At 34.4% G+C, this 72,089-nt stretch overlaps 3 protein-coding genes and 1 long non-coding RNA gene across 9 annotated transcripts in view; 1 reads left to right on the top strand and 3 right to left on the bottom strand.

The window, feature by feature from the left end:
- The window catches only part of LOC128986396 (uncharacterized), an 8,901-nt gene extending 6,005 nt beyond the window's left edge, over nt 1-2,896 (bottom strand). Inside the window, exons 1-2 of the long non-coding RNA XR_008490121.1 lie at nt 2,743-2,896; nt 121-198 (exon numbers count right to left, since the gene is read on the bottom strand). This is a non-coding gene — a long non-coding RNA (uncharacterized LOC128986396). The remainder of the gene's footprint in view (nt 1-120; nt 199-2,742) is intronic.
- An 11,514-nt stretch (nt 2,897-14,410) lies between these two features.
- Nucleotides 14,411-25,553, top strand: LOC128986803 (DNA repair protein complementing XP-C cells homolog). Of its 2 annotated transcripts, none has more exons than XM_054407328.1 (7): nt 14,411-14,528; nt 17,213-19,221; nt 19,525-19,766; nt 21,895-22,120; nt 24,187-24,355; nt 24,747-24,901; nt 25,194-25,553. In XM_054407328.1, the coding sequence occupies exons 2-7, from the start codon at nt 17,218-17,220 to the stop codon at nt 25,386-25,388; spliced, it is 2,991 nt and encodes a 996-aa protein (XP_054263303.1). In that variant the 5' UTR covers nt 14,411-14,528; nt 17,213-17,217; the 3' UTR covers nt 25,389-25,553. The 2 variants fall into 2 exon arrangements, with proteins under 2 accessions (XP_054263303.1, XP_054263305.1); XM_054407330.1 differs by having other exon boundaries at nt 25,210-25,411.
- Nucleotides 25,554-29,977: 4,424 nt separating this feature from the next.
- LOC128987343 (uncharacterized) lies at nt 29,978-33,040 on the bottom strand. The gene is made up of 2 exons (XM_054408141.1): nt 32,898-33,040; nt 29,978-31,231 (listed from the first exon to the last, which is right to left on the bottom strand). The coding sequence occupies exons 1-2, from the start codon at nt 32,992-32,994 to the stop codon at nt 30,039-30,041; spliced, it is 1,290 nt and encodes a 429-aa protein (XP_054264116.1). The 5' UTR covers nt 32,995-33,040; the 3' UTR covers nt 29,978-30,038.
- A 2,235-nt stretch (nt 33,041-35,275) lies between these two features.
- On the bottom strand, nt 35,276-67,894 carry LOC128985648 (muscle LIM protein 1). 5 transcript variants are annotated; one of them, XM_054405391.1, is made up of 12 exons: nt 67,743-67,894; nt 57,845-57,987; nt 54,341-54,503; nt 48,865-48,985; nt 47,427-47,523; nt 43,027-43,111; nt 41,549-41,672; nt 40,165-40,340; nt 38,730-38,862; nt 37,987-38,171; nt 36,707-36,809; nt 35,276-36,488 (listed from the first exon to the last, which is right to left on the bottom strand). In XM_054405391.1, exons 2-12 carry the CDS (start codon nt 57,957-57,959, stop codon nt 36,318-36,320), a joined length of 1,473 nt encoding a protein of 490 aa, XP_054261366.1. In that variant the 5' UTR covers nt 57,960-57,987; nt 67,743-67,894; the 3' UTR covers nt 35,276-36,317. The 5 variants fall into 5 exon arrangements, with proteins under 5 accessions (XP_054261366.1, XP_054261363.1, XP_054261365.1 ...); XM_054405388.1 differs by lacking the exons at nt 43,027-43,111; nt 47,427-47,523 and adding exons at nt 43,760-43,850; nt 44,738-44,834; XM_054405390.1 differs by lacking the exons at nt 43,027-43,111; nt 47,427-47,523 and adding exons at nt 43,760-43,850; nt 44,738-44,834 and having other exon boundaries at nt 67,659-67,806.
- Between the last annotated feature and the right edge of the window lie 4,195 nt (nt 67,895-72,089).

Genomic DNA, 72,089 nt, shown 5'->3' with positions numbered 1-72,089 from the left:
TCCCAGATGTAACCTTTTAATCTCAATAAAAAGTTTGGCTCTAACATTTTTGGTTGTCTTTTAATTTACCTTTAAAATTAGGGATACTTCCCTGCCCCACCCTGTAGATGGACAATTTACCTTTCTTGCAGCACTGACAGTCGCTGGAGCACTTGCAGTTATCTCCACAAGTACACTTTCCTCCAGCTCCACAAGTGTCTACAACAGAACATTTGTTTTGTATATAGGCTGGTACCACCACCACATATTACAGGGTGTTTTTGTTTGAATTTCCCCACTTTGAGCTTTTTTTGAGATTCAAACATTATTATTAGCCTTAGTATATTTCACTACTAGTTCCAAAAGTGAGTTTGAGGGTAGGACAGTGGTGTATGAGCTAGGCAAAGCCGCAGAATGCTCTAGTTGAATATTTTCCAGGGTGTGATTTTAGCGGCAAAATATGGTTCGTCACCAATACATAGATTCTTTAAAAAGAGCAGAGTGGGAATGCCGATCCTGCTCCACTACACTACTGCAAAGCGGAGAACTATCATAAACCCTGAAATGAGACTTTCATGGTGGAAGATTGGAAAGATACTTTTCATCCTGATGCAACTAATCACAAAATCTTTTGGTTTTAAAATATCAAACACTATTTCATAGTGTATAAATTGTAATAGTATAACTTAGGATCTATTTGTAATTCAGCTGTGCATGAACATCTTAAACATTTGTTTGGAACTGTCAAAATCATATGTTTTGACAATTGAAAATATAAAAATGTGTAAAGCTCAGCTGTTAGAGGATACTGAGTGATAAAAAAAGAGTTATTTTTAAAAAAAATTGATGTCAGTAGCTTAAGTAAATAACAATCTGAAAGTTTAATTTTTTGCATCTTTCTCCCACAGTGGCAGCAGGTAGGCCTAATTAACTAAAACAAAACAAATATTTATTCCCATGTCTGTAGAGTGTATTAGGGTTGACAAAGTGAAGTGATTAGTGATGTTAATAAACAATTCTAAAGATGCCCTAATGAGCGCATCAGAGACTACTTCAACAACATCAATAACTAGAAGGCAACTACCAAACATAAATAAATGGTATCAGCATTCTGACACATACTTTCTCCCATAAGTTTGTCAACAACTTTCATCACGTGTAAGCGGTGAGAGTAAATATACGGAAATGGGATTTGAAAAATTTTGTTCAGAATTTAAAGGACTAACATACTAAATTTTTATCAAAATTGTGCGAGCTAATTTTGGGAAAATCCGATTTTTCCGTTATTTTATGGGGTTTTTATGGGAAAATAACATAATTTACAATAACTTTTGAACCGTAATTTTTACAGAAATGGGATTGGTACCATTTTGTTCAGAATATAAAGGACTATAAATAACATACTAAATTTTTATCAAAATCGTTCAGGCCATTTTTGGAAAAATCCTGTTTTTCCATTATTTTATGGGGTTTTATGGGCAAATCCCCATTAAAAATAAAAATTTCTAAAAAATGAAAAAAAACTTTCAAAATTGTAAGGACCATAACATACTATGTTAAATAAAAACCGGATTTTTGTCCAAAACCCTATTTTTTGTTATTTTATGGGGGTTTTATGGAAAAATAACATAACTTAACATAACTTTTGAACCGTAATTTTTACAGAAATGGGGTTTGTACCATTTTGTTCAGAATTTAAAGGGCTACAACATACTAAATTTTTATCAAAATCGTTCAGGCCATTTTTGAGAAAATCCGATTTTTCCGGTTTTTTATGAGTTTTTATGGGAAAATCCCCATTAAAAATCAAAATTTCAAAAAAATGAAAAAAACGCCTCGAGATACCATGGATTAGAACCTTCATACCAAATTTCATCGAAATCGGACCACAGGTGTAGTCTCTAGCTCTGTACACATCCAGACACACAGACACACACACACACACACACACGCACACACACACACACACACACACACACACACACACAGACATCACTTCGAAAACCACTTTTTTGGGTCCAGGGGGACCCAAAACGAATATATCCACTCAAAACTCAAACTCGAAAATTTTGACGAAAACAATACTTTCTCCATATACTATGGTATAGGGGGAGAAAGTAAAAGTAATGTTAGGTTTATTCCCTATTTAAATTTGTAAAAAACAGGTATGCTACTTAGGTTTTCTACTACAGGGTATAGGTGATTGCTAGCTAGAATCTGTTGATAGAAACAACATTTAATAACTGAGTAAAAAGATTTGGTACACTATAGGAATTACCACAAAAAAAAAGGAAAATATAACCATTTTTAAACTGTTGTAGGTAGTTAGTTTATTGATATATTTTAATGAAATTTGTCAAATTTCTTTATTTCATAGTAAATAGATTCACATAATATATTCATTTAAGTGCGTGTTTTAGTTAAATGTTAAAAGTTAGTATACTATATTTATATACTATTTAATAGTATATTAATGGTATATGAAATACACTACCAATTTATTAGGTACCGGTATCTAAGTTGTTCAAAAAAATCAATGATAAATTACCCAGTTAATAAAATATTAAAATGTATTGTTGATTATTAAAACCTCCAACTTGATTTCGTAAATGTTTACTTAAAACTTAAATTTGATCAATATAATAAAGCAGGATTTGATCTAATTAAATCATTAATAAACTTTTAATCTGGCAAGACCAGTACCTTGTACTTGTTTTACTTATTTGGATTTCTCTAAACTAAAGTACAGTAATGCAAATTTACCTTTGCAAGAGTCACAGCACGGTCCTGGCATTTTCTTGTAGTTTTACTCTCACTATCACTGGACAACAAAGAATGATGGTTTTACTTTGACAGGATTTAGCTACAACAAGAGGTTATATAGCGATAGTGACGGGCGCACAGGCTCGCCGTGACGACACAGTATTCGACCAATGAGAGAACCGCGTGGAGTTTCGCCGCTACGCCAGCTGATTCATCGATTGTCTCCCTGCAGCTGAGTGCACTTTGCACACGGCCCTATGCGTCATTGATCTTGCATTTCCTACTTCCAGAGAAACTCATGTTTACCTCTGAAGTTCTAGTACATGTTTCATATTGTAATTGTTGTATCATAAACGGACTAACCGTTTCTTCTAACACGATTTGCGAATGAAATAATTGGATTCAATTTGTATCATAGAAACAATTCAAGTTAAGAATTTTAACTTGTTAGTTTACTAATTAACAACATGAAAATGTATACACACTTGATATTTTGGTCCTAATAATGTAGGGAAACTTATACTATTGGTTTGCATTATTAATTAAATGTCATCATTACTATTTTACAAGTTTTCATCATACTGTCTGGAACGCAGCCGTTTTAAAGTTCCCTAAATCGTCCACAAATTCGTCGTTTTCGGGTAATCTTCGATAAATTATTTCCAGTTATATCACTGAGTTATCTTTATATTAGCATCTAAACGCGTATAAAACGTCAGGTCAGGGTGTATGCCTACCGTTCTCATTTCGTTTTACTTTTCAGTAAATCTATCTTTTTACTATGATTTTTTTATTAAAAACCATTTGATGACATTACATTCTACAACACAATTTACTGCTGTCGGCCAGTAAATTTTATAGCCATATAGTTCTAGTAAAAATAACTTCGATCTCCATTGGATAATAAAACATCTTCAGGAAAAATCCACTTAGATTTGACAACCTCACTATTGTCATTGACTACGTTTCTGACTAGTGTCGATGTCTTGTGTTTACCAACAGTATAGGATAGTTACATTTATAGATTGGAAACAGAAGATGTAAAACGTTCCCAGAAAGTTTCCGAAGTGGAATTTTCTAGAGTGGCGACGAAGGTCATTATCCACAAACACTATGATTGGTTGTTATGTCGGAATGCGTTATGCTCCGTATCCTGGCCGTCTTGGCGAGTGTTTGGACCGTTCCTCGCGGCTTTCTAATCCTCAATTTCTATCTAACATTCGTCACATACTAGTTCTCACAGTCCAATACCCATCTAGATACATTTTCATTCTTGTTTTATTAGCACAGCCCAAAATACCTTGTAAGCAGAAGCCATGTTTTGTTAAAAAACGACGAGTTACCTTTTTCAAATTAATTGATCGTTGGTTGGGGGTTCAGCATCAATAATGTATTGAGCAATTAGTTGTTGCAGTTGATAAAACAAGATATTTGTTTCACGAAATAAGGTTTTTTGGGTGATCATAAAAAAAATTTATAATAATATTTGCTAGTACAAAGTTAAAATTAGTTAGGAATATGTAATAATTAATTCGAAGAAATATTTAGAGACAATGACAAGGTTTAGGCGTCGCTTAATTAATGTAGTGTAAAAACACAATTTTAAAAAAATGTTTCATTTTATTTTTATTTTTTTCATAGGGTCTAGACATTTTACCATCTATATGTTTAATTTTAATATCGTTTCAGACCGATGATGCACATTTTTACTTATTTTGAAATGAAGCCAATCATGATCTTTACCATTTGACATCAACCGTTTGTTAAAAGCATACGCAGGTAATTAATCAAAATTTGATTACGGTAACTGGGTTTGGATCTATATTTTAATCAATTTTAATACCTATTTTAATCGAACATGAGAAATTTTCCTATCTGAAAGTGAGCTAAGCCTCTATCCACTCACTATATAAGATGTTCAAATACTCCAAACCCTTATTGTTGACTATGTTATCTATTATTGACATTGTTATCATATGCAAACGGTTTAAATATTTCAGTCGACAATCGTAGTTTGTTTACGCAGTGTTACGGCGTATTAACTTAGAGTTCCAGTTAGTGATAATGCCCAGCTTTGAGCATATTGTTAGTTTCCATGGCTCAGAGTCAAAAACGATAAATATATGTGGTTAAGTAAAGTAAATTTGAAAATAGACGTAGGCTAATCACTAACCAGTCAATTGTCCATAGCGATGCAAATTCAATCAATAACATATCAGTGTAGGCCTAATTGAAAATATTATTTTCAATTGGATTATACAGTCAATGGTACAATCTACTTTTGATGAGGGTGATAAAAAAGAATACCTAGGAATATCTATGTTTGTGTAAAGTACTTGATCACCACTATTTATAATAAATACCCACGCTGCAGCAAACCTGCAGACCAAGTGGATATCCATTTCCCTTATTGGATTTTCACTAAATATCTCCTTAAATGTCATATTTATTGCCTATTTAAATACCTTTGGATTCACTAGTATACTAGTACAGTAGTGGTCACTTGCTTAGTTTGCTGATACAATAAAAGTAATATTTTTTAAAATGAAATATTAATAGTAAGTTATAGACTGAATGAATTTTCCAAATTTTATCAAAATATGTTCACAAACCAGCATACTGCAATAGTTTACTTAATCTCCACAAGGATATCATGGGAATTTAAATATTCAGATTTTTTTATTTTCCCCTTACCGGTACCTATTCAGCGTTTCAACATACTAAATTATTTTTAAGGTCTTCAGAATTAGAAATAAATTGCAAAACCTAATTTTTCTAGGGTCAAAAAGTGTGACCCCCGAAAATCCCCCGTTCCCATAGCTCATACTCGTTCGAATAAATGTAGGTTTCCGTGCTTATACCAAATTTCATAAAAATCAGAAGGTTTTCTTTAGATTTATTGTGATAATAAACACACATAAAAAAAATATATACAATCTATCTTTCTAATATATAAAATTCTCGTGTCACAGTGTTTGTCTGCAAACTACTCCGGAACGACTTCACCGATCGTTATGAAATTTGGTGTGTAAATTCTGTAGGTATGCGAATCGGACGTAAACTATTTCCCGTTTCGAAATTCTTAAAAGGGCTCCGCCCCAGTGGCTCTGGAGTTTCCTATGTTAACCTTATGAGAAATGGAATTAATGAATCTTAACAGCTGTTTCAATTAAACAAGTTGGTTCTGTTCTATGATGTTCAATAGCATTAAAGTTACAAGGATTACCAACAGGGTGCAGCACTATTATTTCTTTTACATTTATGACAACAGCTAATTTGCAACCAAAAGGTGAGTGAGCGTAGCGAACGAGCTCTAACCCAAAGGTGAGTGAGCGTAGCGAACGAACTTCAACCTGGAGGCGAGTTAGCGTAACGAACGAGCTAACCTGAAGGCAAGTGAGCGCAGCGAACGAGCTCCAACCTAAAGGTGAGTGAGCGTAGCGAACGAGCTCCAACCCAAAGGTGAGTGAGCGTAGCGAACGAACTTCAACCAGGACGTGATTGAGCGATGCGAACGAGATCATCTTGAAAATTAAACGTAACGGTACTTTCTTTCCATCGGTCTGTCTTAGGGGAAACCTATAACTTAGGCGATACGAAGTTCGCCGGGTCAGCTAGTATATTTGTAAAAGAGGAAGTTTGTAAATATAATATATTTATATATTTGAACGTTATAGATTTCGAAACCGCCGGACAGATTGTAATGAAAATTCCAGGCATTATTAAGCATTATTCAAGGATGGTTTGTGTGAAGTTTGGTGCAGATCCGTCAAAAGAGCTCCGCCCCCGTAGCTCTGGAGTTTCCCATGTTAACCTCATGAGTACTCATATTTAAGTGGAATTAAACATTCTTAACAGCTGTACCAACTAAAAAATTTGATCCTGTGATGATCAATAGCATTAAAAGGTTACAAAATGTGCCAACAGGGTGCAGCACTATTGTCTAAATCTATCTATATCTATCTATCTATATATTAATAGGCAAGCATGTTTCTTTAAAACCTTTTTTCTCAGCTCGTGTGCATCGTAGGGAAAATCTACGCATACCGTTAGAAAGCTATTTTCCTGTAGGTGTGCAGAATCCCTTTATAAATTTAAATAGGCTCAAAGATAAGCACAAAAAATGAGTTTAAAGATTTGAAAAAATTAACATGGATCTTATGCGTTGCCATGCTGGTGACAAAATAACAACGAAATATAAACAGGAAATCAAAACAAATGGAAGAAACTCCAATCACATGTTTTATTTACAGTGTGGGGTGAAAATAGAGAAGTGAGTACATTACATATTTTTGGTCGAGTTTCGACCACTGGACGACCTCTCGTCTATATAATAATAGGCAAGCATGTTTCTTTAAAACCTTTTTTCTCAGCTCGTGTGCATCGTAGGGGAAATCTACGCATACCGTTAGAAAGCTATTTTCCTGTAGGAGTGCAGAATCCCTTTATAAATTTAAATAGGCTCAAAGATAAGCGCAAAAAATGAGTTTAAAAATTTGAAAAAAATTACATGGATCTTATATGCGTTGCCATGCTGGTGACGAAATAACAACGAAATATAAACAGAAAATCAAAACAAATGGAAGAAACTCCAATCACATGTTTTATTTACAGTGTGGGGTGAAACATTAACATAAGTGAGTACATTACATATTTTTGGTCGAGTTTCGACCACTGGACATTACTCGTACTTATTTATTACGCAAGCAGGTTTTTTGTGACAATTACTCCTCCAAAACTACTGAACCGATTGACATGTTTTTGGTGTAATTGAAAAGAGCGTAACGTGAAGTTGTGCAGGAACCTTTCTTTTTAGGGAAATAATTAGAGAGTGAGGCCCTGGGGCCCTTTAAAGTTTTGTATTCCTCCATAAGATTAACATGGGAAACAAACATTGTTATGAAACTCCAGCTGTTGTCAGAAATTAAAAGTAAGAAGAACATATGTCAATTGTAAAATTATGATAGAGAGGTTATGCAGAAAATCAGGTAGTTTATGGTTATTTGGTGCTATTAAAATAAAGACTGAAACTTGCAAACCTACTGGTGACAATGAGTGATACCATGCAGACTACATTATCATTGACAAAGACCAACATGGACAACCTAAGGCGGGTAGGCCCCTATAAGTGGGAAACATTTCTACAATACACTAAAAGCCAGATCAGCTTTTGGAAATGATAAAATATTTACAAGAAATGTTGATTATATTGAACTGTTAAGTATGTTGTGAGTATTATCATTGGTTACGTAATCTTTGAGTTGACTCTTTTAAACTCATCGGAATTTATGACTTATATTTGTTCTTAAATAAGTTATTTGTTTTTAAATAACTTATTTGCAATTGCTCGATTTCGAGCAACATGTACACTAGCCTAAATAACTACATATAACTAATATGTAAATAACTGAGTTGTTTATATAGTTTATTTCAACCAAGCAGTTGTGAAACATAATTAGAACCGTCAAAGTAGGATTGTTTACAGTTATGTTTATGCTTTTAATTGAATAAATAATTTTTGATAGTTTGTGAATTAGGAGTTTTATTTTTTAAGTGCATAATTCATTAACTTATTGACTTTCTTTTTTCCAAAATGTTTATAAAAACTTATTGAATTTGTATGGTTTTTCCCATACAAAATAATGTCTGGGAAACGAAAGTAGCCAGTTAATATTTTTAGTTAATACTTTTAGGGAATTACTAAAAGTTTATCTACATAGGCTACATCAGATCTATGGAATAATAATTTTTCTCTTAAGCGTTCTCTTCCCGTTGCGAAGCACGGGTATGGTGGCTATATAGTTAAATATATAAATATAAGCGGAGGTTAGAGAATTGTAATTTGTAAGAGAACCTATTAAGTTATTCGTAACTCTATATACTGTATTGCATACATAATTTCAACCAAAATAGTTGCATTGTGTGTGATGTTCATACGCATTCAAATTAGTGTGTAATACACAGCCGATAACAGTGTGTAATACACGCACAGACGATATAGTAACAATTTAGTAGCGGTGTCCACTTCATTGTCTGTGGTAAAGGCTAAAAGGCTATGGTAAAAATATAAAAAAATCTGTAAATGTGTTTTTACAGCACATGTGCTGTTCGAGACCTATATAAAATGGGCGCGTATAACTGATTCGATAAAGACAGCTACTATGAGTATGATGAGACAATTGCCTGATTGGTCTACTTGTTCTGGCAGTGACTGTTTCTGTGAGCGTCAGTGCCGTGTGCACACACCTGATAGATCCACTTTTTCCGGTAGGGACTGCCCCTGAGAGCGTTGGGTTAGTGTCGTGTGAAGAACTCTTTCGCACTCACGTTTTACTGTATCAATAATAACGCGTGTACGCAGTACAAATTATTGATACAGTAAAACAAAGTATCGTATCGACTTTGACCTTCGATATCGATATAAGCGTATGTATTGAAGTTATTGTTTACTACAGCTGTTGTTTGCTTTATTTTATTGCAACAAGTATTTTGGAGCTCTGAATATTAGTGCAGGAAAATAGTGTGGGATTCCAGAATTTTAATTTATCAGGCTGAAAATTGGTGGAAATGTTGTACGTACAGCTGGGATCTTCATACTAAAATTCCCAAAAAATCCCACATGGGCAACATGCCGCCATCTTGGAAAATGGCCGCCATAATGGATTTCCCCCCTTGTGTCACATATTCAAGCATAAAACAACTCCTAATTGTGATAAAAAAGGGCAGTTTCTTCAAAATTATTTGTCGGGATGTAATTAAAATATTTAGTGCCATTATATATAGTTTTGAATGGAAATTGCTAATTTTTATCCTAAGAATTAAACAAAAATAATTGGAGGGAAATACTGGTCTTGCATTCAAAATTAATTTAAGACCTCTTTAACTCATCGGGGATAGAACTTCTCTGATTAAATCTTATAGAACAAGTCAAGGCACACAAGAATATGCCATTATATTTGTTTTTGGTCTATGAGTATGCCGTCATATTGACGCTGGACATGTGATTGCAGCCTACGTTTTAGACAGCATCATGGTAGTGACTGTAATAAAATTATGTAAATGGAATTAAATTACTTATAGTAAATAAACAGTTGTATTAGTATTACTTTTATAACTTACTTTTATTTGATACCTAATATTTTTCTTTTTCATATAAACTCCAAAAAAGCTGAATATATTCTGTTTGACAATTAATAAGTTTGTGAGTTATAAAAACGATTTCTTCGATGTGACTTTTTCCTCTTGCTGCAAAGTGGAATGGAATCATTTGCATGTCGGTTTTGTTGACTTCCCGGTCAGAACGGAACTGGGTTGGTAAATCAGGTACATTAATGTCCCCTTCTTCATTAATTTAGTACTGATGTGGCATTGATCCCGTGACCACAACCGTTGGTGCAGTAGATACACAATCGTGAACAAGATAACCCATTTTCAGACACCCACAATACCTGTTACATCCAGTCTTACATGCACATCTTATCAAGTTGAGTAGGTTGTCAGGTAAAGGGGCATTGAAGTAGGAATTGGAGTAAATGTACCTATTTCGTTCTTTTTCCATCCCCACTCTGTAGATGAAAGAGAAACCCCTAGCCATTCTTGACCCTGGTGGTACACTCTAAGGTTGTGCTCTCTAGCAGCTTCAGAAGTTGGTACAAGTGTTGAAAGGTCAAATTAAAAGTCAAGACGTTTTGATATTACTTTCAGGTACTGTTTGTATCGAGTTCTTTTGAGTCCCTGACCGCTTTTTGCTCGATATATAGGGCTTTAAGAAATTCCTATCCAGCTTTTTACGATTTCCATCTGTGTGGATTCCGCCCGATTTAACACATACACTGGTTGGCAAAGAATTGGTGATTTCTCCAGAACATTGAATGCTTGTATCTTCCCTTTCCTGTAGGTTGCTGACGTGGTATCACAACCGGACATAGAATGCAGGAAAACAAGATGCATTTTCCATACTATTTTGCAGTGCTGTGGATTAAAATATCTTTTGCTAATGAGCTTTTGAAAGTGAAATGAGCATTAAGATATTTTTGTCAAGGTCAGTAAGGGTCAATAACAGGTCGAATGCCTCAGTGTTCTGTTGGACATTGCAGAGTTTTTTCTTCATTGGCTAGTAGGATGGTTGTTTGGACAATTAGACAGTCTGCATGAGCTTTCGCATGGACCGCTTGTATTCAGTTTCTGTTTGGATGACTTACTAATTGATCAATGAGCCTTGTTTTGTTGGTTGCGCTGGCTAAGAATGGATGCTGCTGGGATACCACTTGCACATCAGAACCAACAAGAACTTCGGCAGATGTCGCTTTAAACGTTCGCCTAACGTGTTCTACATCCTTCATCGTACTTTCCTGGAATCAGTCGAAAACAACAATGACTTGATTTCCGTAATGTTTTACAATGCATGTCTGGTACGCCTTACAAAAATGTCAGAGAAAATAGCCGGGTTTTGCCAGACTACCATGTGAAGAAGATGCCCACCATCTATCACAAGGTTTGGAGCTAGTGGAAGACAATCCGTAGGAGGACACAATTTTCTCCCTCATGGTCCTTAACGCAGCCTTGTTGGGTTTTCTATTGGTCCCATCGTTGAATAATACTGTTGGTAATGGTGCCAACTCGTATTCAAAACATGTCTACAACTGTTAATCATTACGGACAAGACACATAATTTGATAGATTAGCTAATTTTGGCTAATAGGAATAGTTTCACCTCGCACAACGACCACATTTCCCATGGCTAAATGCGACTGTATCTTGTCTGATCTCCTAAAGGGTTTTAATGTGGAAACATATCCCCTCACTTCAGCATGCTGCATTCGAACTCGTTTCATTTACAGCATAATATTACAGTCTCCACAAGACACGGTCTAAAACTTAGGCTGCAATCGCACGTTCAACGTCAATATGACGACATACTTATAGACCAAAAACTAATATTATTACATTTTCTTGTGCATATTGACCTGTTCGAAAAAATTTATGCTGGTAAGTTTTTCTCCCGATGAGTAAAAGAGGTCTTAAATCAATTTTGAATCCAAGACTAGTATTACTTAAAAAGAAAATGTTGGTTATTTTTTGCATAAAAATGTTAAATTACTATATACAATTATTTACATTGGCTCTAAGTATTCTAATAACATCCCGACAAATAATTGTGAAGAAACTGCACGTTTTTATCACAATTAGGAGTGGTTTTATGCTTGAATATGTGACACAAGGGGGGAAATCCATTATGGCGGCCATTTTCCAAGATGGCGGCATGTTGCCCAAGTGGGATTTTTTGGGAATTTTAGTATGATGTTCCCAGCTGTATGTACAACATCTCCACCAATTTTCAGCCTGATAAATTAAAATTCCACTATTAGACTAAATTTTACACTTTTTTCCTGCACTATATGTATTTACAACAGAAAATGTTCCGTTTATTGTAAAAACAATCGCTCTGCTTTGTAAATATAACTACACATAAAGTTAGTTATACCACAGTCTGTAGAGTGAACCATTACATATTCTATTGTATGTGGTTATACGTCATGTTTTATAGTAAAAAAATGAGAAACCAAAATTTTTATCCTATAACCCCCCCCCCCTCCTTATGGTGGTCCACACTGTTCACAGGAAACGGATTAATTTTAAATTCATATTCATTTTAAAGGTTTAAACATAGAACAGTTTTATTAACATAGGAATGAAAGAAAAGTTGTGCCATTTACAAAATAAAATACCCTATTTATTAAGTTTTGAAAATTGCATCACTAAAACTGATGCTATTGAAACAGACACACATTTTCTGTTCCTTGCTTAAAAATTTCCTCTTTGTTCAAGTAACTATTCATTGATTAGTTAAATTCAATTTGGCTTCTGATTGTAGCTTTTAATTCTTCGTGAGTACTTACGTGATTTTTCTTTGCAAACATGTGTCTTCACATTCATAGTTATTTGTCCTATGGTACCTTACTGTGGGCCAACAGTTCTTATGCTAACAGGTTGCTTTTTACTTTACAAAAGAAGGCGGTGAGGTTAATTTGTAGTGTGAATAGAAGAACACATTGTAAGCCCCTTTTCGTGGGTCTTAACATTCTCACATTTCCATCCTTGTATGTTTTGGCAAGTTTGTTGTTTGTAAAAGAAAACATTTCTCACTTTGAAAAGATATCTGATGTTCACAACTATTGTACTAGATCTAAAGACAATCTGTCTAAACTAAGGCATAAGTATACAGCCACTCAAAATAGTTTTGAGTACCAAGGTGTTAAAATGTACAATTTTTTGCCTGCATCCATCAAAAACCTGTGTGTTTTAAAATTCAAACATGTTTTAAAAACTACTCTAACCCAGGCTTGCCTGTATAAACATGAAGAGTATTTTGGTTTACAGTTTTAGATATTTTAGTTGCCAGAGCCATCTTGATTGTTTTCTTTTTCTTTTGACGATTGTCATGAACTTTGTACATAGTTTTAACGACAATAAATCATTTCATTTCATTTCAGATACTTCACAGGGAAATGTCACTCATTGACAAGTCCGGTGAACGTGGTGGCAACAAAACATCACCAAACCATGGTCATATGTCTTGGAAATAAAACTCAAACTGCTGCCATAGAGAGGCATTGGCCATGTAAGCAGCAGGGGCATTGGCCCCTTGTTGAAACCATGTTCTTTTTGTCGATTTTCTACCCTTGAAGTTCTGGAATGAAAACGTCTTTTATCATGTTCATCGTGCAGAATAATTAACAGATGTGTTTTCTTCAAAGAAAGATGGCCCATAAATCCCACATTTTCCTACAGCACACTTAACTGTGTTCCAGGGGTTTTTCGGTTTTTGTTTTCATAACTGATCCTGTAGTTCAAAATAAGAGCCAGAGGCGTCCCATAACATCCCGTCGGACAGGTGACACCAGTTCAATTATTCGCATATTATTTATTTAAATTGAAATGTATTAAAATACATTTATTAAAATATTGAAAATAAACAAATATAATTGGAAACCAAAACAATATGAATTGAAAATCTACATTTTGTACATTTATTTAATGTGGACTGTGGAGTCAATATTTTCATTAGCCCAGCAAACAAGCTTTCGTATTCTACAAAAAAATACCATTAGCTGCGCTGCATCGAAACAAACCAGCTGTAAAAAAAAACTACTTGTGACAGCTGTAAAAAAACTACTTGTGACATTCCACTTCAATGGCTGTAGCCTGGAGTTAAAGGCTGGCCCGTGTCTGGGGTCCTTGGCCATTTATTACGTCATGTTGATTATTGTTCCCATTGCAGCATAAAAAGTAATACATTCTTCAGGACAACTTCAAGTACAAAACATTTTACCCAACTCAATACTTAAGGAATTGCTTTTTGTGTGACGTGGATCTCGTGCATTCTTACGTTACATTTTTTCTGATACAATTAATTTTAAAAACTAAATCTTATATTAAAACATTTTTCATGTAATTACGTACAGCACAAGAAAGATTAAAATTTAAAATAGACGCTACACAATAATTTTGATAACCGTTTATGTAGGAGTACAACAATAATATAAATAACATACTCTATGTCAGGATAAAAGAGTTTTTCCCGGGTTCCCGGGAGATAAGACTGTAAGCCTGCTTTGGCGTTTGGCCGCTTTCGTTTCGTTTCGTTCGAGGTTCGAGTCGTTCCTTTCATGAATGTTATTGTTTTCGATTGGTTGGTTGCATAACCTCAATCTCACGTTTTGTTGTCTTGTTAGTGATTGATTTAGCGACCACCACTTTTTAGTGTCTAGGCCTAATTTATTAAGGTAAGTTACTTTTACATCCTTCAATTTTAATTGTAGTAAAAATATGATAAATATGTTATTGATCACTAACCCTGCAATCATTAGGTTACCTTTTTACGGGTAGGTTTTTCTTTGTCACATAGGCCTATCTAATTTGAATTTTGTTGTTCTCAAATCCTAAGGATAGAGGTAACATAGATCGTAATATTTTTTTTGTTTTAATAATGATATGGCAAAACTGATATTCGTCTACATTGTATTATGGATTCTTAACTTAGGTTTAAGTTAGGGTTTGGTTATCGATAATTACTGTTCAATAATGCGATGGAGTCAGGCATCAAAGTTTTGCCAATAATTCAACGGACTCAGTATATTTACATGCATTTTGCTGATTTCTCTGCAACAGTTTTTGTTGACTAAAGGTTGATTCCCACACATCAGTTACGTCATGTGATAAACCAGTCACTTCAGGCGTTGCAGTTAACAAAAACATTCTTCAATGGATTTTCTATTGCCCTATCTACACTCAACCATTACAAAACAGTGCCGTCAGTCACTGCCGGCGTCTGTCAGTCGATTATAGATTTCTTTTCACCGATATTTTTGGATTGTTCGGAAGCCTGACGGGTGTGTTTGAGGTTAGAAAATAGTACTTTTTTATTTAAATGATGGAGTTTATATTTTAAGGAATGTTTGTAAAAATATACAAGACGGACGATGAAAATTTGATAGAATATCGTGCTTTAATTAAACATTTTTGATTGTAACAACACTGTAAATAAAGTGGCGGAAGAGTAACTGAAACCAAATGACTGACAGGTTGTCTGGGAAATTGCGGATGCAACTGAGAGTGAACCGTAACAGAAATTATTAACTAACTAAATTATTTTGACTACTGTCTTGCAAGTGTGTAACATATCAGATGATAATATGTCTACACACGGCCGCGAGGGATGATCATAATTTTCCACGATCGCAGAACACGATGATGATATCTACAGAGCCGCGAGATATGATCAGAATATTGCCACTATCACGGAATACGACAATAATGTCCACACGACCGCAGGAAACAGCAAGAATTTTGCCGCGATTGCGGAAGATGAAGACAATCTCTACGCAACTGCGGGACATGATCAAAATTTTGCCGCAATCGCGGGAGTCGATTACCATGTATTCATGACCGCGGGAGACGATTTTGATGTCTATATAGGACTGTGGGAGATACAATAATGATTTCTACACGAAAGCAAGTGATGATCACAATTATGCCGCGATCGCTCAAGACGATGTTAATGCCCACATGACTGCAGGAAAAGATCAGAATTTTGCCTAATTCGCGGAAGACGATTATCTCCATATGTCCGCGGGAGATGATTACAATTTTGCCGCTATTGCGGGAGGCAATTACTATGCCTAAACTACAGCGGGGGACAATATAATGATGTCTTCACGGCCGCGAGGGGTGATCAGAATTTTTATCACGATAGCACAAGACGATCATAATGGCCACACAATCGCGGGACAAGGTTAGAATTATGCCTCATTCGCGGTAGACGATAATAATCTCCTCACGACCGCGGGATATGTTCATATAAATATTTAAATACAAAAAAGTTTAAAAATTGTCTGAAACAGTATTTGTTTAAAATTGCCCCTTATTCCCTTGAAGAGTTTTGGGAGAAACAAATAAAATAAATATTCTGTCTTATTATTAGTTCTTAAATGTAAAACATTTTATTTTGTAAGATCTGACTCTATTCCTGTACAATGTACTTAAATGAATAAAGGATATTTTGATTTGATGATTTGATTTGATTTGATGGCCTTGATCGTGGAAGGTGATAATTATGTCTTTTTTTAAACCGTGGAAAAAAGTAGTAAGAATCTTGTCACAAACGCGGGAGACGATTACGATGTCTACATGGCCGCGAAGGATTATCGGAATTATTTTTTATTTTCCAAATTTTTGGTGCCCCCCAAAAAAGCCAATTTACCGTTCCTATTTGGTAAATCGGCCCTGCCACCAGCCAGTCTGGCAGTCCCTGTTTTAGTGCATTTCCTCTCATAGTCACTGCCTTAGCTGCTTGCAGTCCATTTCATCCCTTTTCACCACACGGATCCTGATGAAAGCTTCTTTTTTAAGTTGTTTAAATTATTTGTCTAAGAGAGATCAGCATCAATAGTAATACCCAGGAGTTAAATTTTGTTTTTACTAAAATATCAGGGGTTTCAGGTATGTAAGTTACTCCATTCTTCTATTAAAATTAATCTGTACCGTCTTAGAAGGGTTTATAACCAAGTCATTTTTTAGGCAATATCGTTGGGCTTTGTCTGTTGATAATAGAATATCTGAATGTAGTTCTTGTGCAGTGTCATTTCTTAAAAGTACTTTTGTGTCATCTGTGTACATAATGGTTTTAATGTTGTTGTCATTTATAAAACCAGGAAAGTAATTAGTAAAAAGGATACAAAGAAAAGGGCCCAGGACAGCAGTAAATAGCTAGCCACCCATTCTTTTGCCATGCCATCATACTTGTTGTTGTGCGTTATCTAAGAGTCCAGTGAAAAATTAGGCTTGCCCTGCTGGATTACTTCTAGTTAATGTCACTCCAACTACTCTCCCCTAAAACATAACCCTTACTTTTTTTAAATTCCAAGGTTTGGTGTTTCTTAGGTGTTAAAAACCTTCATTTTATTTGCAGAAAAAATGGTGAAAACAAGAAAGGGCGTCAAACGCTTTTCACCAAAATCATCCAAAGACGAACCTCCTGACGGTGAAAAGAAAAAACCAAAACTTGAATTAAGTAAAAAAAGCAAGTATTTCAATACAGAAAATGATAGTGGTTCTGAGTTAAACCCCACTTTTGATATGAATGAAAATAAAAGACCTGAAAACAGTAACAGTCAAGATTCATCTTTTGAAAATAAATCAATAAACACCATGAAAGAAGAGGAATCTGATAGTGATGGAAGTAGTTCTGATGAATTCATGAAAGCTCCCATATCTTTAGACGATTTAGGAAGTTTTGAAACTCTTAAAAAGAGCAATAAACCGTCTATTAGTGAAAATAAACCTAGTTTTACAAACTCAGCAGTCTCTACATTGAGTGACGATTCAGATGTTGAAAAGAAGACAGGAGATCAAGAATTTTATGACTTTTCTCAAATAATAAAGTCTCAAGAACTCATTAAGAGTACGAAAAGGGAACTAGAAGATGGAGAACGCAAAAATGAAGGCAAATCTGTTTCACCTTTAGGAAAAAAGAAATTAAATCGTAAAACATCCAAAACAAATAAAAAACCAATTATAGGTAATAAGCCTGATTTAAAATCAATTGGAGAAGAACTTGGAATATCTGATCTTCTGGCAATTGCAGAAGGTCAGGGTGCGGTTGCACAAGATGATTCAGATGATTCAGAGAGTGGTGTAGGCAATGAAGAAATAAAAATTGAAGAAAACTATTCTGTGCCAAAAGACGGTGTACAAGTAACAATTGAACTTCCAAACATGAATCAAATAAGAAAGAAGAAAGGAGTAGATGTAGAAGCTGCTTTGAAAAGAAGAATAAACCTAATTAGGAAAGAGAATCAGATTTTTATGCATAAAGTCCATACTCTTTGTTGGATAGCACATGGAATTTATTTAAATCGTTGTGTAAACAATGAACTTTTAATGGCTCTTGCACTATCCTTAATTCCCTCAAATCATTGCTACCCCAAAAAACATATGGATTTACGATATTTAGAGAAATTAGTTGAATGGTTTGTTGGCAAAGTGATCATAGAAAAGAGCCAAGATCTGAAAATGAGGTCGGATGCGGACCTTGGAGAGGTTTTGGAAATAATTATAAATTCTAAAAAAACATCGTCTCACAGAGATTTAGTTTTAGTTTTTGTATGTTTACTACGATCTTTAGGAATTAATGTCAGACTTGTGATAAATTTAAGGTCAGTTCCATTACGCCCTCCAGTTACTGATTTGTGCTCACTGAGTAATAAACCTAAAGAGGAAGCCTCAAGTAAAGATAAAAATATCACATCGAACAAAACTAACCAGTCTATTAACCGTTCGGGTGGTACAGCACCAAAAAATACCACAACTGCAAAAGGGGATAAGAAAAAAAAATCTGAAGGAAAAGAAGAAATTAAGTCACCATACTTTAGTTCGTCTGATGACTTACCATTGACGGAATTAAGAAAAAGTATAGGAAAAAAGTCATCAAGTTTTTCACCCCACAAAGTAATTTCCAAAGACAAGAACAGCATCAAATCAAAACCTGAGAAAGGTATGTCATCAACAACAAAGTCTGCTTATTTTACCAAACAAAATAATGAAAAGACTCCATCAAATAGATCAAAGCGCAATAGGAAGTCTTCTAATGTACACCTCCGAGAACAAAACTCAAGTAGTGATGATGAGGTGTTTCAAAAACCTCGAGTAACAAAAGTCAAATCTCAAAATAGTTCCCAGGAAAGTTCAATAAAAAAAAGTGGAAATAAGAAAATTAGGAATGATAAAGACTTTGAACCATCAAAACCATCTACATCAAAAACAAAAGATCGTAGGGTATTGTCTACAGACGAAGAAGAAAATACCACATTAAATAAAATTGGATACGATTACTGGGCTGAAGTATTTGTTGAAGAAGAAGAAAAATGGATCAGTGTGGATTTGCACAAAGGAAAAGTTCACTGCATCACCCAATTGTATGTGAGTACTGCATTGCTATATTTGGAATTATAACACTGATAAACTAGAGTACTGGGGGACCGAGCCTTGCTCGGTTGTGGTTAGTTTGGTTTAGTTATTAAATCGATATTGTAAACACATTTTATAATTTAAGAAAACATTTTTATTACAATCCATAGACATCTGATAGCTGAAATATTAACAACTCTGTAATGTAAAATTATGCAACCAAACAAAAATAAGATACACTTTTATGTTCTTGCTTGAATATTTGTTTTTAATTCATTCAATTTACTAATCTAAAACTTTGTATCACGATTACAGAAAAAGGCTACTCAGCCTGTAAGGTATGTACTGGCTTGGAACAATGACGGCACCATTAAAGACGTGACACGTCGCTACGCACCTCAATGGCTTACAGTCACACGTAGGCAACGTGCAGACGACGCATGGTGGAGTGAGACTATGGCTCCTTACAAACCCCCAAACAACGCTCGGGAGCGTGAAGAGGATTACGACCTGGACAAACAGCTTCATGATAAACCACTCCCGTCATCAATAGCAGAGTGAGTACATCTTCAAGCTTTACGGTTTTCAGTTTATGCAAAGAAATGTTTACAAATAAGTTTTCAAGTGAGAACCATTACCTCCAGTACCTTCCATTTCCTCACAATTCAACTATGTGTTCTGTAAACTGTAATGATGTATACAATACTTACTTTTCCATGTATGTTCGTTGTCAATCTTAACCGTTCGTTGGTTTTAAGAGAAAAACATGTTGAACGTTATCCACAGTTACCACGGCCTCCTTTAACTACAGGCCGCGGCGTTCGAAGTGGCAACACCGCATGGGATGGCTGGATGGCTAAGCTACGCTACACCACACCAGTCAACGCTCGCGCTCACGTCGCGGAGGATTGGAACAAGCACGCAAATTATCTATTAATTTAGATGTTTTATATCTGATGTGTAGGAAAAGAAGTAAATAATTATACGAGGCTTTCGTGTCAATATAAGAATGTAATACAATATTTATTAAAACCTTTTACAGTACATTGAACTTGAACATGATTGAACGTTTATAAGTATTAGGCGTATAATTGTAGTTTTCTTCCGTCTCTTCTACGTATTTACTCTATGATTTATTAATTGTTAAACACTTAAAATTGAAATCCTATCTAAAATGTTATTCAGTTACAGCTTCTATGTAAGCCATTGTTTTATCATTAGAATATGATGACGTTTACTATACAAAGTAAAAATTATCAAAAGCAATAAATAAAATTATTTTATTCAAGAAAGGATTGACATTTTCTATAATTACAGTAGTATTTTTGTCTTTTTTTACTTTTGTGTAGATATTTAACAAAAATATTGCTCATTCTCAAAATAATTATTGATACTATTTCCTTCAAATGTATTCCACAAATACAAACAGTTTCAGCTATTTCTGAAATATCGATATCTGATGTAAAAACACTGTCACAAAAACCAGCCATCACAGAAGAACATCTGCACGCTAATTATACATGTTGTCGCTAATTTTAGTTATTTGCTAATTCCACCTAATTCAATCAAGATGGTGGTCGCCACGCCACTATTGGTTGATGAGCGCTAAATTAAAAGTTTCCGGTAGCCCCCCTTTTGATTGTCTATTGCAAGAATATTATCGATGGATTAGTTATTAATGGTTGCGCAATAACAGAATGAATGAAGTTATATTTTTATTTCTCATATTACTACATAATAACGTGTAAATAAAACACATACTTCAAATTCATAATAAACTACAGCAAAATTAGGTAGTAACTAAACCAAAACTACAGGCATTTTTGTTTTAGGCTGTACGGTATTTAATTATGAAGACATTAAGTCGTGCAGTATTTGATACAAAAGTAATATTCTTGTGGATAACCAAAAGGCATATTAACCTGCTTGAAATAGTTCAGTTGGCCTACATTAATTAATTATTAGCTATGCGATACTGTACTGCACTACAGCTTGCGAGCAGCGCTACTCACCGAGCCGCGCCATAAAACTGAGATTTGGTCGCTCTGTTCAACTTAAAATTTTAACAAAACTAAGCATGATAGAAAGAAAAGTTAAAGTTAGCGCGCGCAGCGACAGCAGACAGAGATGTGTAAAACGGAGCAGATTAATGTTAGCGCAAGCGATGACGTCACCTTTCCATTTCATTTGATAAAGAAACAGATTTTTCAAAAACAATAATGGGTTGGGGGATTTGTTATATTGAGGGAAAGACGTAGACAATTCGTTATGCAGAGGTGAAATTCGCAATGTAGAGGTTCTGACAATGATAAATTCGCTATATTGAGGTGTCATATTTTAGCCGAAATCACGAAAAATTCGTTAAATCAAGGTCGTTGTTATGGTTTGTTCGTTATGTAGAGGTAAAATATTCATTGTGTCTTATGGAGAGTTCTAGGGGATTTAAAAAAATTCGTTATATCAAGGAATTCGTTGTATCGAGGTTCGTTATATCAAGGTTAGACTGTAAATGATTCTTATTTCCAATATTTTAAAACCTGAAGACAAGTTGCTCTCAGTTTTGAGGGGATTACTGTTAAGTTTAGTTCATTAATCATCATTAGACGTACATCATCTTTAGACGTCCTGGATTACCTCATACCCATTTACCTCATATTCATTTAGTTTGCACTGTATCCTTTGCAGTTTCAAGAACCACCCACTGTTTGCGTTGAAGCGACATTTGCTCAAGTTCCAGGCCATCTACCCCCCAGACGCCCCTCCACTGGGGTTCATCAAGGACGAGCCTGTCTACTCTCGGGGCTGCGTGGTAGAGCTTCACACTCGGGAGACTTGGATCAAGGAGGCTAAACTAGTGCGACGAGGTGAAGAACCTTACAAGATTGTCAAAGCCAGGCCTAAATATGACAAGGTACAGTTCCAAGATAGAAATAACTTAATGAGTTTTTTGGAAATAGGATGCCACTATAATGATGAGTTTTATCTATGAGTTTAATATATTCTAGAATCGTTTGCCGAAAAATAAAAATAAAACTATGTTTCATAGGCTTTTAAAAAGCGTTTTGGCTCTAAAAGAGTTGGACCATTGTATTTTGGCTCAAAAGCAACAAGTTGAACAAACTATACAAAATATTGTTTTTTCTAGAGATGGGCCGATACCAAAAATTGTCGATAGTGATACCGGTACCACCAAAGTACTCTCGATACCTATCGATACCGATACTTCCGATACCTATCGTAATAACAGCTGGAATCAAATAAAATATTTAAAAAGGCCCACACATCACTTTTACGCTTACTCATATTAAATAAAAAACTATATAATTCATTAACTATAATCAAAAGAAATTAAATTAGAACCAATGTGAAATAACAATAACCTCAACAGTCAACATACGGATGGATCATTTGACATACACTGTAACTGCAACACACCGCAATCGTACATATAACAGGACTACTGCATCTCTAAAACGCTAACCGTGGTTGGTTTATTGTCATCCTTCGATCCAAAACCAGCCAATGAGTAAGGTTCTAATAAGTTAGTAAAGACACAAGTACTCGGTACGGCGTTCAACAACAATCCAAGTTTCAATCCAAACCAAGTATCCACGTCGCTATAACATTACTCGTGATTGGCCGAACATCGTCTCTGGATGGAAAACTAGCCAATGAGGTCGTGTTTATCAAAGTGACAAGGCCACTAGCGCTCGCAGTGGTGATCAACCAAAACAAATATTATCCCTGGAGTTGAAAACTATCCAATAAAGTTGTCTCTACTAAGTAGGCAAACAGCTAGGATTCGTGACGGCAATTTACCCGCTCTGAACTTACTTAAATCCGCACCGATTCGTAAGCGTTCAGTGTCAGTATCGGTATTGAACCCAAAACAGGCAAGTATCTTGGTATTTTGGTATCGAGTATCGGTATCGGCCCACCTCTAGTTTTTCTCTTTTTGCTACCTTTTAGTTTTTCAGACTATATTAAGACAATTTTTGGACAAAGTAATTCAGTAATTTAACTTTAAATTCTTCAACCTGTCCTAGAGCATTATTTTCCGTTTTGCATGAAATTTGGTATAGAAAACTTGTTGATACAAACAGATTACTTTTATGCACAACCTCCCTCCTCCTATTAACCCTCTCCCTTTGTTTTCCTTCTTCAGGACAACTAACACAGGATCAACATATTTCGTGGGCCAGCAAAATTGCTGTCCGTCTCTATAGGTTTTGACTTCCCTATATGGCAATTCTTGTACTCATACGGTAATACGGTAATCCTCTCTACTTAAACTTGATTTAGTAATGTACCATGTTTGTCATTAATTTAACTGGGTTCAAGTTTGTTTTAAAAATTAAATGTGGTTTAAACTAATACAAAAAACTATTTGTTTTTATGTTAAGAGAAATATATCATAAGCAGTTCTTATCAATGTTTCTATCACTAAGGTAATGAGGTCAAATCTAATTCTAACTATAATCTGCATACTTTGTAATTCATAAAGTATCATTCAAAACTATTGTTTAGTTTAGCCAAATAAAAAAACTTGTAATTTCATACAAAGTATGCCAACAAAATTTGGGCCCTGTTGGTCTGGTCCTGAGTACATTAATTTAATTTTCTCACCTCAAATTTACTTTGCGCACATCACTGTGCTGCTGAAAAGTGAGAACCCATTGTATCGTTATATAGCTAGGTCGCTGAGTGGATATAGTGCTTGCTTGGTAATCAAAAAATCCCCGATTGGATCAAAAAAAAAAAAATAAACTTTTTGAAGATATGAAAGTGGACCCAATTGTCCTTGATCATCAAGCTAAAAGTTCCTAACTCATATCTAGCTAAAAAACCAGCTGATAAGCAAATCTGTCATCTCATACAATCGGCATTCCGACACTTCAACAAAATAATGTACACTCCCCGGTTTGTCACCGTGCTGGTGTAGAAATCTAATCTAATGTGTTACTGTTTCTTCTACAGTTAAGTGGGGCAAGGCTCAACGACCTCCCCCTCCCACTGTTTGGCTACTGGCAGGTCGAAGACTACATCCCTCCCCCGGCAGTGGATGGTAAAGTGCCAAGAAATGAGTATGGCAATGTTGAGCTCTACAAGCCCTGTATGTTGCCACCAGGAACTGTACATTTGCAAGGTAAACTAAGCTGATACTTGACTGTGGCAGATTGCGTGTAAAAGTATAATTAGTCCTTACCTTCTTCAAAATTCCAAGGTATTACTGCACTAACGGCCATTTCGAAGATTACTCCATGGTCAGGTGCCAGGTGGTAGTGGTGTACTTAACTAAAGCGTTGTTGCGTCAGCAGTTGAGTACAAAGACAGGACAGGCTCCCTACATGACACAAATACATCTAGCATACATGCACAGCATGGTCGGTCGCCAGTTTCTACACCGTGCTATAAATGTGTTTGTGCCATGCTGTGTTATTAACTACGCATAATATTCTTGTATGTACTTGAGTAGGTCCTAACATACAACTTGAGTATAAGGTAGATCCTGCCTAAAGCCATGTTTTGTCTGACAGTGCCTGGACTAGGGAGAGTTGCTCGCAAGCTAGACATCGACTGTGCTCCGGCTGTGGTGGGTTGGGAGTTCAGTGGAGGGGGAAGTCACCCAGTGTTGGACGGTTTCATTGTCTGCGAAGAGTTCAAAGATATCCTGCTGGACGCATGGAATAAGGTACTTGAGTAAAATTGTTTTTTTTTTAAAGGCCTTCTTAACAAACATCTGTTTCTACCTATATATCTAAAGTAACATTATTTTTGTGTGCACTTTTTTTATTGCTGATTTCAAGGCCCCTATTATTTATGTTCTGTTTTGAAATATTCTTTGTGATAATAAACTACGGCAGCTGCAATTAAGCTCAGATTTACATAAGAGAAGAAGTCTATGGATACAGGTTTGTTAGTGCCTCCCAACTGAGCTCAATTTTTGTTTGTCGTTTCTCAAGTAAAATACTTCTTTTTCACAGGATGTTGATGAGTCAGCTAAGAGAGCTCGGGAAAAGATTGAACAGAGAGTTTATGGCAACTGGAAACGACTTATAAAAGGATTGCTCATCAGGGAGAGGCTCAAAGCTAGATACGACTTTGGAGAGGTCGAGAATACTTCAGAAAAGAAGAAGAAAAAGAAATTGTCCACAAAACCTGGTACATCTAAATCATAGTTAAGTACATGAGAATAATTCATGTTTGAATTAAAAATAATGTAAGGAATATTTTTTGTTCCAAACAGTTTTTAAAAGCTTATATATCCATACAGTATTTTTAATTCAATTTGTTGTTGCCTAAACCAAAAATTGTATTGTTAGAATATTATGTAATTAATTCAGTATTAGTATTTATTTGAATTAAATCAACTTCTTTATTAAATATAGGTAGTGATTATGTGTCGGTATCTGAAGGAAATTCTAGAAAAAAATATGCCTTCAGGTATGGGAACTGACATTAAATATCCTAAAATATTACTACTTTGGTACCAATTTTTTGCTGCACGATCTGACGACGATGGCTACGCCCACCGGCATTGAACGAATTGCTGGCACAGTGACCGAAACATTGAAAAAGTTATTGCAGCAATTGTAAACGTCCACTACAATAGTGGCAGAGTTTATCTCCTTTATCATGGCAATATTGTAATTTCTCGAAATATTATTTAATTATTTTAATTTAAAAAAAGAGAGAACCAGCAGAACACCGTTAATGTGTGGAGGGCCGGAGGATTAGCAGTCATTATTTAAAAACTCTTCCCTGTTTATTTGATTTATAAATACTACAATGCTTGCAAACAATAGGCTATGATCTATTATTAAATTCATCAAGTTTTTTGTTTGACTCGGTTTTAGGTTTGCTTGTAAAATTTGAAAGGGCCAAATTTTAATGACTGTCAAACTAGTCCCCACGGATAATTTCCCACTCATACTTTTGAAATCACCCAATCCCAATTCTTAACATAGCAAACGTTTGCAATTGACTTTTAAAGGATGGGTATTATGTTAGGTACCAGTGGTGTCAGTACCGATAACTTGCAATCGATTACGGTCATTAACAGTACCGACACAACAATATTATATATACCCTATCAATATTTCTTGAAGTTTCAACAGTCGTGTTTATTACATTAGGACTTAAATGAATTGATGATTGTAACTATTCAAATAGTATGAAAAAAAAAACAAAACAAAAAAAAGGTTTAACTTTAATAAGCGTTCTTATTGAACCAGTTTGTTGAGTCCAGTTGGTAATATTGGGTTAAATAAAAAAAAAAATAAATAATTAAAAAAAAATAAAAACATCACCTATCTTTAATGAATAAAAAAAAGATAAAAAAAAACTTTGTAAAAATCAATCTGTGAATTCTTAAAACACATTACAGTACTCTTTCTACGATATTTTGTTTCATAAAGTTTTTAGTTTATGAGGTTGAATTATTATTTACTAATAACTTTAATTTATTTTAATATTAGGTCTTTTATATAGTAGAATCTTGGTTATTTAGGGTAATGGAGAATAAGGTATATTATGTACCACTGATAAATCCAACTTTGTAATAAATTTGGCCTATATAAAGTTACTGTGGTAAACAGGTCCAAAGATAAATCATCACTACAAAGTTATTGTGTAGTCAGAATTTATAAAATACCAAATTGATATTTGTTGATATTTTAACTATCCACCCTCGATTGTAAAATATTACAGTTTGTTTTAACCCACCTTGCTTTGAGTTTAGTTTTATTAAAATGAATGGCCACAGATATGATGTAAACCATCCTGATAAACAAAAACCTGTGGCTATTCATGCGAGAGAGCATTCTCAAAATTTTGAACAATGTTATTCATTAAAAGGAATAAAAAAATTGGCAAAAGACGCACCAGACTTGAAATTAAGACAGCTTGAGCAAGCTCATCAATTAATACTTAAATCTAAAACACCTTCCGGTCTAAATTTGAGATAGTATATATATACATATATATATAAATTTTTTTCTTTCTTTCTATCAAAACATTTTCTTTTTTACTTCTTCATAAATTATATGTATTTTGGATTTTTGCTAAAACCATATGATTCAGAGTGGTAAACACTTCTATTTGTTATTGTGTTTGTTCCTGAAGAAGGCTAATGCCGAAATATAGAAATTTCTATAAAAGTGTGTGATAAGTTTATTTTGAAAATAAAATACCAATTAGTAATTACTAATTAACTAACCCAAGGGAATGTAGAACGACTGATTGTTATTCATCCATCCAATTTTCATTTACGGTAGACCCCCTCTTAACCGGCCTAGCATTAACTGATTATCGGACTATCCACCCTCGATTGTAAAATATTACAGTTTGTTTTAACCGACCTTGCTTTGAGTTTAGTTTTATTTAACTGCCACTTTCTAGGAATCTAGGCATTTCCGCTCCCATGCGCGGCGATGGGAACCATATACCTATATCCACAGGATGTGACTAAGAATAGGTTATTTTGTATTTATCCCAAACAATATTGCATGGTTTGTAGCGTGAGCACATCTGATTTGTTATCTGTGCGGCAAATTTATAAAATCGTACGATTTTGATAAATGATTATCTTATCGCTAGAATAAACAAACAACTCAACTTGTAGGGGGGGCAGGGGAGAGGGGTTAACGACTCCAAGGTCAAGATAGTTTTTGTGACTCGAGCCTCCAGTGAGAGGCTATAAATAAACATCCTGTCTCGTAACAAAATGGTTGCTTGGTTGTATAATTTTGACAAAATGTTCTTTACTGTATTACAGTGTATTTGGAAAGTATCAATTATTACAGTACTAAAGTTATTAAAATAAGAATTTTTATTGACTCTTGCCTACAACTATAATTTTTTATCTCGCTGAAAGTATTACTGTCGGTTAAGAGGAGGTCTACGTTCTACTGTACATTTTCACGAGGATAGGATGACCAAAACAGTAAGTTTTTAGTTGTGAATTTTGACCCAGATAAGAAGTTGTCAGGTTGATCTTCATCCCGGATAACCGTGGTTCTACTATATTCTTGCTCAATCAATCCATGCTTTAGTATTTTTATTTTACTTTTTGCATCACTGATTAATAATTAATGGTAGCAATAATTTAGTAATATAAGTGTCTTCTTTAAGTATTCAGTGTTAGCGTAGGTTTGATTTTAAAATTATTTGGGTAATGTTTATTTTAAGAGAAATTGACTGTGATAATAGTACCTTCTTGTATTCAACATAGTCATTTTACAGTATTACTTTCTTTACAGGTAGGCCTATCGGTAGTTTGATTCTGTTCAAGTCGTAGAGCTCACTGCTCTCTTTGATTTTCTTGTTCTCATTAAAATATAACTAAAAGTCTTGTGTTTAGCTTTAGTTTTCTGTTAGGATGTTTTACTTAACGTTTGAATCAAAAGTATCAGATTTAGTATCAAATAATAGTTTGTATATATCAGGATTAATAATAAAGAGCAGAGCTGTTCAGATAAGTTGATCTATAAAGGTCTGTGCCATTCTGCAACAATCAAATTGTGTCTTGGAATAATCCTAAACTGCCAAGATGAAAATTCTTGATTATTGTATTATATAATACTGTATATCTGGAACTTATTTATTTATCCATTTAAGAGTCAAGCTTAGACTTGATCTTGTATTAAACTGATATTTGCAAAGAACAAATTTTTAATCTGCTACTATAATTTTAAATGCTATGGTCGAGCTTAATTTCTGTACCAAATTATTATTGAGGATAATTGATTGTATATCAGATTTGAGAATCACTGCCTATAGTACGGTCCACGAGAGTCTGCAGTTGAGGGAGGAGCCTATTTACCACGTGACTTTGAAGGAGCCAATGAGGACAGTATGGTGTTGCCAAATCTAATAATACCAGCTGTTTTGAAAATATTGTTTAGTATATTTTAATTAGTGTCGAAAAGTAGTGAACGGGTGATGTTGCACCGTCGTGTTAGCCCAGTCTTGCTATTGGCTGCCGCTAACTGCAGACTCTCGTGGCCCCAAATATAATCTATTATTATATGCTGTTTTTTGTATATGTTTGGTAATAAAAATTGTTATTTCTTATAAACTGTTAAATTAATCACCACAGCCTGTTCAATAAAAAAATCTTATAATTTTTCGGATTGTCAACCTTTGTTTGAAAGGGGGAAAAAGTGAAAAAAATCAACATAATTATAATCAATCAAGATGGATCATTTAGTTATCACTTATCACTACTGGTTGGTTGGATATAATTTCACACAATCATTAATGGTTATTTTGTTTTTAGCTTATATCAAATAAACTTTGCTTGAGCACAGAATCCTTGCCTCTAATTTCCTCAGGTAAGCTAAACTGAATACTTTATATAAAAACTCCACTATTAGTTAGCCACACAGCACTCCGCCCAATAATATATCAAGTTTATGTACAAACAAAACTAAAAAACAAGTTTTATAACTAATAACAACTTTTTAGTTGGTTTATTGCTATTCTGTGTTATTAATTATACGGAAAGTGATAAAAATACGTCTAATAAAAGTTGAAACATATAAACTTATATATTAACTTATATACTGTTTTAACAAGATGATCAATACGTATGAAAGATGATACATTACCCTATCGGGTCTGATGATGTTTGGAGTGTCCAATCAAAATCGATCACCACTACCATCTTTCATAAAATGTAATTACCCTCTTGTTAAAACAGTATAAGTTTAAAATTGTTTCAAATGTTATTACAAATATTTTAATTTACTTTCTGTTGGTTTATTCCATCAAACTAATCAAAGTAAAACATATTTTTAATGTAACAATAAACATTTTCGTTTAAGTTCTCAAAATTGTTTTTGTGACAATTTTATGTACATTTCCGCTAGGGGAGATAATTTTCGTGGTCCACTAACAGACAATTTGAAAAAGTTTTCTTCAGCATTACTGGAGATATCTGCTATTTGCCTCAGCTTCTGAAGAGAAGAGGTAGAAGGAACTGTGAAGATGCTTCTAACTTTGTGAGAACATCTGACCATGGTTTTAACTGGTAATCCACTATCACTGCTTCTTTCAAAGTCTGTATTGTTATCACAAACAAAGTTAGTCATGGTGTTTCTCAGGTCAGATATTTGGTCTTTAATAGGCTTTAACCCTTTTTCAATTTCAAGCACCATTTTACTCTGAGTTAACCCCTCATTTGCGCTCGTCAAGGATGATACACTGTCAAAGCAGAGTTTTGAAGGAACAGAAACTATTCCAGATTCTACATTTTGCTTGTTTGGTTTTCTCTTTCTGTATTTCTTCCTGTTTATCTTTCTCCTTTGACTTTTATGTTTCTTCACTATCTCCGTGTCATCTGAAGAGTCCAGTTCTGTTATGATCACATTTTGTCTCCTATAATTTGATGGTTCATTTATTAACAAGACAGAAGAATCTTCATTGCTGAAAAATCCGTCAATTGTTTCTTTCTCTCCAATAATTTGTCTTTTATGGATTGTAGCTTCATTTTTCAAATAATATATCACGTAAAACGCTATTATCCATAGAACAAGTTTTTTACTGTCATCCAATATTATTAGGTTTTCGTATGCTGCTAACTCTTGAGTTGAATTCACAGATATTATAAGACTAGAGTTTGAACTAGCTTTCACGCTACCATATAGCTCAAGACAGTATGATAAGGACTCAAATTGAGTTTCCCTCCAACCTGCTACGATTAGATTGCTTATTTCAATTTGGACACATTTGACTGAAAATAGTTTGTTAGGTGTAAATTCCGGTTCTCCAGGATATAGTGGAAGGTCTCTTATGAGACAAGCAGGTGTCTCAAAATTTCCAGCTAAACCTCCTGAATGGGCAACAGAATTATTTTCTGGGAAAGGTTTTTGCAGCATCCTCTTCTCTAATAATAACCTTTCTTTTATGAAAAGTACATCATGATTTGACAAACATTTAACTCTAAAGTTTTCATAAAAGCTGAAGTTGTTTTCATGATTGGAAGAATTGCCAGCTGATGTACATCCCAAAGTATTTTCGTCTGTAAAAAAAGTTAATTTTTTCAGTTGATTACGTTTACGATGTTTCTTAAACATACTTTAATTACTTTATAAAAAAATACAGTACTGGCCTTCTCAACTGGCCATCTTACTATCCTCCGTGTTCCATCATTAACTTAACTTATGTTTAGTAAATTTCTTATGTTTTATCAATAAACCATTTTAATTGCTTAATGCTTATGAATTAAAATAAGCTACTAGGTAAGCACATTATTGATGTGCTGTTATTTCAGTGGATAAAAGGGTATTTTAAGTCACATTTTATACTGGTTAGGGGCATATTTCAGTAAAATGCTTACCGATTCTATGAGAGCGTTTTTTTTAGTGAGGGATATTTTTGCGTATAAATCCGTAGTTTGCTTGTACGCAGCTACGAGGCTCTTAGCTAATTACTGGCATCGTTTGTGAACAGAATGACACCATTTGCAGCTCTGTAGCTGAGATGTACGGTTCTTTGTGTTTAAAAAATTTTCAAACCATCTAATCTCCTGATGTGTATAAGGTTGGTGATACGTTTTTTGATTACGAGAAACATATCTGATGCCAACACTCATCTCCAGATGACTGAAAGTTAGGGCCCTAATGCAATGAGTGAGGGTAAAGTGCGAAATTGGGTTATCAAGTGTAAAAATAGCCGTGAAACCCTTTTTCCTCTGTGAGAAATCTGGATACCCACTAAACAATACAACACAATTCCAAAATTAACATTTTCACTGCCATTTTTAAACCATCTAATGAATTTCTGCACTAGTGAACTTGAGTCATGTGGCGATGAATGTCAGCATCGGATGCTTATTGGGGTAAAAAACGTATCACTGTCCTTATCCCGCTTGCAACAGTCCTCATATCATGAATATTAACCAATTGTTCTACCAAAAGATAAATTTTAGGATTACTAGGTATAATGTTTATTTATTTCTCAGTTAGTAATGCAATAACATAATAAAAAAAACTTTCTGTAATGGTAACCAACAGTTGATAAAACAAAACAACATAACTTTTATGCCAACATTGGGAACTTAGGACACGTCAGTTTGTATGTCAACAACATTTTATGTATAACTAGAGGTCGTCCAGTGGTCGAGAACTCAACAAAAAATAATGTAATATACAGACTTCTCTATTTTCACCTCATGCTGTAAATAAAACATGTCATGATTATGTAGCAGTCTTCCATTTGTTTTGGTTTTCTGTTTATATATCGTTGTTACTTCATCACCAGCATGGCAATCCATGAGACCCATCGGACCTTTATCATTGGATTCAACCTTTATTCTTGATGGTAGGCTTCCATGGTTTATGTTCTAAATAGACCTGCCAAATCTTGGTCTTCAAGAGATGACCATGTACAATTTAACGTAACGAAGCAATATTCTCCCAAATGCCAAGATTCAACTTTTTTTCTCTACGCCATGCCAGTAGCATTTTGGTTTTTAAGTCGTGAGATTAATACTTTTAAGGGAAAGTGGTCAAAACCCATTAAAGTTTTGTGGATTTGCCAGGAATTTAACCCATCCGAGACGCTAACCACAAGGCTAGCAACATAACCAAAATTAAATGCAGTGTTCATAATATAGACTACAATGTTGGGAAAAGAAGAGAAACCACTAAAATAAAAATTGTGACAAAACTAACATTACATCTTACCTGATGTTGGTTTTTCTGAACTTCCATCTTCAGGATTTTCTTGTGGCCTTACCTTATGATATACACTAGTCAACCACATCCAAAGTAATTCCAACATTTTAATGTCAAATTTACACAAAATCAAATATGTCCAACGATCAATTAAAAACTACCTGGTCTTATAGAATTTTGCTAGTTACGTATCCTAGCAATTTTATATCTTCAACTAAATCATCCTGATCATTATGTAGTATCTGAGTCTCTATATAGAGTTTCTATTAACCTTAAGGTTGTTGGTGAAATTTTATGCACTACTCGAATTTGAAAGTTTTCTAAAATCTTGGTTTTTTTTAATAGCCCAGGCAAATTAGACATATGCTCCCCAAAAAATCGTCTAAAGCTGGAAAGTGTTTTAATACCTTTTGGGGGTCCCAAATAAGATTCCTGTGAGTTTGCGACGGATTCTGACGTCTGCTTAAGTTTTGGGAGTCGAGAAGTCGAGAAATCTTGATGAATTGGAAAACATTCTACGCAGACGTTTATGCTCTATAGGAAACTACTACAGGAACATTTTTTACAGCATGCGTTAGGAGATGTAAGCCAAAAACTGAAAGATGAATACAGGGATAGATGGTATATATTGGGTGGTTGGGATATGAATCCTAGAATTTTCGGAACCTCAGACAATATTGGACTTAAATATTGGACTTAGATAATATTGGACAATATTTGGACATAGGGTGTCTTACTCTCATCACACCTTATTAGATAAACCTCTGGATGACCATCATGGAATAAACCACTATCTAATAATTCATAATCCATTTAAGGACAGGATCTATAATGTTACCAATTTTAGTAAAATTTCCCAACTTTAACTTTAATACTTTTTTCAATGAAATGGCGACCATACGAAGTAAGTAACAATGAATTGCCGGTATTGGTTAATAAAAAAAAAACATTATACGCAGAATTTTGTGTTTTCCAAACTAACTACAGGTGCATTTTTGTATAGCATGCGTCGTTTAGGAGTTGTAAGTCGAAAACTGGTCAAATAATCAGCCTTTTGGCCATGTTGATGGAAATATCCCAACTTTGAAAAGCTACAGCGGCTAAACGGCTCGGCCGAATTCGACGTATTTAACATCAAGCGACGCGGAATTTAATGCACTAAAAGACATCTTTGAACAACATTTTCCTTAGGATTCGTTATTTAGGAGTTATAAGCGAAAAACTGAAAAAAGTGCAAAATTTTCATAGTTTTTCGACTCCCAAAACTTAAGCAGACGTCAGAATACGTCGCAAACTCACAGGAGTCTTATTTGGGACCCCCAAAAGGTATTAAAACACTTTCCAGCTTTAGACGATTTTTTGGGGAGCACACCCTAAATTTGATCTAATTTGCCTGGACTATAAGTAAACTATAGAGGTTAAAAAGTTAATTAAAGAATCAGTAACAAATCTGTCATGTGTTTCATGCAACAATAGTCTTAACATTCCAATTTGTCTGTGACTCCACACAATCATATACTGCAATGTAAATAAACATTGAGAATGAGAATTAAACTATGTTGTTTTAACAAATTAATGTTGTGTTCTAAATGCTACCAACAGTAGATAAGGATGTTCACGAACAAGCTTTCAACCACCCAGTTGGGATGGGATTGTAAATTGCATGAATGGCAAGAACCTCAGAAATGAACCACCCTAAACACAAACCTTTTTTAATGACCTCATAAAAATGTTTAAATTTAAAAAAAGAGCCAAATAAGAGCCCTCAATATTTGATGTTTCTAGGTCAATCAGACTGTGCTTTAAGACATATCAGCCCAGCCTCCTAATGGTCATAAATGAATGGCACTAAACATGTGACCTTTTTTGAGAATTTGTTTCTCTGGTTTGTTACCTAGGTTATAATACTAGTAAGATTAGGTGTCAGATGTTTTGACTGAATTACTTTTGCCTAGATTGCCAAAGGCTGCTGTTGATCTATAGTTCGGCCGCTTAGAAAACGACCTGCGCGCTAATGCTAAACCAATGCTGGAGGAGGTCGCTTTCTAAGCGGCCGACCTATAGCTCCTGTGTATGTTGGGAGAGAATTTGTATATGGTACTGTATACATAGTTGAAATACCATCTTGAATATATATTTATTATTGTTCACATATCCATTAAGGCAGTTTTTCTATATATTTATCACTGGCGCACCACTTCACTAGATTAAACAGTTTTGTGAAAAACTGTTTGATTTGCAATTTCATATCTGTAAATTTACCTTGATTTGAACTCATTCATGGAAATTACTAGATATGAAAAATATTAAGCTGGTTTTTATACTATAATGAGTATCACGATTGTCTATCAAATCACAGAAAGATGGTTTTAACAAAAGAACTCAAGTAAATATTTAAAGTTTTTTTTTATTCAGACAAAATAATTTTTACAAATCATTTTGTTAACAAAATATGTAATAAAATAACACTCTGCTTCATTCTCTAGTCAATAATCTATCGAGAGGCGGGCAAGCAAATTGTTCAATCTCGTAAGCTAAACCGTTGTTTTATTAATAATCTATTGCAGCAATGGGATAATTTTGAGTCAGATTGAACAGCCAAAATTCATGTATAAAAAACCCAGATTTTGCCCAAAATCTGGTCGTTCGAAAGGAGAAACTCTTATTTCCCTCCTTGATGTTCTGTCAAAAATCAAATTACTCGTCTATCAAAACAAGAATATCTCCTTGAAAAACGTTTCGAATTCGAACGTAACCATATAAAATAAAAATATGCACGATTAAAAAATACTGATTGTTTTCCTTGTGAATGGATCCAACAAATGAATTATACCAAAAACAATATATAAATTGTGTTAAAATGTTGAGGCGTTTTCAAAATTCCCCCAAAAATCTTAAAACACTACTAGATGGAGTATGATACTTGACCAGTACATCCTACTTGCGCAATGTAAGATGTACTAAGTCCTAGTCAGATTAGTTGGAGAATGATGTGTTACGCCCCGGGTGTTATATACAGCAGCCAAACATAACAAAGGTCACACAGCCTACATACCGCGAGTATTTACACAGCGGTCAAAATGGAAGGAATGTTTCGAAACAACCTCTCTTGTCTTTCTTCTCTTTGTAAAAAAACTAATAATAATCCTGGCCTTAAGGGTAGGAGTGAGCGTCTAAATCATAATCCCTTCCGAAATCCCCTTCCACCGACCGCTGTGTCAATATTTTAGTGTCCGATGACGATTTGGTCCTATTTTTAATTATCAAGCTAACAAATAAGCTAAAACAACAGAAAGCGTTTGTGGAGCATGTTTTAAAACAATCAGTAATGATGTGATTATTCCCGTGTTGTCGCCCTAGATCTGAGGGTGGCCTTGTACCCCTCGTGGTGGAGAGGGCTGGAAGGGAGTTGAAGAACTATTGAGGAGTTCAAGCCATGGTCAGAGTGCCAGCACCCATTCCAAAGCCAACTCCCTTCGGTCCGAAGAACTTGGCGTAGCAGCCGCGGCAGTAGATCTCAAAGTCAGGACCATCGTTGAGATTTGTTGAGTCAAGGGATCGATGGCACTCAGCGCAGTTAAAACATCTCTTGTGCCAGATCTATAAACAAATTAAATTGTCAAATTAATACATAGGATAGTAGAGTTCATAAAAAAATCATGAAATAAGACACTACATGTAGAAATAAACGGTATCAGCATTCTGACACATACTTTCTCCCATAAGTTTGTCAACAACCTTTATCATGTGTAAGCGGTGAGAGTAAATATACGGTAAAACACTCATATTTTACTATTAGTCACATTATTTTTACCCACCTTCTCTTTGCTAATCATTTGTTCAGCAGCATAGACAGGATACTTGCATCTTGAGCAACCTTTTCCCTCAGGAGCAAACTTTCCTCCGAACTTCTGGTCGGTGCTGTAAAATCAAACAATGCCATCAGAAGACAGTAAAATTAGCAGACTTATGTAGGAGGCTACGGTACAAAATTGTTCATAATTGGATTTTAGATCATGCAAACTTCTATATCTTATACTTCCATAAAGCACTTACATAATCGTGTTTATTAATTTTGTGAAAATCTTTGATCTCTTATTTTTGAAGTCTAAAAGAGTGGAAAGGGTCTACAATGATCAGAAAGAATGAACTGTTTTATGTAACTTATAGTATATGATGGATGTTATTAATCTTAGTTGATGACTGGCTGTATCATTACTCTGCAACAGGTTGTTTAATCACAACATACTCATTTACATTGTTAATTATTCTGAGATATTACAGTAGGTATATAAGCTTTGACTATTGATACAACTAGATATCTAACTGCCATGTTAAAGTTGTCGCCAGTTTTTTAATCAAATTCGTTGTAGTTTATATGTAAAATGATAGAATAAGGCAGAAATTAGACAGGTTTGCCCTATTTTACCACAAAAAATCGTAATATTTCAGCTATTTCTTATTCGATCTTTTTGAACTTGGTATCGTTTGATAGTGAATAAAACAATATCAAATTCTATTGCTTTATTGTTTATATTGTTCTATATTGTGTTTATTGTTCTATTTGTTTATTGTACTGTCAATGGCTTTATTAAGAGCCTTAAATTCGTAATAAAAGTGCTCTTGACATTTTTATCATAAAATCAGCCATTTTCGAGTAATTTAACTTTATAAAAATTAAAATTGCCACCATTTTAAAATTTTAAGTTGAATTAAGATGAATTTTTTTCCTAACTACCTTAACATACATACCAAGTTGCATTAAGATCAGTTAAAAGAAATCAAAAATAAAAATGTTTATGTAAAAAATACAAAATTGCGGATATCTGGTAAACAAAGCAATTTTGGAAAAAATGTTTTTCTTGATTTTATTTTTATTTTGAGCCAAGGAATCACTACATAAATTATGTCCCCACCTTTTTTGAACACCTTGTAGATGGGATGTCTACTTCAGAATCCATTAGTCAATTATATAAGTAGTTGCAGCAAGAACAAGGTTTAAGCTCAACCACCTCGCTGGTACTATTGTAATCTATAAATATTGGATGATGGATTTCTTTATGTGCCTGTAACTAACTGTAGATAGTTTGGTACTCACTGGAGTGTTGTAGTCTCCCCGTTAGCTACGAGGGTGGGTGTGTGGCCGTAGCCGAAGCCCTTGGGTCCCCACTTCTTGCCGTAGCAGGCCTTGCAGTAGATCTCCTTGTCGGGACCATCACAAGCCAGCATGGAGTCTAGAGGTCGATGGCAGTCGCAGCAGTTGAAACACTTCTTGTGCCACATCTGTAAACCAACAATATTCAGTGCTGACATGTATGCTACATAGGTAATTACCATTACCAAATCCTTGATTGCAGCCTATCTCTGGATAATCGTGTTAGTTTCACTTTCACATACTGTACATTTATTTATTTATACTACTTGAACATAGGTATGTATAATTCGTACATAAATTGTCAGAGTATTCAGCCAAACTAGTAGCGGGTTCCATTTTTAGTGATTGCAGACTCTAGCTGAGCTAAAAGCAACAAGCTATGTGCTCTGAAATACTGGCTGTCTAGCCGAATGGGAAACTGGGAAATATCGTGAATTTTTATGACCGAGAAATAGTTAATTACAAGTTACTCTGATTGGGGAAGCAATACTTGGCTATTTACTGTAAAAAAATTTGGTCTGGTCTCAGTTTTGATCAGTTGTGTGTTGGTAATACCTATCAAATTACACAGAAAATCAAATTGTTCAGATTTACTTAACCTTGAATATGACAACAAAATCCAGCGTAATTCAATTTTATTAACCATCACCAAACAGTTATTCATCCTTTGATTCCTAACAACGCACCGTTCCCTTGGCGAGCTGTTGTTCAGCAGCAAACACGGCTCCACCACACCTTGGACAGCCCTGGCCTGGCTGAGCTTTGATGGAGGTTGTGTCTGGGTTGTAGAAGGGTCGAGACTTGGAGATTTCTTCCTCTCTGTAACATTAAACTCACTGTGAAACTGTCGTCATTATAATCAATCATCATTCATCATGGTCATATTACAGTTGCAACTTGCAAGTGAACCTCTTGCGATAATGTAAACCTCTTGCGATAAAGTTAGAACCTTTTTTCCCTAAAAAGAACTTTTAATCTTGCATTTGCCCGTGCACATAGACTACAGATCTGTGCATGGAACGTATCCAGCAAAGCAAGGGGTGAGCCGGTCCATTGCGAAGGAGAAGAGTACTGATAAAATGTTTGCGGCAGTGACCAGGATTCAAATCCACGATATCGCTGCTTTGAGCCCGAAGTCCGTGACACTACCAACTGAGCCAACAACTCACCAAATGATTAAGAGTTACAGTAAACCCCAGTTCAACCAAAATAAAGTGGGTAAGGCCGTTTGTATAGCCTATTTTTTAAGTTTGTCAATAGTGTAATTTAAATGCTATTTCAGATCTACAACAGTAGTTTTTTTTGCTTTTTTAATTAATGTTTATAAATAAATTTTGGTGTCCAAGACTCATGCCAAGCTGGGCCAACTGTTTAACGGTTCTCGTTGCCATGTTAATTTCCCAATTGGCTCAAATGTTTCACTATGGCTTCAGTTAACGCTGGTTTTGGTTTGACAGGGTGAGGTAGACAGGGGGTTTACTTTACTAATAACTGTAAGACCGAACACAATAGTCTCTGAACTAGTTAACCAGCATTTTAAGCAGCAACGGGTGAGTACTAATGAGTACCAATGGTGTCACCCCTTGCGTTCTTGGCAAAAAGAATTTGTCTTACAAAAAATATTGTCATAATTTTTTATTTTGACAAAAATTATTGTCTTTGACTTCTAATACTTTTATCCTGAAGAGAGGTGTTAGCCAGTCTTGAGGACTAGTGTGGCAATCTTGTAGTCCTAATTGCAGTCCTAATTGTAGTTGTAATACTAACATTATTTGGTTCAAAGTATTGTCCCATAGAGCTAGTTATCTAGTAAGCGTCTAGTCAATGCTTGTACGTTGTTAAATGAGTTGATAAGTAAGTTGGTATTCTTGTTAATTATTTGATGTCCATGCCAGTGGAATTTTTAAAAATTTTTTTAAAAGGAACAATGCAATCCCTGGTCTTGTTACTATCTAACAATGAATTTTTGACGATAGCATCATTAATTAATTAATTAATAGCCCAGTGACAAATGGCATCTATTTCTAGTAACAATCTAACTTGGAATCGAACCAGTGACCTCTAGATTTGAAAGCTAGCACTATAACCACTATAATTTGTCTATTCATCAGCTGTACTTACGAAAGACCGTCTGTCTGAAGGAAGCCTGAGCCGCATGCAAAGCCGTAGCCGTGGGGACCCCAATTCTTGCCGTAGCAAGTCTTGCAGTAAATGTCGCGGTCGGGGCCGTCACAAGCTATGATTGAGTCCAGTACTCTCTTGCACTGTTTGCACTTAAAGCACTTGCGATGCCAAGGCTGGAAGAATCAAACCGTTAACTCAATATTGTTTAATAAACTGTTTGGATTCCTTTTGGTTTTTTAAATATTTGTATAGAATATAGCAGGTGTCCGAAAAAGAACTCCCTAGTTTTAAAAAAATCTCACGATAGTATTAGTTTAAATGAATGAGTAATCCTTCAGTGATGTAGAGAGTATACTTGTAAGTTTTAGTTTCGTACGTTAGAAATAAGTTTGGTACACCTGTTTGACATTGAGCGTCGTTTTGGTAATAAATTATAATAAAAATAATAAAAAATAATGATAAACATGAGTGAGGATATCTGTAGGGCTACAAATGATTAGCATATTGAGGTGTACTAGTGTTAAAAAAGTTATTGTAATTTGTATATTGTACAATAAATAAATACATTTTAAAACTAGAGAGTTCTTTTAAAACTAGGGAGTTCTTTTACGGACACCCGGTACCTAAACGAAATTCTAATATTACGTCTGAAAACAAACTAAGCCCTTGTCTCTTTGCTCTTTTTCCATCAAAATGTTGGAACCTTATCACCTCTTAACAAAAAGTGTGTCAACATTACCATGTTTAAAAAAATAATTACTAATTTAAAAAAAAGAGTTGTAGCAAAGATAAATTACCAAATTATATCTCTATTTCACAATCTGAGATGGAAACAGAGCTTACGTATTTCAACCCAAAAGTAAATTAAAGATGAGTGTATAAAGCCTCTTTTGCAGCTTCATACTTAAACCAGTTTTTTTTTAGCAGTTCACAATTTATTAAAATCCCAATGATCATGGACAGTTCTTTCTACTTTGAAACCGTCAAAATTTTCTGAGTTTTCTCAAGTTTCAACCACCTACCTTGTAATTACTAAATGATTATTTAGTAATTATAACCACTTAGCTTCCTATCAATATATTAATGAACATTTATTGTTCAGTACTGAATTACGTGTAAATTGGGACAATATGTTTTTTTGGTTATCTTCAATTACTATGAAACCAATCTGTTGTATCCAACGTGTAACAGTAGGAATCTATTTTCAGGTCCCGAATTCAATTTACACTCATCTAGCAATCCATGCAAGCCTTCTACCTAAGAAGTAAGGCTTCCTGGTTACAACTAAGTTTATGCTTGAGACTTGAGGCTAAAACCTGAAGACTTAGTTTGTGTTAAAATTTGACATGAGTTGATCTAAATTGGTTTGTTTCAGACTCACCCGTCCTTTGGCCAGCACTTCCTCAGCCGCAAACACAACTCCGCCGCAGCGAGGACAGCCCTTGCCCGGCTCTGCCATGATGACCGCTGTATCCTGCACGTGTATACGAGGAGCTGGGATCTCACTGCAACACCAAGTCATGTCAACTCCCACACCAAGTGTGTAATAGGCTAGAAGCAGCAAGCGTATAAAGCAGGTGGGCTTACATTGACATGCTATTGTATTGTCCTGAGACATGCTTGTTGGTGGTTATTTTGGTAGCAATATGTCGTGAGGTTTGTTACATAATTATTTTGTAGTTTACTTAAGGGATGTTTATGTTACAGCATTGACTTTTAGATACTGAAGTATACATCCTATCTATATGAAGCAGATGTAGACAATGTTCATTAAGAAGGAACAGTTGAATGAACCATTCACAGAGAGTGCTAGGGTCTAATATTCTATTTCCTCCCTTCGCTTTTGTTACTATGATAGTTATTTTATCTTTATGTGACGTAAAAGATGCTATAACTTAAAATAAGCTCTCTCTTCAGTTTTCCAAGGTAAATTGTTGGAATATTTGACGGAAATCAGTAGTTTGCATTAGTGCACAATATCGGTGGCAAAATAGTTACGTTCATTTTTATTCCAAAACGGGCTACAACTTTTAAATGGGAACGTAGTGTCCTATCTATCGTCAAAGGTTACATACTGTTGTTTTCATCAGCATAACTTTTTGTCTCTATTTCCTTGTAACAAATATAGGGAAACAAGTATAGGAAATATAGGGATCTGTGTTTGAATGCTTGTGTAGTGGTAAAAAAGGAGACTGCCTGGATTCAGAAGTTGACGTAAAAGTTTGAAACTCATGTATCTTGAGAAATACCATGTCTAGAAAAATTGACTTAATTTTATTGCTACAAAATATATACTAAAAAAGTACTACCTATATTAAATTCATGCAACACTTTTATTCCTTGTTTTGTTTCGCTAAGGAAATTAATCATACAAAGCATGCCAAATGTTAGTGGAAGTACTGTAGATGTATTTTTGTGAACATAATAGGTAGAAAGGTTAAAAATGATCCTTTGAAATATTAAAATTAAAAAAAACCAACCCCAAATTCATTGTACATAATATATTGCTCAATCTTGATGAAACCGTCAATTAAATAATGACGTGTTTGACATGCGTAACAAACATACTATAACAAACTACTAACAGGTATGCAAACTATCACAAAGACATCACAAGAGGGTTGAACTTCTGACAACACTTTCAATCAAGACTGATAACAATCATAGTGACTGGACATAGACAAGAAGAAGTTTAAAAATAATGCGACCATAAGGAATGTAATAAAAGAAATGAGGCAATGACTCTAAACTTTGATTCAAGCTGGGTCAAAAGTATTTTTTTCTCCAGATCAAAGTTGTCTCTTGGATATGTCAAACATAACAGTGAAGTTTTGACATGCTGTGATTGTTTTGCAGTACCTGTCATCATCAATGTCACAGGTTAGACCTATGCCAGAGCCTCCATGGCCCACGCCGCGAGGACCGAACCGTTTAGCATAGCACACTGCAGATAATAAAGCATCAGATTAGCAAAGCACATTGTAAATATAATATATACACTGACTTTCCTTGATCTATTTTTATATTTCATAAGGGGTTCTACTTGAAATTTGCGAACTTTAGATGAATTAACTGTCCATGTTAAATTGAACGGATCAGGCTATCATAGTATATAAATAGCTAAGAATCTCCCAAATGAAAGATTGTAGTAGAGCGACGGATATGAATTATTGTAAATTGCCTTTTGGATACTGACATTCCATCTATATGGACCAGTTGTAGCCAAATTTTACAGAAAAGGACATACAGTAGTAGTTGAATGAGCCACTCACAGAATATGGGCTACATTGTTGAAATAAGTTTTTTTTTGTTTAGTTTTCGCAATGATATTTGATGAGACTTAAGATAATTTAGAATAAATTATCCTATCAGATTTGCTTGTTTAAGAAGTTTTTGAATTTGACAAAAATCATTAATTATTGAGATCAGCTTTCTCTGTTGGTGCCTTGATTCAACTACATCCAATTTCATTCTAAAACTGACTACATCTTAAAAATGGGAATGGCATTCTACTGTCAATTGTCAGAGATTATATGCCTAAGTGTCAAAGATCAAGGAAAGACAGTGGGTCGTATCTAGATGATGAACATACCCGTTGCCACACACTGAAGGGTCGCTCTGAAGAGCCCCACCTCCCTGGCCGTAGCCGTAACCCTTGGGTCCAAACTTCTTGCCGTAGCAAACTAAAACGTGCACACAGAGTAAATACACATGCTAGGTTCCATGCACAACTTGTGTATGCTTGTCATGTATGTATTTAAAAGTACAAGTGCAATCATGGTTTTGAGTTTGAATTTTATTTCGACTTAATTTAAAAGTTGCAAAAATTCAAGAGTAAAATAATTTCGAACTAGGTATATTTAATACTAAAGTGTTATGTGTAAAAAAGAAAAATAATATAAACAACTTTAGTACTAATGAAATTATTATCATTGGATTTAGTATGCAATTGCAATTGAAGTGAATTCTCTATAAATTGATGCCATGAAGAGCAAAACTAAAATTATTTGTTTCAAGTGTACATAGGAGTAAGTTAACACATGTTATGTTTTAAATTTTTAGTTTTTGCTGGTATGAACTGGTACTATAGCCTCCTCTAATACAAGGCTGCGGAGTTGGAGTGTGGCAACATCACAGCAGCATGCCTGTTGCCATGGTAATAACAGGAGCAACAAACTTATAATTGTAAAGATAAACATTGCACATACACTCATACGCTCCATTATAAATGAGTGCAACAGCTGTTTCAGTATGATGGGTCTGCGGCGTTGCCACTTTTGTCTCGCCGCGGCCTTGTATTAGAGGAGGCTCTGGTTTTACTCATTTATAATAATACAATGTTACATGGTAATACCAAAATGATTATATTTAACTTTTTTATCCAATTAAATTAAAGGAAATTACCTATGTTCAATTCAAAATCAAGGAAATTAGGCCTATGTTTAAGTGTCAATATGAAAAAAATTTAACTTTCAAATAAATTTAATTTTTGCTTAGAATCCTTACAAAAAAATTTAAGTTTACTAAAAAAAATTGTAACATTTAGGTGTGTTGTTTAAACTGAGTGTACCTTTGCAGTATATTTCCTTATCAGGGGCTTCACAGACAAGAATAGAGTCAAGATGCTTGGAGCAGTCGTTGCACTTGAAGCACTCTCTGTGCCAAGGCTGAAACACACTCTCATGCAGAAACACTTGGACAAAGTGTACAAAATAAAACAAAGACACGATATACGAGAGATAACAAAGAGTGTATGGTAAAGGCTTCCAAGAATATTTCAAGGAGAGTATTGAGCAATTTACTTTACCAAAAAAGCTAAATGTTGGATGAAATTTGTATTTATTCTGATTTTCTTGATTCCATTTTAGCTGTATTTGGAATGCATTAAATGTATGTTCATATTGTAAATTGAGTTATGAAATACTGTAGCATCAATTAAGTTTACTAGATACTCTTGATACTTTTGTTATTTCGTTGTCTTCTGTTTTTTTTTGCACATCTAGTTTTAACAGGATAGCTTAGGTGTATGAAAACGGAAATTAAAGTTTATTAATTCTAATGTGATTAAGTGATTTCCAATTGTGGTTTGCACTAGTTCAAGCTGTAAAGGTGAATACTACTTGAAGGGAAGGTGCTCTCTCTTCCTCTCTCATACAACTTAGTTTTGTCAAAAACGGTCATTGGAACCATAGTCCGTACATGGATTTGTAAAATTGCATTTAGGTTTTTGACACTTGCAGTCTCCAACAAAAATAGGAGGCAGCGTGCAAAATATTGTAAGAAATCACTTTTAAATGAACAAATTATCAAGATTAACTTAACTGCACTACCAGTGGAAAAATACCCTTCAGCTCCCTTCAAGTAAGTTGAATACTGTACAAATTATTTTTTTCATAATTTCTCTCAAGAAGAAGTGTGAAAGATAATAACTTAAATAGGGCAATTTTTATTAATTTTTGATAGTATAATAAGAAGGATTTCTAAAGAGGGTGCAAATATTCTTTGTCTACTAATTTTCATTCCTTCTCACTTCATGCATGTTGTATGATGTTTGACACAATGATTGACTTTGGATATTGAAGTAGTCATCCCGTCTATGTGTACCAGTTGTAGGCAGTTTTTTCTTTACTTAAAGATGATAATTAAACAAGCCTCTCATAAAGTGTGCTACAGTTGGAGTTATATTTTTACTTTGATTCGTTATTCTATAATAGTTAATAATGAGCGACATTATAGTCTACAACCAGCTGTTCTTACAGTTTTGAATAGTTAGAATACCTTGCTGTCGAGCTGATGTGTCAAGCGAAAAATATGAATTTTCATCATGCCATCAGTTCAAATTTCTAACTTGATCTTACATATTTTGAACCAGCTTTTACATACACACTGTCATCATTTCTGTTGTTTTTTGCCTCCTGATCACAAATATTAATTAATCTAGAGGTTAAAATACCTTTAATCCGTCAATGTGATCAATGTCACCGATGAGCGGCGACCGGTTTCAGCCCAGCTGTGGGGCCATCATCAGGCGATGAAGGAACATAAATATCACTCCGAAGAGGTCGTCATAAAGTCTATTCATACGTCACGAGAAACAACACATAGATACATTATTTACAAACACACGTGTGGCCACAAATTAACTGCGCGGCGGACGGTACGCGTACATTAAGTTGCTAGTCCAAACTGTCGTCACTGCCGTCTTGTCCATCTGCCATCCCCCTCCCCCTCCTCCAGTTCTTATCAGGTCAAAATCCTCATCTGATAAAAATGAACTAACAGGTGTTTACAAAATTAATTGTGACACTTGCCCCAGTTTTTATATAGGTCAAACTGCGCGATCTTTCAAAGCACGTTTCAAAGAGCACCTGCCAAAGAAGTCCACACAGAAACAAAATTCCGCATTTGCTGAGCATCTAATTACAAACAATCATTCATACACTTCAATAGACAATAATTTAGAAATTCTACAAATCCACAAAACTAAAGGCAGACATTTAAATGTAATAGAAGAGTACGAAATCTACAAAGCTGGCAAGGAAAATCCCCAACACATTTTAAACGAAAAAGCCTCTTTTGAAAGTAATTTTTTATATGAAACAGCAGTCGGCATTGAAAGAATAGTAACAACACACAAAGGACCTGATAAGAACTGGAGGAGGGGGAGGGGGATGGCAGATGGACAAGACGGCAGTGACGACAGTTTGGACTAGCAACTTAATGTACGCGTACCGTCCGCCGCGCAGTTAATTTGTGGCCACACGTGTGTTTGTAAATAATGTATCTATGTGTTGTTTCTCGTGACGTATGTATAGACTTTATGACGACCTCTTCGGAGTGATATTTATGTTCCTTCATCGCCTGATGATGGCCCCACAGCTGGGCTGAAACCGGTCGCCGCTCATCGGTGACATTGATCACATTGACGGATTAAAGGTATTTTAACCTCTACACACTGTCAATTTGGCTTGACAATTCTTGTTCACGTTGAATTGTCAAGTCAACAATTGAACTTGTGTAGCAGGCAGGCTCAAGAGAGAAAACGGTATTCTACTGCAAACACTCTGTCGACAACCCAATCTTTAACTATATTATTTTTACTTCAAAAACTGACTACAACAGATACATGGGAATAGAACGTTTACATCACAATAGTCTATCTACATTGGTCTTGGTCTTCAGAAGACAAGGTATTGCTACAAGGTCGGACATGTCAGTGCAAGTCACGCAGGCATGCGCAAGTGCCCGGAGCAACTTACATCGACAGTAAACTTCCTTGTCAGGCCCGTCGCAATGTTCCAGCGAGTCCAAAGTACGTTTGCACCTTATGCAATGGAAACAGCTTCTGTGATATTTCTGGTTGTTATCAAAACACAAACTTATAATCAGAAATAACCAGAAGAGCATACTTTAGTTTAGTTCTAAATTGAAAACTTTTTGCTCATTTTAAATGAGTAAATTAGTTCCTGTTTAACTTTCCCTAGTTTATATTTTCCCCAGAATCATTTTGATCGCTTATACAACCGAGGTATATATTTTACTGTTATACACAGATTGGATGTCATTGGGTTGACAGTACACAGAGACCAAATTTAAATAACTTCTAAATTGAAATGATTTATTTTTAATAAACTTTAACAGAATTTGTAAGCAATACCCTGAAGATTTTCATTCTTTGGATTACGATTTGCAAAGTTGCAGCTTTAGGCTATACAGTAGCAGAGAGAATTGTTTAAAAAATTCAAAATTGTATTATATTTAGTTAAAAAGCTCAAGTGCAAATTAATTTTTGCTGAAGGGAAGAACTGGTTGACGCTCATAAATGTGTCACTATAGGTCGGTCGCTTAGAAAGCGACCTCCTCGTAGCATTGGTGCGAGAGAGAGATACTGAGCTGTGGGAGTGAGACAGACTATGGCTCTTCCCCCACTCCGCTGGCGCCCCACCCCCACCTTTTCTTTGACGTAAAGGACGCATTTCTTTGAATTGCAGCTTAAATATTAACAGCAATTAAATTTACAGCTGATCAAAATGTAAACAATTACGTTCTTCATAACTTGAGAAAAATAGGTACTGCAAAAAATATTGTATAGCCTAAATCGCATCAATATTTGAGCATCATGAAATGTTATTATATCATTGTGTAAGCAGTTCCATTTGGTAACACAGGATTCCAACTCCCACGACACTGGGGCGGCGCCGTGTCGGTGTCATGTCGTGCAGTGTGAAAACGGCCACCTGGCGGAGAGGGGGAACATACCCTCCCTCGCCGTTACCTCCCCTACATGTGCTAAAAATTTTGCGCAGGTCGTTTTATAAGCGGCCGACCTATAGTCATAAATTGAATTTTCAGTATATTTAGTCAAACAAGTTAAGCTATTAATGCATAAACTTAAGTAGTTTCTTCACGTAGATATTTTCTAACTATGTTTCCACTACAGTGTATTGTTATTTTTAAGACCTTCATTTAACCATCCTAGGACACTTAAGTCAAAAGTGTTTTTCATATTTAGGCTAAGCCTAGAGGCTCTCACCATCACATAGTTTGAGCCATTGGTGATTTTTGGTATTTCAACTCAGGACCTCAATGACTGAAACCCTACGATCTATCACTATTCCAACTCCCCAGTAATTTGGTGTAGAATTACTGTCACATCTGTCGTTATATTGGTCAAGTAAGCTGATATCTCATACATACCCGTCCCTTAGCCAGCATCATTTCAGCAGCGTACACGCAGCCCCCACAGCGGGGACAGCCTTCTCCAGGCGCGGCCCTGGCTATAGCCTTCACATCACGGGGGCCAGAGGAGCGGTCAGACCTGTCAAACATCAAACGGCCTCATCAACTAGAAAGGTTAATTTAATTCTACTCTTAACTTTAAGATACTGAACTAGACTTTCCATTCTTATGTTAAAGTATTTGCCAGTGTTATAATAAAAGTGAACATAGTTACATTCAGCTACTGACAGATTGATCTGATGTAAATTACTATGATCTCTTAGAATTGCTCATTCATTATGTTCTATTTGTATGAAAAATTGGCCCTTAGAGTTGGGATGTCTGCTTCAGTATCCAAAGGTCAATGGTTTTACATACAGTGTGGTAGAAAAGTCCCAGAACGGTTAAATATATTTGTTACCAATATAGATAAGGTAACGATAGTTGGTATATAAATAATGCCTATAAATGTCTACTGTTTTAAGCTATTGTCACATTTTTATGCCTTAAGGGGGACGGCCCACGAGGAGTCAGACAAAATTCTTAAATAACAGCATAGGTCGAGTTTGGTATCTAATAAAGGTCTTAGTAGAATACATTGCTCAAAAGGACCACTGAGTTAAAAATTACAGATGTTCAAAGATTCATTGAATTTGCATTGCTATTCTACGCTACCTCCTCAAGGGGCAACTGCGAGAATTCGGAAGAAAATCATTAACGTAAGCATAGGTCGACATGCACATCAAATTAAAGGTCTTATGTAGTAGAATACAATATCACAAATTTGAGCTCAATAGAACAACTGAGTAAAAAATTACAGCTGCTCAAAGATTTAAAATGGCAGATTTAAGAAATAGTTTAACTGCTGCCATTTTTGACTCAATTATACGTTTGAGTTCGGGTTTGCGGCAATGTAATTCTACTAACTAAGACCTTTAATTAGATACCAAACTCGACCTATGCTGCTATTTAAGAATTTTGTCTGATTCCTCGTGTCCTCCCTTAAGGCATAAATAGGTGATAATAGCTTAAAACAGTAGACATTTATAGCTATTATTTATATACCAAGTGGCATTACTTTATCTATATTGGTAACAAATATATTTAACTGTTCTGGGACTTTTCTACCACACTGTATATACACTATGATTTGATTCTGTAAAACTGTAAAAATAGTTCATAAAGCAATACTGTTAGAAGATGTTTGCCAAATGAAAAATTACTAAGTATTTTATGCAAATATTATCATGGTTTTTCATAGTTAGTTATAATTTGGATGAAGTCAGAAACAATTGTGATTATTAGTCCTAAATTTAACACTGCAATCAATCCAGGAGTACTTCTTTCTATAACTGAAATCAATATTGAAACATTGATAATATATTGTAGTTTGTTTATTGAATTATGATTTTACAACTTAGAACAGTGGAAAAAATGCTGAATTTGTTGAGCTAGGCCTAGTTAAATCTTTAGTTTTTTTCAGTATTGAGCCAATGTCTTCAAAAGAAATTAAGGAAAAAGAGATGGTTTACATTTAAATTATCTTTAAGAAGAAATACAGTTAAACATATTAATCTAAAAATATATAATCAAGTTTTAATATGATACATAATTATATGTAATATCTAACAAACGTTATATAATACAAGTAATTACTAGAAGCATTATTATACAATGCGAAATCATTGTCAGTAAAATTTCCTTAAACACAGTGTTATCATATTTTGTTAATTGCATTTATTCAAATATGTTACAGTTAAAGCATTTTAGAGAAGTTATACACAAATGATTGTGTTTAGTCATTTCATAATGTTAACATCAACGCATGACTTTGTACATCATATAATAAAGTTTCAATGTGACAAATTTGGAAAATCCTTTTAATTGGTTTGATGAATTTATTTATTCATGTTCTATTTTATTAGAACATTGTTAATTAAAAGAAACAATTTACAAATGTACTCTAATTCTTTACAAAATTAAAATGTGGATAGATGAGACTCGATGAGGTGATATTAATATGTATACATTGTAAAAATACGAGTATTAAGAAAGGGAAAACTTGAGACAGAAAATAATGGATACCGGTACCAAGAACACCATTCAACCAATGATGTAAGTTGGTTTTGGGATTGGGATGTCAAACCTGTCGATAGGTTACCTATTCTTTACTTTGATAAGGAGTTCTCGAAAATACTCATAATGTCTCTCTCTGGAACAACGTTTAAACAAATTACACTGATTACATAACTCTTAGTTTTATCAGGTAGTTTTCCATTTAAATTTTTGAAAGATTTCTTGCACGACTAAAATATATAGTTATTTGTTTTTAACATTGATTGTTTATTACACATTTGCATGGAATTGAATTCAACCTATATTTTAGTCAGTTACAACATCTATAAACATACTATAGTACATCTAAAACTAAAACGATCATGAAGCGGAGAAGCGATTATGGCTTCCAGCATAGCATCAGCTGTAAACATGTGCAATATTACTGTATTACATGTAATGTCTTACATATTACAGGTCATAAGTAATGGGAAAGAGGAACACAGTAAATATCGAATGATATGATCAAGACACCAGAGTGGGCACTTTCCTTATCCCATCACATATAAACCATGCAACATGGGGAGGGAAGGGTTAGCGAAGCAGTGCAGAGCGAGCGAAGCGCGATCATGCTGCGACAATGAAACTGGCTCACCAAGTGGTATCACCTCGTTACGATTCATCTTGCTTGATTTTGAGAGCACTACGTACTTAACATAGGTAAACGGCTTATATCATTGCTTGCCAACGTAAGCTTAAGTCGGTTGCCGAGCTGAACGTATCAAGTTAAAAATTAAAATTCTATATTTATCCGTTGACTTTAAACTTTTTATATAAATTTCCCAAACAAATAGTGATTTTTGTAGGTTGTTTTTACAACTTTTAACAACAATTGGTTGGACAGGGATACTACTGGTGTTAAATAACACACATTTAGTTTTGTGATGACTATCAAAATGTTGTCTATTGTTAGTATCATAGCGCGCCAACCAAGCCCTAAGCTCGATAAGCATAGCAATTCACAAGCCGTTACAATTTGTTATTTATATACAGTTCTGATATGTATTTTTAACTTGTACTATCTTTAATCAATGATTCTTGCAGGTAAGGTATTGAATGACTAAAGTGGAGAGGGCTACGAATAATAAAGATAATCGTTTCTACCAATATATTTTCCCTTCAAGTGTACAAATCGTTTGGTATAACTTCTCTCGACGTAACCATCCCATCTAACCATATAGTAATACAATTAACAAAATACGACATTATGAAAATATTATCACTAAAAAAATATAACAATAGTATGATTGCTCTCAAAACGCAGTTTTAAAAATTAAAAAATGTGGGCAGGTGTGGAAGCCAAAATCTCCGCTGTGCAGCGACGAGTTTTAGCTGGGAACAAAAGGGAAAAATGTCAGGGGCACCATCTTACAATGTTGGGGTGCTCATTCACTATGGACACATGCGAACATACAATATACGGGGCAGTGATGAAAACTAGGCTACCTTCATCACAAGCGTATATTTAGGGGATTGTGATACTCATCAAGGACCAAATGTGAGAGAATAAATGGTCAAAATGGTAACAATACAAGGGAGAGGTCAATAAATCGATGAGAAGGGACATGCACATATTGGCATTGATAACTAACATATGGGGTGAAGAGAAAGAAATATAGTCTACATAATAGTTTTTCAGCTTAGTTTTTCTAAAGTAGACCAGACAAACAAAAATTGTCCACAATAACTCCTAAATAATTCTATAGAAACTTGGCAACATTACATCAATTTTAATTTAAAAAATTTCAGCCTCTCTACAATTGTAACATTTTACTCAGCAGGATAAAAAAAAAATGTTTATCATATGCCTATTTAGAGAAGTAAAATGAGTTTTAAAGGATGATCTTTTAATTTCTTAACTTTCTTATGAAAATAAAAAAAAACTGCATTATGTTAAGCACCCCACTTCAATTGTTGTGTCCAAGTATTAACACATGATATCCATAGTAAACATTGGTATTTTAAATTAGCTCTAAAATCAAACTCAAAATTTGTCTACCCACAAAATGTAGAGCTAAAATGTATTTTAAAATGCATCAAACAGTAAAAATCCACCCCCTAATCTAGTAAAAAAACTAGATACAAAATGATATTCTAAAAGTATATGTAAATAAATATATACTATTTTGTTTAAGTAAAACAAGAAAGGAAGCATTTCTCTAGTTAATCAATACCAGTTACTACTTTATCTAAAACCGGGCAGAAGCAAAGAGAGGACAAGCCAAAGACAGTACAAGTAGGAAAGGAAAATGCCCTCTAAGTGCCCCAAGCATCTACTGTATTTACATTATCTTAAGATTGAACTCACTAGAATAGTCTACTATATAAAAAAGTGTTCTATTGTAACAAAGAAAATTACCAAATATGAAGATTACTAGAGGAAACATGAAAAAGGTTATACTAGTTAAGAGTTAGAATAAATATAGAAATGTAATAAAGTGTTTGTTATTCTCAATGTTGACGATGTGTTGGTGTAGAGTACAAAGTGTCAATCTCAGTACAACAATAGTTTGAAGCAATTTGAGGTTTTTTCTACCTAAAGGTGTCAACCTACGTAAAATATAAACTTTGCAAGAAGTGGAATCTACAAAGCAAGAAATTAATAGACTAAATCAAGTAGTAGTACTTGACGAAGTATTTCTAGAAGTAGGAAAAAGCAATACATTTGTCTTAAAATGAAGCTTAACAATTATTACTTCTAACGGTTTAAAAGTTTCAGAAAGCACATTGGAATTCTTCTTCAAAATACTTTACAATGCCATGTAAATAAACACTAATAATGTATATTTTTTACATAAAACCCTAGCTGTGTGAATGTAGAAGTATTTTGGAAATTATATGGTTTCTTTGTAAGAACATACAGTTGTATAAAGATAGTTAATTGACATAGAACCTTTGGTGGCATAAGCTTCAGAATGAACAAGCAGAAACATTCTTGGGTGTACTGCTAGTCCAGTGGTTAGCTCCTCAAAGTTTGGTGTGAGAGGAGCGGATTGGATCCGCAACATATCCACAAACAAAATGTAGGAGTTTAGACCTTTTTCCCTTAGAAAACTTTACTGATACTGTACTTTGAAAACGCAACGGGCTGCCAATCATTCTTTTTCTTCCACGAGTCCTACAACTCAGTGAAAGCACCTTAGGTTGATAAGCTAGATATTACTGGTTCAAAATCGGTCACTGATACTACTGATACTGTAACGGTTCACTGTCGTAAGACCACTGCTCAGTCAAGCAGTTGAGGTAAAACAGTTAACAACATCCAGAGCTTTTGGAGCTTTTGCCACTAAGATCTAGCCTTTGGTAGATTGTCTATTCATATGTCAGATTGTTGACTCACTGTTCACCGACGAGATGCTCGCCCTTGTCCATGCTCAGGCAGCCAGCGCCACCGCCAAAGCCGTAGCCCTTGGGTCCGTACTTGCGGGCGTGGCAGTTTTTGCAGAAGAGCTCGCCTTCGTGCTCTGAGCAGTTTGTGGAGTCAAGGAACTTGCCACAGAGACCTGTCAACATTGCCATCAGATAAGTCAAGAATTCAGAGGAAAAACTACTTGAAAAGTGAGGTTTCCTTCAACAGCAATACAATAATAATAAACTATCCAAAACTTTTAAATTAGAATTTTTATAAGAATAGCAGTGGAATGGGAAAGAGTCCACTTAGCACAAGAAACAAAAAATCACTGACAGCATTTTCAACCAAAGAAGGTTTAATTCTGTAGAGGTTTGTTTTTGTGTTTGTTTACCGTAGCATAAGGTTTATGTGTTTCTTGTGCTGGAGTGGGCTCTTCCCTGCTAGACTGTGGTGAAGGAAGTAGTAAAGGCTGGTAGTGCAGAGTGGGGGAACCGTTTGTGGTAGTTAGATTAATGTATCTGCAATCCTAAAATGCTATATGGGAAGGGAGGGAAAAAGGTCCACGACATAGGAAGTGGTGAAGGAAATAGTAAAGGTGAGCAGTGCGGAATGTGGAGTCATTTTTGGCAGTTGAATTAATGTATCTGCAATACTTAAATGCTATGAGAAGGGAAGGGATCAGGTCCACGACATGGGAAGTGGTGAAGGAAGTAGTAAAGGCTGTCAGTGCAGAGTGTAGGAACCGTTTGTAGCAGTTAGATTAATGTATCTGCAATATTAAATGCTATGAGAAGGGAAGGAAACAAGTCCACGACGTAGGAAATGGTGAAGGAAGTAGTAAAGATGAGCAGTGTGGAGTGTGGGAATGGATTAATGTATCTGCAATACTAAGACTGCTCTCAGAGTAAACTATTGATTTTCCCCGAGCAAAGCTTAGTCTCCAGGTACTTTTTATACTCAGAGTATACTATTCCAATCAAGCATGATCTGGTTTCCTGTTCATATATTTTGAGAAAGCATTTGACCCAGTCTAGAATCAAACACTATTTTGGGTTATTAAATCTATATTTTTAATACGCTAGGCATATTTTTGTCATAATTGTTTTGGAGCGGTGGTGCTACCGATCACCATGTCCAAGGTGTCGTTAGAAAGGTCTTAGCATGTAGTTTTGCCATCAAACAAAAAAAGTTGGAATTCCATCAGGGCTCTGCCCCAGTGGCCTTCAAAGTTCCCATGTTATTCTTAGGGAGAAAATGTTTGTTTACATTTGAAGTTTGAACAGATGAATACTTTTAAATTAACACTAATATTTGAAACAGCTGGTTATACTCAAATTGGAGACATGTGCTATAAGGATTTATTAGATTAGTTGTTGAAAATGATGTTTCACTGTTTTAAACCAGTTTTTATTTGCACAAAATCAAAACATAACCAAAAAACGTTCGACATAATGGAGACTATAAGACGTCGACCAGGACGGCCAATAGGAGGAGGCCGACGAACTTTAACTGGTAGACGCGAACGAAATACAAATAATACTATTGTCGTTGATAGCCGAATACAGCAAGCACCCTTCCGTGTTGGGTTTAAGTGTGCTCTCCAACAGCCGCCTGAAGATTTCACATTCAATTTAGGACTGTTGGATAATCACTATGATTGTTATTCGTTTCAAAATAATTAATTGACGTAACACTTTGTAATTGCTCGAATTCGAGCAACAGGTACACTAGTTTTGTGTTAAAGTTTTCTTGTTACAAATTTAAAAATCATCACACAGTCTTAGAAGAACAGTGTTTAATTTCATATAATAGTGCTTTAATTTTCTACTTAATGTATGACTTTCAATAATCTTGAAGAGGTATTTCATACAGTGAAATCTTATATATTAAAAAAATTTGGTTTTTCTTTTCCGAGTTCGTTTGGCTCTTTTACCCGACCGATTTTCATTATTGAGGTCTTAAATTGAAGGTATGCACGCACAGATTTGCCATCAAGCATCGGCATATATTTATCTATAGCCACACTCGGTTTATACGTAAACAAAATTTGCTCCCCACTTATTTCTTATGGGAGTTAAATTTTGTTTCTCTTTTCCGAGTTCGTTTGGCTCTTTTACCAGACCGATTTTCATAATTGAGGTATCAAATTGAAGGTATGCACGCACAGATTTGCCATCGAGCATCGGCATATATTTATCTATAATCTCACTCGGCTTATCCGTAAACGAAATTTGCTCTCCATGTATTTCTTATGGGAGTTAAATTTGGTTTCTCTTTGCCGAGTTCGTCTAGCTCTTCTACCCGACCGATTCTCATGATTGAGGTCTCAAATTGAAGTTATGCACGCACAGATTTGTCATCAAGCATCGGTATACATTTTATATATAGTCTCACTCGGTTTATACGTAAATGAAATTTGCTCATCATGTATTTCTTATGGAAGTTAAATTTGGTTTCTCTTTGCCGAGTTCGTTTGGCTCTTCTACCCGACCGATTTTCATGATTGAGGTCTCAAATTGAAGGTATGCATGCACAGTTTTGCCATCAAGCATCGGCATATATTTACCTACTGTATTACTTGACCAAAAAACACAATTTCATTCGTTTTCGAATTCTTATTTCATTTTAAGACATATTTCACCAGTTATAATAATATAATCCTACATATTTTGCTCTAAGAACCTTCAGTGAAATACTGGCTTTCATTTAAGCTATTAGTTATTCAAATTGGACGAGTTTCAAGCAAAATAGGTGAACAACCAACAAAAAAATTATTTTTGTATGGGTTTTCCATGATTGAAAAATCAATAGCTCCAGTATTGTTCATGGTTTTTATATGTTTTATACTCAAAATAATCAGTAAATTATAGGCTTTCATTTGAACTATTGATCGTTTAAATCAGTTAAGATCAAGATGCTGTATTACTCAATCAAAAATCATAAATTTGATTATTTCTCGGATATTATATTTATGTTAACGCTGCGGAGCAGCATGGGTCCTCTAGTCTTTATTGAACATAATTCATGGTACCTCACCCATCACAAGACTATGAAGGTCAACTGAATGAAAGGATACCTAACAATCATTCCTTTATGGATAAACACAAGTTTGGGAAATAAAGATGATTTAGGAAGTAAATAACACAGATTATACCCCCTTGTTATTTACACATGCCTATAGTCTTATTTACAGTTTACACACTTATACACCCCCACAGCAATAGCCCTTTATTATGCCAAACAATAATTTGTTATTGTTTTACTGACGGTTTATGTTAGGTCTTTGTTTTACTAACAAAGACTATGAACTGTATATTATAAAAAACAGCTGCATGGCAAAAACAATTATAAAAAAAAATAAATTATATATTTTTGAGAAGACAATTAAAAGAAATTTTGACGGTTAATAGTTAATTTTTTGTCGCACGTACTGACATGTTAGTTTGGTTAACGATGATGTTCGGTACACAGGTCAGCTGGTTCGAGACTTACCACACTTGAAGCACATCTTGTGCCATTTGAGACCTCCAGCCACTCTCTCTTCAGCAGCGTACACTGACTTGCCGCACTTAGGGCACTTGGGGTGGTCTGCGGGCTTGAAAGGCATTTTGGAATTTGTTACTTGCTATAAAAATCTGAAACAGAAATGAAACTTTATTGGCTATTTTAAAGTTATAATAAACAGTATGTATTTTGGAAATACCACTATAAAATCACAAGCCTAGCTAAATTTTATTTTGATAAACAAGACTGCCAAAGAAGAGGGAAGAAAATATCTCTTAGGATGAGGAGGGTCTTCCACTTGACAAAAAATCTCGCTTACTTGGTTGAGAAAGTCCTGTGATCCCCCTTCAATGCGATGACAAATCCAGTTTTATCCCGCATGAATAAAAAAAGAATTCCTTTCTCTTCTGAGTGATCTTTTTGCTGTATTATATTTATTTAAATATATCTTAAAAGTACTACAATGCTAAAATAGGTGAATTAATTAAATAGATATTTTATCTGACTACATCCAAAAGAAGAAAATCAGGTGTCAGAGCCAAAAATCTCATTAATTTTGTATATTGTATGTATTTTGTTTTAATCATGAGCATAGTCTAAAAATTCTATTTAAAAAAATAAATTCCACATATGGAAACACTAAGGTCTTGGGCTGTTGGGGCCCAGCCTAGGTCTGGAAATTGAAACAAATGTTCTGTTCTCCAATGAGCTCCAGTTGTCGCCAAGCAAACTAGTTGAAATCTGATAAAACCTGTTCTTTACTTTACACTACTATTCCAGCTGATTGCCACCCCCGTGGTAGCTGATACCGATGCCAGGGAAAATAAATAGGGAAAACACACGCTTGCCAAGTATTAATTGTGATCTGTGATAAATTCCTATGGGAAATGGGGTTGAAGTCTACTAAATACAATCCAGTTTACAGATATTTATAGAGAAAGGGATTGTAAAAAATTTGTCACTGTTCCAAATTAAGATAGCACATTTTAATTTGCACTAAATAATCATTTAAAACAATATGCAAGTAACTCTTAAAATATGTTTCCAGTATATCTTGCTGATTTATGAAAGGGATGGTGATGTTTAATTTGATTTGATATACAAAACATGTTTTAGCGAATTTCCCATATAGGGAATAAGCTATTACCGTAGTACTCATGGTAAGACCTGGACGCGGGACCGATTTTTTTTTTCGTTTTGAGGTCCCTAGAGGCCAAAAACACCATCCGTTCAAATTCATATATATATATATGTGTGTGTCTGTTAGCACGATAACTCGAGCAAAAATGATTCGATTTTGATGAAATTTGGTAACGTTGGTGTAAACCTACGTTTATTCGAACGAGTTCGCGATCCAGCATGATCGGACCATGGGAACGGGGGTTTACGGGGGGTTTTATGGGGTAAAAATAGGTTTTTTGCATATTTGACCCAAAAAACATAAAATTTTGCAATTTCTTTCCAAACCATTTTGTAGAGCTTAAAAAAATAAATAATTTAGTATATTGAAGCGTTATTATGCGCCTAATGGTTACGGAGAAAATTAAAAAAAATTGTAAATTTAAAATTCCCATGTTATTCTTATGGACAATAAGTAAACTGTTGTAGTGTGCTTGTTTATGAACATATTTTGATCAAATTTGGAAAATGTTTTTATTTCTTACTAACTACTAACATAAAAAAAAACAGTTTTACCCATCCTGGTGCAGCAAACCTAAGTACTTGTTAAACTAATTCTATTTAAATCGGGAATAAATGTTACATTTTTAAGTAGACATTTCAGTGTAAATCCAATGAGTCAAATGGAAATTGCTTAGTCTGCAGGTTTGCTGCGGCGGGGGTATTTGTATTTTAAAATTGTCAAAGGTGTAATATTACATTATGAGTATTACTTAGACAACAAGTTTATTCTTTTAAGAGATATTCTGTCTGCATCCCTGCATATATCAAAAGACAAAATAATTAACTGTAGCTGGAGCAGGAAATTTTTAATCTCTGTTGTTTGACAAATTGGGTAATGTTAAAAACTTAATTATATTTAAATATCTTCTTCATACATGATAAAATATTGCAATTATTATACATTTAAATTGGACCACTGTATGTTAACTTTTAAAACTTGTTTATAAAAAGTCCTTTGATTATGTGCGGCAGGGTCCAATTTCATCTATAAAAAGTATTATTTTCTGAGGATCAGTTTTAACAGGTAGACACAAATAATAACTTACTGTACCATACATAACCTTCATTTTAAATACTACTTAGTTGGACGTAAACTGGGTACATCATTCTACAAGTTTTATGGATTAAAATTACCGGTGGTTAGCAATTTTTTCTTGAATAAACACAATGTCGCTTCTACTAAAACTGACTGAATTTATAAGAAAAGTCATATAAGCACAATTTTAATCACACTGTAAAGCTAAAATCTTGGTGAAGCCATTTTTAGCACAATCACTTGATATTAGAACTTCACATACAATTGAAAAACAGTACTGAATCACAATATTGGCTAATTAGCAAAACATGTAACAACTCAAGGCCATATACTATGTACAGGCTTGGCTCTTATCTAACTTACTTTTATGTTGTTACACTCTGCATAAGTTTCAGTTATTTATGTCAGAAAAGGAATCATATGCAATGTGTTATACGTCAATGGTTTTACTCACTGATGAATAATCTTTATAAATACAAAACACAAAATACCAGTTACATTAAGTACCTTCACCAAGTGATACTGATATTTATCTTAGGCCACTGGTTTCATATCTTGACTGTGTAAGTGTCTCAGAGGCTAAAAATGTTTGGAATCAAATTATTTGAGTAAAGTCAAAATGAGTAACTGAAAGTAAGGGATAAACATGCATTTAGCAAGAATATACAGATTCAAAACGTTGACTTGGATTGTAACTTTTAACTGTAAGGTTCTAATATGGAAACTTTCTTATTTAAGCAACGCAAAGTAGTTTTTCATTCTTATATAAGGTAGTTAAATTTTAATGTGAAATTATATTTGTATGTATTTATTATAATCTGTATTTGTTGCCACCTGCATTTCTATAATTTATTCAGTAATATAAGGGTCCCTTTTCCAGTAGCCCTAGCATAGGAAATAGTCATCCCTTTGATATAAAGAACTAAAAAGTCGGACTATTCGCAATTCAATATTTCTGAGTTTTGAGTATATACATCCACGCGATACTAGCCCGTCCAAACAGCTAACTCCTCCATGATACTTAAATTCCTCCACCATTTTAAATATAACTTAAATAACCTTCAGGAATAAGTTTTCAAGATTATCTTTGAATAATTGAATTGACATTGCTTCTCCTTAAAAAATAAAATAATAAAATACTGGAATTCTTAAAGACACTAAATACATTATTGAATCATGAAGTTCTCCGATCAGCAATAGGGCCTACAGATTGCAATACAGCACAAATACTGAATATGAGGTCACAAGATCGTGGCCAATTCTCGAACCGTCTAGAGCGAGATATCTTGGCATGAGATGCTGCACTTGACTTGGGCCTGGCGAGGCGACCGATTTAGTTCCTATCCGGACTTCCCTGTGTAGATATAGTACTACTAGCTGACCTGGCAAACTTCGTAACACAACCGGTCAATGAATGTCGGTTCATTGAGCTAAAATTTATTTATGAAAGTAATACAATGAATATTAAATAAATATTTTATTTTATTTACCAAGATCATAATACTAAATTAACTTCCAAAATTAAAATTTCAATCACCGTTATTTTCAATAATGCTTTATAAGGACTTGATTTAATTCAACTACACTATTATGTAACACGAGATGCATTTGGGTTAATTCTTTTCATTGAAGCCTTTCTACCAACGTGGTCGCTATTAAAAATAAAAAAACTTTATTTTAGTGTCACTCATTCTGCAATCTGGCTCTGGCATTCCTAACCAGACTACTGCACTAGTAATAATCTACTGCACATGAGGTAGTGTATTATATCTTCAATCAAAGAGCAAAGCCTAGTTCTCCTCATGCACCTCATGATCAGGAGATTTTAAAGGAGGAGAGGATTTTAAACTAGTGAAAGTTTCCAAAATATTTTCCTCTTTTTTTCAATTTTTTTAAAGTCCAATATTAGATAGTAATTTTAAATGTAGGAGAATGATGTGGATAAATAAGGGCCAGTTTTAAGTATTTTGCTGATTTACTGTGTTTTCATAATTTTCCTTTTAGACTTTTTTAGTATTCTGCTAAATCAAAACCCATCAAAATCGGTCTCGCTGTTCTCGAGATATAAGCGTTAGAACAAACCCGACTTCGTTTTATTTACCTATATGGAATAGTGTAGTAATTAATATCTACTTTGGAACAATATGTCGATGGCCAAATTAATTCCGTGAATTGAGTAAGCTCACGTATGATCCTTTAAATAAGAACGGAAAGTTTCCGTATTAAAGTTTTTAATAAATTATATATTTAGCAGCTTCATATTGGTGCATGAGCCTAGATTTACAACTAATGAACAGGGTAACTCACTTTCTTTACAAGATAGACTTTTTTAGTTTTGTTTGTTGACTGTACAATAGTTTTAAATCCAGTGCCATAAAAGAAATATAGTATGCATGAAAATTAAACGCTCCAAAGAATATTTTAAATTATTATACTACATGTATTTCAAATGCAGCAGTATTTCAAATGATGTTGTCCCATCAAAATGAATGATTAATTTCTCAAAATCTCAATCTTTACACAAAGTAAACTTCAGCATGTATAAACATTACAATAAATAGAGTTTTAGCGGAAAAAATAACTGAAAAGGCAACAATCTCGACAACGATTTCTCCAATAGCCTAATTCTTTTAATTTAATGTAAACATAATTAATTGTAATAATTACTATTTTATATTTATACTGCACTTAGTTGCTACAGAGCGTGATAAAATTATCTTAATTGAAATTAAATTGATCCCAAATTGTATTTAAACATAGTTTAGCGCATTTGCCTCTATTTTGTTCTAAAAAAAAATCATAAAAGTTTACTAAATAAAATAACAATTAGTTTTCTTAGTTGTACAAAAGAAGACAGACCTTAAACGAAAGTTGGAACGTAGGAGGTGTACAGCTGCAATGAGGAAGACAAGTTGGTCACAATGTCATGGTACAACCCCGAGCAACGACCGAACCGACACTGTACTGGTACTTGGCGACCTGCTGCAGTGGCATAGCTACGAACTGCGTGCCAGGGACGAGGCCTTGACTAATCACTGCACACACTTACACACTTACAGCACAAACGTGCTCAAATATCGTAGAACATATGTTTTGCAATTGGTTGTGCGATTTTGTTTGCATGTTTGCTTTTGCGTGTAATGCGTTTGGCGCTTGAGATTTTTGAGCTGCATGCGTTCGTCTTCGAGTATGATAACAGTTGCGTTTGGAGCTAGAGAGTTTATTGTAATGAGAGTTCATATTAGCTTAATATAATAACAACTGCGTTTGGAGATTGGGAGTTTATTGCTGTATACATTAATTTCTGTTTAATAACTAACTAACACAAACTATGATTAGCGCTAGAATTAGAATTAGACGCTGCATGAGTTCATCTTCGAGTAATATGATAAGATCTGCGTTTGGGGTCGATTTTATTGCTGCAGGCAATAATCTATGTGTATATTAGCGCTTGAGAATTAGACACTATGCGTTTATATTCGTGTAATATGTCTAGCGCTTAGTTTGGCCTACAAAAATTCAGATTACATTTGTATGACGCCGGCACACCAGAGTGTAAATGATTGAAGGAGTGTTGATCTGGTTCTTTGGCAAGGACCACTTAGCTCAATGATCAAGAACAGCATTGGATCCATTTCTTTCCTCCGAACTGAACTAGCGACTTTATGATCAGTAAACTAGCCATTTAACCACTCGATTACCCAGATATGCATCAACTCGTGTATTTTGATAACTTCTGTTTGGAGATAGAAATATTTGTGTTGCGCCCTGTAAGTTATCTTTGTATAACGTGACAGCTTTTTAAGAGCTTAAAAAAAATATTTTTGTTGTAGTGTGGACGACGTTAGAATACGCTACGTTGCCTTTCATCATCAAAGATATGACGTTGATTGTGGAGATCAACCCTGTTTCGAATTCTATGTTTGAGTAGAATAGTTTAACTTACCTAAAGTAAAAGGAAATCCTCAGTTGTTACTTCTCGTCGTATTTATAAGTTATCCTAATCATTGTGTCCTAAACATTCACATTATGCAAATTGTCAAAGATTCTAGCTAGAATAAGGTCATCAGAATCACCAAAGATTCTGTAGATCAGCAACATTTGGATTGGCCGAGATCTCCACTACTCTGCTACCTATTTATTATCAAACGAACTAAGATTTGCGAAAATTATGCGATCTAAATGTAGAAATGAATCTGTTTCATTTTGTTTATTTTTCGTTTCAACAACTATTCTTTGTATTATCTCGTACGAAACACTTGATTTAGCAGTAGTGACTTATATTATCTAAATGGACGTCCTTTACTGTTTTTTTTTTTTTTTAACAAAGACAGCTACCTTGATTGTTGATTATAAATATAAATTAGAGATTGTTAATCCGTGTTGATGCCTTAAAACTATTTTGTAATGTTAACTTCATGATTGCTCAGTGTTAATTCCTTTTGTTTTCTAGTGACAGTTCTCCGTATATCAGGACTCAATAATGAAACAAATATTTTACTCCAAAAAAATATTGACTTTACTAGAATAAAGCTTTTGAGGACGTAATGGTGTAGCATTAATACACACTATAAATATATGTGCTGAACTGTCTTTGGGCAACTACATTTGTATATTTATATTAGTTAAATATTTTAACTAATATGTAATACAATTAATAACAGTGATCCTAAATTATATATTCACCATTTTGTTTATATTCACTAAAGGACCTGAATTCATCCCTTTCCAAAGCAGAAAGCAATGATAATTTTTACAAGATTATTTTGATAGTGTGGTTTTACATAAGGGAAAGTAGAAACGATTTAATACTGAATTGAAACGACTTGACCCATTCACTGAAGACTTCCAAAATAGAACAACAAAGAACCAGATTGCGACGGGCAACTAGTTCGTGGGCCAAAATTGTACAAACTATAAATGAACACCTCCCCCCCCTTCCTTTCCATTCCTACCAGAAAACTCCTCTTGTACCTAGTCACAAGCACAACTGGTTTCCATTCGGTTCTATTGGATCAGTGTTAATCTAACTGTCGTGTATGTATACTTAATAAGATCCATTCGAAACTAAATTATTCCAAAATAAGGTTGGAAAAGATCAACAAGTAATTTTATTTCTTCGTTTGCATAGAGTTTTTCATAGATGAAAGCTAATAAAACAAGTTTGAGTTTAAGATGTGATGGTGTTTACAGCTTGTGTCTAGTATGCAGATTTGGATACATAATGGGAACTTTGAACCGTACAACAATTCACTTATTTGAATACAGAAGGTAAATATATGTTGTTATTAATTGGGATTTCCCTTCTATATGCCATAAACCTATATCATTTAAATACACAAAATATGATTTGATAATAGTATTATTATTGAGGAAAAACAATTAATGGTGTTAGTGTCTGTGTGTGTATTTAATTTCAGAAGCCTCCAAAGTAATTGGGCTTTGGAACAAAACATAAGTTTACATTAAAATAGTTGTGCATACATAATCGTTTCAGTGACCATAAAGTTTTAAATAAGGTTGAAGGTTTTTTATTTAACCTATCTTAAGGCACAGATAAATAATATAATAAACACCATATCATTTCTCTTGTACCGTATGTGCGTTTTGCGCTATGTGCGTGTATTTTTGTAATATTTGACCATAAATTAAATATACTTTGTATTTGTCATGTTGATATGTATTGTTTAGTTTTGGTAACCGTTTTATGACTCGATCTTATGTAAGCCAGTTTGTAATGAGAACCTAGTGAAGGCATATTAATCTATTGATAATTAGTCGTGTTCAACTAGTTTTTATTGTAACTTAATTGATTCTAAAATAAATATTCTATGGTAATACTATAACGTTTTCAACTACTGTATTCATCCGGTGATTTAATTTTATGTGTATTAACTGCATATCAACTATAACAAATCTATTTTTCTACAACCTATTATCTATCCTGTAAGAAACGATGTTATATATTGGGTTTTATTTAAATGGTATATAGAATTTCTTAGTCGACTAATTTCGTCGCTTTGAACAAATCTCCGCGTTTTCTGAGGGATCAAATTCATTTCAGAAGTTGTCCCAAAACGGAGGCCATAGAGATCAGCTGTTTATTTTCGTCTGTGACTCAGTCGGCTTCTGCGCGTTCCAGCGTGGAAAATTGAAAAAGATGGCGAACTGTTTGGCCAAAAATAAATTTGGACTGCGGTCATCTTACGCCACGAGGTTCACGCCCACCGGCGCCGTGTCATTTACGAAAATATCTCCACCCGCAGCCGCACCCGCACCTGCAGCTGGTCGTAGAAACACCCAAGTAATGGCTGGAAGTTAATTGTAATGGCTGAAACGCTGAAACGGAACTAGGCTGAAGAAAACAAAGTCCCAAAACAGCCCCAGTGAGTTCGTCCTCTACTGTATTGAAACTCGAAACACAATAGCGTCACGTCAACGTTAAGCCAGAATTTCCTTACAACCAATGTGATATATGAGATGTATGATATACCCAAATGTATAATATACTTGAACAAATTTAAATTATTTACATTATTGTTACCAAGTCAAACATTTTTAAATTTTCTATTTGTATGCATCGATGTTACTTTCTCGTAGTTAAATTGTTTCAGAACATGTTAAAAACACAACGCGAGGTTAAAAACAAACCCCCTACCATTTCACTGTATTAGTTCAAGTACTGTATCTGTTTGAAGTTATAAACACAAGATAGTTAGGCCTACCGGATATTATAGTGGTAGAGCTCAACGCTAATAACAATAAGATACTATACTACTATTTCCAATTTGTTACTTTAACTCTGTAAAGATTATTGATAATAATGTAATTTGATTACAAAAATCATCCATAACGTAATATAACTTTTGTAAAAGTTTAGGTTCAAAGATGAATCAATAATATTATCAATCATTGAGATGGGGACGCCACCTAGGTGCGCGTTTTAACCCAAATATGAGTGAAGGATGAGTGTAGAATTGTGTTTAAGATGATATTTGTAACTTTGTTGGTAAACGGAGTACAAACAAACCATGTTGTATCATAATGATTTATAGAATAGATGCATTTGGATATGTAAACAAAGGTTCCGGTAGCAGTGGTCTATTAATATAAACAATTTTGTATTATTTTATACTTATTATTCACTAATGTCATTTTCTAGAGAAACTCGCATTGTTTACGTTATATCATAGATAAAACTATGGTTATATCAACTGTTTTATCTCTTTCAAACCAAGCAATAGGGTTCATTGTATTATTTCAACCGTTGGATCAGGTTATTTTGCAAAGCAATAAATAATTGTTACTTTACTGATGGTAAAATGTTAAAACTTAACTTTGCTACGATTTTAGAAATCAAATATATAAAAGGATACTACAACAAAAAACTTGTCAAACATTTTGCACTACTTTGTTAGTTTTGTAATTACTTTTTCTTTAGTTATTTCATTAACAACTATCATAAAAATATTTATCTAACGAAAAATTAATTTTCCTTAGTGATAACACTTCGCCCTATCACAGCAGTGTTAACATTACCAGTCTATCCTTACGTGTAGCGGCACACAGCGAGTAAATACAAACCGTCTGTCAGTTATCCTGAAGGAAGCACTATGCATAAGCAGGACACTCGAAGCTTCTATCCACTAGCACAGCTTGCACTCTTACCTTTTAGAAGAACTAAAACTCGTGGCTGAAGCACACACTATTCACTAGTCGCGGTTACGTGTCGAATAGCGCGCCGCGGCTCCGTCCCGCCATGTCATTCGAGCCCCTGCACACGGCACCAAGCTCCATCCCCCACTTCCTCCCACATTGTTCTTCATTTAGAATTATTTCGTTATTGGGTGCGAGATTTTGATTTTCTGTCTCCATTTTCGCCTCTCTGAGTCACTTGGAGCACTTCTCTTTCATTGTTTACCCGACTTCTTTGTTGTGGATGCGCCGCCAACTGCTTCAGTCGGCGCTGAAAGGGTTCGGGTATGAGCGGAGGGTGGCAATGCTTATTGGAATGGTTATTGAATATCTCAAATTGTAGTTTTAAATTAAAGAAAATGTCATTTCTTCCAAATAAGCGCATGTTTATTGAATTTTGGATAGTGAAGAAGACATCGCATCCACAGATTTACCTTTTCCAAATAGAATGTAATAGAATAAATTACATCTTTTGCACTACCACCGCCATCAAAATACCGTTCTCCCAATTTTGATAAAAATTTGATACTTGGGTTGATATATCCAATGAAGAGTTACAATAAGCTGTCCACCAGTTTGGCTTGGTTGGGAAGTATGGTATATTCGACATAAATTATGACTCACTGAGCTGCACGTTCTTGCACTTTCTTGAGTTTATTGAAAAGATGTTTCATGTTCTTACATAGCTTTAATCGTAATCATTAACACAATAAAGATATTTGTGATAATATGTTTGTAATTTTAGTTTTTTGAGCTATTTGTCGTTGTTTGTTTGTGAAATTAATTGCTAAACTAGTTTGTTCTGGGAACCTCCTTTCTCTATGAGCACTGATTTTTTAGCAATAACAAAGCAACGTGTTAATAGTTCAAAGTATTTTTTTTTCAAGTTTTTGTTTTCGACTCCCTCCCGCATTGTTCTTCATTTACAATTATTTCGTTATTGGGTGCGAGATTTAACAAAAATGAACTCAATAGCTCATCTCTGTCTTAACTGTTTCCTTTCCTTGTTAATTGAGTTTTTAAGATACGAATGTCTTTTTTCGATTGTGGATACTATATATAACGTAAAACTATTATTTCCGTATTTATATACCCGAGGAAAATTATCTGCATATAAACACTAAATGTAATTTCAAACGAGATTTGAAGGTTTGTACTAAACTGTCACGGCTTATCTAGGTTTGGACCATTATCTTACAAAACGTACAAAAACTGTCAATGGCGTAGACACACACAAGTAGGCTAAATGTCCCTGCCACAGCACTTATATGGTGAATCGCTGTTTGATAATGTAACGATTGACTAATCCATAGGCACAAATAAAGGCATAATTGATTTTATTGGGAATTATTAAAACCCTAAAATAGGCCATAGACTATGTAATTAAGAGAATGATTAACAAATTACTATTAGCTGATAATATTAATGATAACTAAGTTTAGTATACCCTTCTAAATATATGGATGATTATCTTAAAAATAGATTACTCATAACTGTGGGAACTACCAGTTAGTTAATACTCCAGATACTACATTGATAAAGAGCGTATTGTACAACGGTTCGATTGCTAAAGTTATTGATCAGTGCTAGTTTTGAAACCAAAAACATCCACGATTTTCGTTATTAAATATAATACTTTAGGACTAAAAACACATATGAACATAATTTAGTTACCGATGTTTAACTTATGCAATACACCGGTTAATTATATTCTTTGATGTTCATTATGCACTTTGAAGTTGCGCCAAAGGAAGTTAGTGTTGTTTTACCTGTTCTTGGTCCAGTAGACCGTCCATAAACCGTGAATAGTCCCATGAATTATTATGTTTCAACACTCACAATTTTCATAGTAAAGAGAACGCTGAAAAGAAAATGCATTGCTACATAAATAAATCCTTAGAACTTTACCTATCAACATTTGAATGTAAGACTAAAATTACGTCTTTTGTGATTGCAATATTATTTTATAAAACGTACACATACAACCTATATATATACACGTATATATATATACGTGGTATTTTGTGGTTGAGTTATTTTTCTGAAAGTTATGCAGAGTTAAGTTTCAAATTAGATAATCAACTCCCCTTTCCACTTTTGTACCCTCCAAGTAGTCTTAAATGTAATAAGGTTCGTATCTATACATAAAGCCAAAAGTACCCATGAACTTTTGAGAAAACTACAAGTCACACTCCCATATGCTCTTAAAATGTTCGTCATGACGAGAAACTTTGCGCAAACATATCCATTTTTTCATAAATTGCCCTTTAAGGTCATAATTGCTTTCCAAAGGGAACTTTTCATATACTTAATGTTAAAAAATACCTTAGCTGTTTTTATTTGTATGTTATTCTTTCAATTTATTACTTTATTAAAATCTGGTGTGGTTATTTGTTTGTAATTCTGCATTCTGTTTTGTTTATTTCAGCTTAACTAAACCAATCAATAGTTTTATTAATACTTGTGAAGTCAAACGGGTTGAAGCCTGTGGGTAACAGCTAATTTCCAATAAATATTTTTTGTACACATACAAACCTCAACTGTATGCCTGTGTTTTGTATACTTAAAACCCTCTTCTAGTTTAGGTAGAGGTTTGACATACATTAATATTTGAAGGGGTTCCAAATTGCTGAGAGTATATTCACAAGTAAAATCTTTTTATTAATCTCCCAATAAAAAAACCGACTTCTAAATAAATAGGCAAAACATAATATTTCTCTACGAGCACTTTACTAGTCTTATTTAAAAACGGACAGCTCGGAAATGGTTTTTTTTCAAGAAATCTTAAATGGATTCCACAAAATGTTCCTAATTTAACAAAAGATTATCTCGCAACTTGAATAGATTTAGACCTTTTTACGTAAAAAAACTTTAAGTAATATTCCGTGTAGTTTAGTGATTTATATCCATAATTCAAATATGATTGCTGATTTGGTATCGACTAGTTTTTTTTTCGTATTACTTCTATGCTTAGTTTGATAAACCATCCGAAATAAAATTAGTAAAAGTAATCCGTCTCCAGTTGGTATCTTATCTCCAAAATATATTCTCATACATGGTAAAAGATTGGAATGGATCTCGTCGAAGAAGTGTAAATTTTAACTGTATATTTATTTGTCTCTGGCAATAAAAAGGCTCCTTATCAATGCACTCTAAGGTAGGTTTGATGTTTTATCAGTAACCCTTCCGTGTGACGTCATCGCTACCAACATTACTCGTCTTATCACAGCTGTTTCATCGCCGCTATTTCCGCGCGGCCCTGGAGCAACTTGGCGGGAATATCTCAGCTGATTTACCTGAGGACGATCTACAGCCGGAAATAGCTCGTTGTAAAGATCTAACTCCCCAATATCAGCAATAACTCACATATATTGCTGCGAGGCCTCGCTTGAATGAATCAAACGAAGATTTATCGTTAAATGGGTCCAACCAGTGAATTGCTACCATCTAAAATTAAAAGCTTTAAATTAATGGCAACAACGCTCATAGATAATTTTATCCACCGTATCTCTTTTCAGGTTATCCTTGAGTAGAATAAACTCATTCCTCAAATCTAGAACAGATAGGTTCACTAAATGTTTTAAATAGTGTTACTTTTGGTGAGTCAGGAAAATTATTCCCGACTATTGCTTGATTTTCGAAGGTTTTCTTCCAAACAGTTTGCCACTTACTAAACATAATATTTATACAAATTAATGGTTTTCTGTGTAAACTTATTTAAAATCATATTTTAACACCAGAGTTGATAAGAATTATATGGGTATTATGTTGGTTCCAAGTGTGTTGAAAGCGCGTCGGACCTGTATTATATACAGTGTTCCACAGCAGCGGTGACGTAGACCGCGTCCTCGCGACAACCCTTCACATTTTAACATTTGTCTGCAAAGTTCATTCTTGTACAGCACCATACAAGTTGAAGGTTAAAATAGACGCCGTCTTCTTGAAAATATAAATTAATTGAACGGAGCGAAGCGAAGCTCTTTGGGATCGACTTCAATGCAAACTTTTTAACACAACTCAAAAACAGCTGAACTTATTTTAGCCAAACTTACCAAGGTTGTTTTGTAAAATGTTTGGATGGTTTTGACGAAACCAATTTCAATTTTTTATATATATAATTTATAATCATAATCTAAAAGTAACTCAAAGTTTTCTAATTTTAACATTGGTCTTATGGGTTGCCATTATGGTCACAAAATAACGACGTAAATGTAAACAAAACAAAGAATCCTAGCTTGTTAAAATCAAACCACGGCCTAAACACAATACAAAGGAAAAAAATCGGATGATGACCACTGATCAAATAATACAGAGAAAGTT

The sequence above is a fragment of the Macrosteles quadrilineatus genome, unplaced genomic scaffold (genome assembly GCF_028750875.1).
Source record: "Macrosteles quadrilineatus isolate MER2022 unplaced genomic scaffold, UCM_ALF_1.0 Scaffold_2__2_contigs__length_208266976, whole genome shotgun sequence".
Classification (NCBI taxonomy): Eukaryota; Metazoa; Arthropoda; class Insecta; order Hemiptera; family Cicadellidae; genus Macrosteles; species Macrosteles quadrilineatus.
This window is presented reverse-complemented; position numbering and strand designations above follow the sequence as displayed.

Excerpts from the sequence above, each read along its gene's own strand:
- LOC128986803 (XM_054407328.1), top strand. The coding sequence starts at position 17,218 with ATGGTGAAAACAAGAAAGGGCGTCAAACGCTTTTCACCAAAATCATCC. Across the intron at positions 19,222-19,524 it reads ACTGCATCACCCAATTGTAT|AAAAAGGCTACTCAGCCTGT; the intron begins GTGAGTACTGCA and ends TCACGATTACAG. Across the intron at positions 24,902-25,193 it reads TGCTGGACGCATGGAATAAG|GATGTTGATGAGTCAGCTAA; the intron begins GTACTTGAGTAA and ends TCTTTTTCACAG.
- LOC128985648 (XM_054405388.1), bottom strand. The coding sequence starts at position 57,959 with ATGCCTTTCAAGCCCGCAGACCACCCCAAGTGCCCTAAGTGCGGCAAG. Across the intron at positions 40,341-41,548 it reads AAGTGCTGGCCAAAGGACGG|CCTTGGCATCGCAAGTGCTT; the intron begins GTGAGTCTGAAA and ends TGATTCTTCCAG. Across the intron at positions 38,863-40,164 it reads CTTCAGACAGACGGTCTTTC|AGAGGAAGAAATCTCCAAGT; the intron begins GTAAGTACAGCT and ends TTAATGTTACAG.
- LOC128987343 (XM_054408141.1), bottom strand. The coding sequence starts at position 32,994 with ATGTTGGAATTACTTTGGATGTGGTTGACTAGTGTATATCATAAGGTA. Across the intron at positions 31,232-32,897 it reads TTCAGAAAAACCAACATCAG|ACGAAAATACTTTGGGATGT; the intron begins GTAAGATGTAAT and ends CTTTTTTTACAG.